Genomic DNA, 72,089 nt, shown 5'->3' on the forward strand with positions numbered 1-72,089 from the left:
CAACTTACTCATTTGTAAAGTTGAAATGTTATCCAATTGGTTAGTAAGTGCTTCCGGGCTCGTAATGCAATAAGTGATCATCCCTTATTCGAACTTCATATACAACTTATCGAAATCCCAAAGAATTGTTCTGAGGGCTCTCAGCCATTGAACCCCAAAAACAACATCACAACCTCCAAGGTGGATAACATACAAATCTGCAATGCAACTATAATTCTGAATTTTCACAGGTGTTTGAACCAAGGTACCTTGAGTGAATACCTTACCTTCATCAGCTATTTTCACATTAAAAGTGTGCCCAGTGTCAAAGGTACCCTTAATTCTCTTCACCAACCCATAATTCACAAAATTATGTGAACTTCTTGAGTCAATTAAGATGGTGACAGGACAGTTTTTCACAAATCCAATGACCTTTATAGTTTTAATAGAGGGTGGTGCAGGAGTGTCAAACAATGCACATGTTGTGATTTCTAATTCTTCATTGTTAATCTTCTCACAGAAGGATTTCGAGTTAAATTTTCAGGCAAGATGTTGGAATTAAGAGTTTGCAGTGGTGATTGAAAAGTAGACTGAGGTGCAGAAGTCTTGGAAAAAGATCTCACCTTTAAATCAGTCAACTTGGTATCGAGTTTTTCGGCGATTACTGAAGCTTCCAATACATCTTTGGGATGCAACAGTTTCACATCATGCCTGAGCTCCGATTTCAGATCTCCAATAAAGCACAATTTGAGAAAAATGGGTTGATTTTCGTCATATGATTAGCCAAACGTTGAAACTCCATGATGTAGTCACGCAAATAACCTGTTTGCCTCAGTTTCACTAAACTTTCTACAGAATCCTCTAACTCCGATGGACCAAATTCTTGGCACAAAACCTTTGAGAATTCTTCCCAAGATAGAAAGTTCTCCAAGCAACGTGCCCATTAAAACCATTGCAAAGCCTCGATTTCCATATGGAACGATGCGAGTTTCACCTTCTTGGAGTCTTCAATGTTGAAGAACTCGAAATAGTGTTCCACCCTGTAAATCCACCCCATTGGGTTGTCTCCTTCAGTAAATCTTGGGAAATCCATCTTCAAGAATGGCTGCCATGCTTGCAAGTTGTTATTTTGGCCAGAATCTTGGCAATTGTAGTTTGGACCCATTTGATCACGAAATTGATGATCGCCCAATATGGCTTCAGATGATTCTCCTATCGAAGTGCCATTGAGACGAGTGAGAATGGATTGTAATTGTTGAAGAATCACACCCTGAGTCGACTCGAGTTTGCCGTGCAACGCCTTCAATTGCTCATGTGACACCTTAATTTCCTTCTCCGACTCCTTAAACTCCTCATGCGACGCTTGGAATTCCTTGATCTTAGATTCCAAAGAAGAAACCCTAGACTCCATATTCCTTCGCGAAGCTTGCCAAGACATGCAATAGAAAGGATTGAGGGAAAACAACCGCTAGCTCGATACCAATTGTTAGAACCTCATCATCTTTCTTGCTCGCATCGTAAGTATAACAAAACAACAATACAATTTCATTGATTGTTTTCTCATCTCTTACAACCTACTATTTATCCTCTCATTTCTAACTAACTATTAACAACATGCACACGTGTTAGCATCACTTTAATAACATTCTTTTATTAAAAATGTTACTAAAATAATGTTTGATTCTTGTATTGATTTACAATTGGGTATTTTATAGTTTTGAAGGTTGAGACCAAGAAGATGTTAATTCTTCACGGTAGGAAGAATACGAGCAATGTGATTAATTCTATGTCATTGAACCTTTACCGTTTGAAGAAGTACAGTGCTGTGAAATTCAGCTGCATGAATGAAGATATTAGCCCTTTTGAAAGTAGAGGTGATACTTCACTTGAGTTTTTCTCTCATAAAGCCGATTGCAGCATTTTCATCGTAACTATAAAACTGCCTCAACATTTTGTTCCTCCAAATAATTTGATTTCATGTGACCTTGGTATATATGTGTGGTTGTCTCTTCCTTGTCAAGTATTTTATCAATACATAAAACAGAAAAAAAAAAGAAAATAGTTAGAATGTGGGATAACTTCCTCGTAATTCCATGTACAACTTCATTCTTTATGTTTTCTGAAGAAACAATGGCAGCCTACCACTCCATATTCTCTCTTCTTCCTTTTCTTTCCTTTCTGTACTCTTTCTCCACAGGTTTTCTACACTACTATAAAAAAACACTTTGCGCAACGAAATTTTGCGCGACGAAACACACATCGTCGCACAAAGTCACTTTGCACGACAAAACACATATCGTCGTGCAAAGTTTTTACAAAAATAAATAAAATAAAATAATTATTTTTTTTAAATCTTTGCGTGACGTAATCCAAATATTTCGTCGCCTAAACCAATTTATTTTTCATTTTTTATTTAATTTTACATTATAAATTTTAAAATATGGTTATTTTCATAAGTTTTTATTATGAAGTTTTGGTTTGGCGCAAGAAAATTGCGAGACGGACCAACCGAGTTGAGCAAATGGCCTTTGCATGACGTTTTGGCTCACCGTTGAAGACTTTTTGAATGGTATATATATTTATTAAGTAGTGAGGATAGCGATAGTTATTATTGTAGCTCAGATGAGGATTAATATAAACTTGCAAAATTGAATGGTATATATATTTATTAAGTAGCTTTAAATTTAAGGTAAATTACATAGTAGCCCCTCAGGTTTGAGGTCTATTACAACTGACACACCTCAACCTAGATCGAGGCATGCTGGGCGTCACGTGAGAGTGACGTAACCATGTGCACAGTGTGGAAGCAATAGGGATATAATGAAATACGAGTAAACAAAAACCAATTCAACTAGAGTACTAGAAAAGATAGGGTGCAAGTGCGAGATTAAGTGTGAAATGCACCATCAGAGCATAAATAGCCTAAGTGCAGTCCATCTGGACAAGTACTAGATATAAAACACCCGAAGGTGATCCTACATTTGGGATGTTCTGTCAGAACCACCATCGAAATCCACGTGAGCCACCAAAGCACTTCTACCTAAAACCTAGAGGGGCGCAAAAATAGAAAGTGTGAGTGGGCAAAAGCAAAGCTTTTCAAAATCATTTCATTTCTCAAAAGTTCTAACCCATTGCCGTAAAACCTGTATAATTTCCCAGAAAATAATATAAGCTATAACAGAAATCATGCTCAGGATGAAATCCATGAAAAATATACCATGCCAAAGTATCTCAAAAAAAAAAAAAAACCATAACTAATTCAATTAAAATGTATTAATGCCAGATATCATATCAGCCGGATCCACCTAACGTCACATGCGTGGCTGAGTATAGCTCATAGCCAATCTCAATCATATCAAATTCTGCACACGAGTCGGAACCACCTAAAGTGGTCTATATGACAAGACTAGGTGTAAAATAAATATGCTCTGGTGCTACGATCACGTGAAGACAGTGCGAATGATCGCGGGTCACCTACGAGTCGGAACCACTTAAAGTGGTCTGTACGACAAGCCTGTGCACCTAACTTGGATCCAAGGTGAGCATATGGTGCGGGAGGTGAACATCACGTGAAGGACCGTGCCCTAACTCTGGGCAGGAGCACTAACACCAGGGTGCAGGTTTATAAGCTCTCAATACATCACATCACATCTCATATAACTGAAATAATCTCATATCTTTAATTCATGAACTTACCTGATACTTACCTGGCACTTACCTGTGCGTCCGCAGCACCAATTATAAATATATGTAACTACTAATGCATAAATAAAATAGACAGATACTTTGCATGGCATTTCAAAACGTATAATCATTAAATTTCAATTTCCGGGAAGTAAATCTCAAATATATAGGTATATACAGAAAATCAAAAGCCCACTCACTGATATGTCAAAGGGTCGTAGCCCCCGAGCCTCGATTGATGGCGCTCGTCCTCTGGATAGGTCTCACCTATATGCGAAATAACTGAATAAACGTTATTTAAAGCACATATACAAAACTAGGAATTAACTTCTCAAACATTGCTCAAATGGGGTATTTGAATATACCACCATGATCTACTCAACCTTAGGAACATCCCCATATTTTTAGAAAAAATTTTTGACCACCTATGCGCCCTCACGCGCGGCCAAACCCTAACTGAGCCTAACGGCGGTTAGGAATATTCCGTTAAAACCTTAACAGAATTGAACGGCGTTACCTAATGTAGTTAGAATATTTCGTCAGACTTGACGGAATATTCCACTTCGTCTTCCTTGGTTCACCGGAGATCGTCGTCGGTGCCGCTGTTATTGCTGGTTTCTGGAAAAATATAGAAACCTTCATATCTTCTTCATTTCTTAACCAAATTTTATGAAATTGTACCAAAATGAAGCTTAGAGTGTGTAGAACACAATCTTACCACTTTCAAGTCTTGAAACCCACATAATCTTGCCGGAGAACCCTCGATAATCTGGCCAAAACTTGAAACTCACGAACTGGGACTTCCTGACATCTAAAACACTCCAACTTTCTTCCCCGAGCTTTGTGAAAATGTTTTAAGGCTTCCTATAACCTTAAAACTCATTGAAAACTTCAAAATCACGAGTGCATGTACAATACTCAAAATCGGGGTTCTTGAGTTCTAGGGTTTTCGAAGGATTCACGTCCAACCACCACCACCATTTGACTCATGAGCTTGCAAAGAGTCCAAAAACACCAATCACGAACTCGATCCGTGATGTTTGAAAGGGTTTGAGGGTTGTCCGTACAAGTTGTACGGAAATAACAGAAAATCCGAGAGGGAGGAAAGAGAGAGAGGGTCATTTTGTTCTAATTAGGTCCAATTAATTAGGAATAGAACCTATTGGTCCAAAACCATAGTTTATACACACACACAACTCAATAATAAAAAGGGTATAGTAGAAATTTCCACGCTCTCGAGTATAAATAATATATACGCTCGGGACGGGCTGTCACAACAACCCCATACAACATCTTTAAAACATTTCACTTTCCTACCTCACGTACTATTTTATTTCAAAATAATACATCCATTACATTTTCTATCCATTGATCCGATAAGCGCTGATGTGGCAGCTACATTTATGCCACATGGTTGCCAAATGTGTGCCACGTGGCAAAAAAAATTAATTTAAAAAAAAAACCTAAATCTTCAACAAAAAAAAAAAACTTAGAAAACCCAGATCCCATCGCCCCACCCCTTCCCCCCACTTGCCAAAACCCCATCCCCTTCATCATCTTCCCCATCCGTCGTCTTTCCCTGCAACCCAAATCCAAAACCACGTCCACCCATCCTCCACATCCTCCTCTGCACCCATCCTCCACCTCCTCCGTGCACCCATCTTCCCATCTCCCCTTCCCTACCCGAGCCCAACCTGCAACCTAAAGAAAAAAAAAAAAAAACCCCATCTTCATCTTCCCCGACCCCCTTCCCTGCAACCCACCCTTTTCTTCTCCCTCCCGTCTTCCCCAAACCCATTGTGCACCCATCCTCCACCTCCTCATTCTCACCCACTACCTGCAACCTAGAAAGGAAAAGAAAAAAAAAACCCATCTCCTTTTCCCTGCAACCCAGATCCCGTCTTCCCTAATGGGTGTGGATTTGAGGAGTGGGGTGTGTAGAGGAGGGAAGAGGGTGGGTGCGGAGGGTAGGTGTGCAGGTGGGTGCAGAGGAGGACATGGAGGATGGGTGCGATGGGTTTGGGGATGACAGAAGGGGGAAAAAGGGGGTAGGTTCCGAGGAAGGGGGGTCGGGGAAGATGAAGATGAGTTTCTTCTTCTTCTTCTTCGTCTTCTGGGTTGCAGGTTAGGTGGGGAAGGGAGGGAGGGAAGACGAAGTGGGGGTTGCTGGGGGGGGAGGTGTATTTCAGCTTTTGTTTTTGGTTTTTTTTAATTAATTAATTAATTTAGAAGATTCAGGTTTTAAACACGTGGCACACATTTGGCAGCCACGTGGCATAAATGTGGCAGTCATGTTAGCGCTTAACGGATCAATGCATGGAAAATGTAACGGAGGTATTATTTTGAAATAAAATAATACATGAGGTATGAAAGTGAAATGTTTTAAAGATGTTGTATGGAGTTATAATAGACCTCAAACTTGATGAGCTACTATGTAATTTACCCTTAAATTTATTATTGTAGTTCGGATCGGGTTTTTGTTAGAAAAATATATTTTAAATTGATGATCGAATTAGTTCATTGTATACATATAGGGTCAAGGAGTGTAGTTGTAAAAAATCATCAAAATCAGAGTTAAAATAACTGTTAAATCATGATTTTTCATTTATAACCGTCGAAAAGTTTTGTCCCGTTACTTGATAACTAAATGTTTATTTTTTGTGATTTTTAGCGTATGCGATCTCAAAGTATATACAAAAAAGTTTGATGATTGGATCGTTGAAACTTGTTTTGTAGAATGCGTATCCCATCAAAACAATATATTCACTAACACTTGGAGTTTATTTATACTTTCATTAAGTATAACTTAAGATTTTGTGGTATCCACTAGTGTAAATATTTTAAATTGAAGATCGAATTCAATCATTGTATTCATATAAGGTCAAGGAGTGTAGCTGTAAAAAATCATCAAAATTGGAGTTAAAATAATTGTTAAATCGTAATTTTTTGTTTATAACAATCGAAAAGTTTTGTCCCGTTACTTAATCTTTGAATGTTTTTTTTTTGCGATTTTTGGTGTATGCGATCTCGAAATATATACAAACAAGTTTGACGGTTGGATCGTTGAAACTAGTTTTGTAGAATGTGTATCGCATCAAAACAATAGATTCACTAACACTTAGTTTATTTATACTTTCATTAAATATAACATAAGATTTTGTGGTATCCACTAGTGTAAATATTTTAAATTGAAGATCGAATTCATTCTTTGTATTCATATAAGGTCAAGGAGTGTAGCTGTAAAAAATCATCAAAATCAGAGTTAAAATAACCGTTAAATCGTGATTTTTCATTTATAACCATAAAAAAGTTTTGTCCCGTTACTTGATCTCTAAATGTTTTTTTTTTTTGCGATATTTGGCGTATGGAATCTCGAAGTATATACAAACAAGTTTGACGGTTGCATCGTTGAAACTAGTTTCGTAGAATGTGTATCCCATCAAAACAATAAATTCACTAACACTTATACTTTCATTAATTATAACATAAGATTTTGTGGTATCTACTATTGTAAATATTTTAAATTGAACATCGAATTCATTCATTGTATTCATATAGGGTCAAGGAGTGTAGTTGTAAAAAATCATCAAAATCGGAACTGTTAAATCGTGATTTTTTGTTTATAACAGTCAAAAAGTTTTGTCCCGTTACTTGATCTCTGAATGTTTGTTTTTTGCGATTTTTGGGGTATATGATCTCAAAGTATATACAAACAAATTTGAAGGTTGGATCATTGAATGGTATGTGTGTGTGTGTGTGTGTGTGTGTGTATGTTAAGTAGCTTTAAATTTATTTATTTTGTACGTATAACACTTAAGAAATTGAATGGTATATATATTTATTAAGTAGCTTTAAATTTATTATTGTAGTTCGGATCCGGTTTTTGTTAGAAAAATATATTATTGTGGGTTTTATGTAAAAAAAAAATATTGAATTTGAAGGGAGTAAAGTCACATTTTCAGTAAACTTTATAATAATATATATTTTTTTAAATATAACTTGTACAACACCACAATGGGGTTGTTGCGCAAAAACCAATAGAGCGACGTCATAATGTATACATGCATCGCACAAACCAATTTATTTTTGTTTTTTTATTTAATTTTATATTATAAATTTTAAAATATAGTTGTTTTCATAAGTTTTTATTATTTTTTTAAAACTTTGCGTGACGAATTTCAATATTTCGTCACCTAACCCTTATTTACTTATTTTTATATTTTATATTGTTAAACTAAATTATTTTATTTATTTTTTATTATTTTCTTTGCTCGACGAATACACATTTGGTCGCATAAACCTTATTTATTTTAATTTATTTATATTTTAAATTCTAAAATAAAATTATTTTCTTTTTTATTATTTGTATAAATTTTGTGCAACGAACCAATATTTTGTCGCGCAAAATTCTTAAATTTGGATGGGAGCTAAAAATAGGACATAGGAATTTTTTTTAAGACTTTGTGCGACCAACACTTTGTTGTGCAAAACTGTACAAATTTGGGCGGGCACAAAAAATGGGCGCGGGAAATATTTTTTAAGGCTTTGCATGACCAATATTTCGTCCCGCAAAATCCTTCAATTTGGACGGGAGCCAAAAATGGGATGCTGGAATTAAAATTTTTTTTTTGAAGTCTTTGTGCCACCAATTTTTTGTCGCGCAAAACTTTGCGTGACCAACACTTTGTCGCACAAAACTTTGCCAACCAACACTTCATCACGCAAAACTCTAAAAATTTGGGTTGGCACCAAAAATGGGACGCGAGAATTTTTTTAATTTTTTTTAAGACTTTGCGCGACCAATATTTTGTTGCTCAAAGTGATACGGTTTTTAAAACCAAAATAACTCCTCCACCATTTTCTCAATGTCTTTCTCTACTCTTACCTCTCCTCTCTCTTTCCCTCTCCCCAAATCTGACCCTCTCTCTCACACTCACTCCTCTCACTTAATCTATCTTCTCTCTCTTCACTATCTCTCACTCTCACTCACTCTCCCATCTCTCTCTCTCTCTCTCTCTCTCTCTCTCTCTCTCTCTCTCTCACTATCTCCTCTAATTCTCTCACATTCACCCCTCCCTCTCATTCTCACTCACTCTCAATCTTGCCAAAAGGTACATTCTCCCCAATTTTACTATTTTTCATTAATATGTGTTTTTGGAGTTAGGTTTGAGTTTGGTGTGGGGTTTGTGGTTGAGTATAGGATGAGGAGTGGAGTTTGGGGTTGGATTTGGGGTATACCAATTTTAGGGGAGATTATGCCAATTTTTTGTTATTTGACCATATTTTTTTTTGTATGGAATCGTCGAGACTTTGACGGCTAAAGTTGAGGATTAGGACGCTATCGAAACATATCCCCCACCACTACCACCACAATAGACTTGTATTATGATTTATTATTGTACTTTGTTAATTTATGTGTACATTTTGTGACATACTCCGACCCGGAAAGTCCACTAGGATTCTGAATCAAGCTGTGCTGGCCGATACCTCGAAGGTGACGAAGCCATAAAGTGTGATGATGTGTAAATGTGAATACATTTAAACCTGAAAGTGCCTAAGTGCATAAGTGCGCGGTGAGCGGGTATGGACCCATTTCACACGCGATGTCAAAGTATAAGTAAAGTACAGTAAGGTAAGATAAGGATTATACCATCATAGGAAGCCACCAGTACTGGGATATGCCACTAATCCTCGTTGATACCGAAACTTTGCTACTAGAACCTGGAAGGGCGCAAAACAAGAAAACGTGAGTGGGCAAAAACAAAACTTTTCAAAAACCATTTCTCTTTTCAAAAATAATAACCCCTCACCGTAAAATCCGTATAATTTTCCCAGAAAATAGTAATACATATGTATATCAAAACCATACTCGAAATACCAAAATCCACATGTATGCCATGTCAAATATCTCAGCATAATGAATAAGTAAATCAGGTGAAGTAAATCAATGAAAAGTGATATGTCAGCCGGATTCACCTACTGTGGCCTATACAGCTGAACCTATAGTTCATCAAGTATGCCTGCACACGAGTCGAAACCACCTAATGTGGTTTGTACGACAAGACTAGGTGTAATAAGTACGCTCAAGTGCTACGATCACGTGAAGACAGTGTGAATAATCGCGGGTCACCTACGAGTCAGAACCACCTATAGTGGTCTGTATCGAGGCGTCACGAACGATCGACGCCTAGAACAATTATCAGACAATATCTCAGAATTCTTGTCAATAAAACACTTAACTTACATATCCTATTTGGGAAGATCCGTATGTCGGATTCTCGATCCGTAAGTTTCTAAAATCCTCAAATATTACGTACTACAACGCATCAAAGTTTAGTGACGATCCAACGGTTAGATCGTCAACTACTATAATAATCGGGTGGCGGACCTTAATGAAACTAGGTTCAAATGATGAGATTTCACCAATCTAACTTTACTTATGCAATTGGGGTATCAAACTTAGCTTAGGAAGGTCAGGGGATGCCTCGGCCCACGCGCCGCCACACGTGCCACCGTAGGTGGCGGTCGGCCGCCCAGACTTGCCAGAAAATCAACTGTTTTTTTAAATTACCAAATTTCACAGAATTGAAGATCTCAGTGAGTATAGCAACTTTCATACCTATGACTAAGACCAATTTGGCCAAAAAACACCTCAAATCACCACGAACCCGTCAGAACCCTTAATACTGGGTATATTTCATTCGACTTCCAAACTCACTCCAACACTCCAACTAATGCATGGGCTTTGCTCCTGAGATTGAGAGGAACCCATTGGTGGTGATGGTTGACGGAGTTAGCCTCACGATCGTAGGATTTCCGTCGTGCACCCTTGGAACCCACGGGTTCCATTCCTCCAGAAATCAAGGCTAAATCTAGTGAAATTTGATGGGAAATGGAAGATGAGAGGTCATGGAAGGTTTCTCAGGTGGTGGGTGGCGACGATTAGACGTAAAACCCAACGGAAACCACGGAAGAAAATGGCGGAACCCCATTGGGTCGAGAAAAGGGAAACAGGTTGGTGATCCCGTGCTTCACCTCTCCATCCTTTCCCCCTCCTTGCTCTTACTTCTCATTGGTCCTTTCCTTCTCTCATATTTCCTGATTGGGCAGTGCCCACTCGCCTTTAACTTCTTTCCTTTGCATCTCCACTATCCATTTCATCATTTCCTTCAATCTGGGCCACACAAGTGGCTTTCCAGATTAAGCTCCAAAAATCTAGAGTTTTCTAGAAAATATTAATTTACAATTTTGCCCTTGACTTTAAACGTTAGTATCTCCTTTGTTATAACTCCAAATCACAATCCGTTTGCGCCCACGCATTCGTAGCAACGAGTACTACGAGGATACGTCAAGAAAATGAACTTACATGACACAACATGACAGTCAACAAAAGTCAACACTTTGCCTCGAAGGGCATTTTTGTAAACTCATTTTAAATATATTATATATATTGGATAATTTGATCACTATTTTTCATATGTAATTTTATTTTGAATATGTCAATTTAAATTAAAGTAATTAAAAAATAAAATCATACAATTAAATTAAATTAAAAAAAATCGAAAAATCTTGAGCTACCAAATATTTCGTTGCGTAAACAATTAATATAATTAAATTAATATAAGAGAAATAATAAAACAAAAGGTCAAAAACCTTGCGTGACAAAATATTTCGTCGTGCAAAATATTAAGTTAATTTATTTTAATTAAAAAAATTAAAAAACTGCTTTGTCGTGCAAAGCTTTGCACAACGAGGATTAATTTTTCGTTGCACAAACCTTATCTTCACGAGCTTTGTGCGACAAAATTGTACTTTGCGCAACAAACTTATTTCGTCGCGAAAAGTGTTTTTTGTAGTAGGGTTAGGATTTTGTTTTTGCTATTGAATGCACCGAAACATAATTGATCATTTTTGGTTTTTTATTTTGTTGTAAAATATAAATTCTGGTTTTGGGTGTTTGAAATTCTTGCAGGTAGAAAGAGCTGGTGTGAAATTCTTTAGTTTTGACAAAAGTAAGTAATTTTTTTTTTTTTTTGAGATATTAGTATCTGTCAGCATAGATTGATGATTGTTTTGAAGTTAAAAGTTACAGTAGTTTGGTTTTCTGTTTTCTTATAGTTTTCTTTTTCACTATTTTTCTGTAACGGGATTTGCAACTTCTCTGTGGGGATTGTTTAACCTGTTTACTCAACGTTTAAAGCCATTGAGAAGAAGAATAAAGAGGAGCATCAAAGAATGCTCCTTTATTTGGCAGGTTTGAAGTTAACATCGCCAATTTTATCTTCTTTCCAAATACATTGAGGAGCATCAAAGAATGCTCCTTTATTTGGCAGGTTTGAAGTTGCAATTTCATGATCCGTAGAAAATCGCTCATTACAGTATTGGGATCTATGGATGATGCATTCCCCTTGCAAAGGTATAAAATTTTGGACTGTCTCATTGCCTACTGTATACATTCGCATGATTTTTTTTCCCTTCATCAACCATTATTTCTATAACAAATCTTGCCCAATGATTGTAGAGGATAAGTAGCTCTGAAAAAGAAACAACCAAAAGCAAGTATCATCTGGAATAGTTTGGTATCATTTGGATTAAGAATTGAGTGAGCTGAGTATGTTGATGACTTCATCCAATAGATGAAACACTAGGCTAGGTAGTTTGTGAAATTTTAAATTAAGTGAACTTATAGTTTTATTTTAGTAGGAAAGCTCTACATATTTTTTTAAATGTGTTGACTGTGAGATTGTCTTTTGTAATACTTTGGAGGTGGACGAATTACAAATTTATGAAGTAATACTGGTTTATTTGAGGTAAATATCTTGTTTTTATTTATTTATTTATGAATTATGTAGGTCTTGTTTTCAAATTAAAAATACATTATATATGTCATCGAATATATTTCAGGACATGTATTGAACGGTTTATGACACACTTTGTGTGTCATTGTTAATATTCAATGATGTTGCAAATGGCTTCGGTTCTATAGTACATGATGTTATACATATGTCATGTTTAGTATACCATGACGCTCATTCCTCTGTTTATGACACATATTCCATGTCTCAAATTGAAATAGATGATATTTTTTTTTTAAATTCAGTGACGCTTGTTAGGTGTCTCTAGAAGCTATACATGACACTGTGCACATGTCATGTTTAATATACCATGACACTCGTTCCTTTGTTTATGACATTTATTCCGTGTCTTGAATGGTAATAGATGACACAAGTTCTTAATTCAATGACGCTTGTTAGGCTTCCTTAGAAGTAATATTTGACACTCTTTCAACATCATAAAAAAATATCTTTAATGACGCCCATCAAGATGATGTGAAACCCTTGCATCATTAAATTTTTAACATGACATAAATTGCGTCATGTATGTAAAAACTTGCAGTAGTGATTCGACATTTTATGTTTCTTACCCGAAGGTGTAGCTGTGTTTAATATTTGAAGTTGTTTCATATCTAGGGTTTCAGAGTTGAAGCTATTCTTTGGTTTTCATCCATGACTTCTTTAGGTAGATAATCATTCATCTCTACACTTCCAATGTGTTGTTTGTTGCTTCACGCTTTGCACACAGGTAATGTCTTCTAGACTACACTATAATACATATTGATATATATATTGATATATATATATATATATATAGGGATACTTTGTATGCGGTCCCTAATTCTTAACATTCTTTGATTAAAACCTTAATAGTATTCAAAGTTTGATCAAAGTCCCTTGACTTTGTACACCTCATTATATTACTATTAATATTTTTATTTTTATAGTTTTTACATTAATTGTTTGATATTTTATGAGATTTATAATCCTATAAATTTAAAATCACTCATTATAATACTATTAGAAACAGTTACAATAAAAAAGTTCAAAAATTTTGATTTAATAAATGGATAAAAACTATGTAAAAATGAGAAATAATAAATGGCAAAAGAATGTATCCATAGTATTAAAAAAATAGGTACATTTTACAAAAAAAAAAAAAAAAAAAATAGGTACATTTCACATATAACAAAGTGGTACATTAATAAAGAAGAATGGGTACATTATAAATAAATTAGGGCATAGATAAAAGATTAAAAAATTATGAGTACAAATAAATTTTTAAAATATATATATATTGGCACATAGACTTGGTGTAATGCAATTGTAACTTAATAATTAAATCGTTGTCCACATGATATTTTATTCTCCGTACTTATCAATATATAATGTGATCGTTTTCAAGCATGCTGACAAATTTCTTAAGATTAATTAAATATCAAAGTAAGTCATTAAAGAGATTAATATATGGATTCCTTTTGTTTGGCAAGACTTGAAGGTTGAAGAGGGTTATCCTAATTTGTCACTTACAACTAATCAATCAATCTCATTGTTTTTGTGTCATTTCTGGTTGAATTTGATCAAAGTCATTACGTACTTGCATCGACTAAGCAAAGTGTAACGACTTAGTTGATATTAAGACCAATGATTTCAAGGTTCTTTGTTCAAGGTTGCATCTTAGCTATAACAAATGGATGATCTTCCTGCCAAAGATGTAGATCATTATTTTTGGTCCAGCTAGGATGGCATAGTATGAATTCTATTTCATAAGAGTTTGTGAAAGCTTCATCTTGCCTAAAGGTATTGAAAGTTTTTCATGAAGGTAACTCATGGAGTCTGTGATCAAGAGATAAAGTTCTATGTGTTCGTTTACGAATGCTTCTACTATGAACCCTATTATAGTTATGTAAGGGACCAATTTTAATTGAAGCATGACATAGAAATTGTTTTAGTATGATACTAATTTTTTTGACCGAACCGATTATTCATATTATGCATTGAATAATTTTAGTAAAATGAGTCATGTGGAGACAAAAATAATTAAGAGGCGACACATGAATTTGTGGGTGAAAATGACAAAACTATCATCGAGGCACACCAGAATTCCTACGCGCAAGCAGTGGACAATCATCCCACAATCAAGTCAAAAGTGCCCAAATAGGTATTTATTTACAACTTATTTCATCCATCCTCATCATATTATCTCCACAAGGTAACCCCCAAATCCTTCCTCTTTTATTATATTAATTAGCAATTAATCAAATAATTATTCCATCAATTAGCTAATTAAACACAAATCATGAACCTAGCACACAAATCCATCCAAGTGGTTGGTCCATGTCCTCCCAAGGTGGCCGCCCACTCCCCTATATAAACCCCCTCATTCTCTCCAAAACTGAATTCCAATTCTCTTGCTAAACTCTCTAAATTCTCCAAACATTTTTCCCTCAAAATTATAACTTTGGCATTGGATGTTCTTCGTCCAAAGCCCCCCCATTCATCATAGGTGCGTGAGGCTCTTGGCCTTGACCTAAGGTGTTATTTGTTTTGTAGGTGCAATTTTGTCCAAGAGCAAGGAGGAAGAAATTTGCATCCACAAGTTGGTGCTTTCATTGAGAGTTGAGTCCCACACTCGCAGAAGACTCTTGCATCCAAGGTTTTTCTATTTTCTTGTCCATTTGTAGATTTTTCTTACGTTTTTATTTTTAGAATTTTTTATTTGCAAAAATTCTTTGATAAAACGTCAAAGAGAAGTACAATGGCTAGAAATTTAGAAACTTCAACAAGTGAAAATTCTAATATTCAAGAGATGGGATCGTGGCAATCCACGAGGCTAAATGTGACAATAAGTGGAGCGGCACCACCACCACGAGTTTCCACCACGGGAACCACCATGGTGGCTATCTGTGGCGAGGTCCATGGTGTCACCACCACGGCTCGAGCTATGCCATCCAAGGCCTACGACACCAAAGCCACGACCCAAGCCATGTCATTCCAAGCCTAACGCAAACCCAACGCGTTGCCAAGTCGAGCCCTAGCCTCGCACCCACGTGCGCCACACACCGAGCAGCCTACTCATGTGGCCCAGCCTGCTCCCGCCAAGCAGCCTACTCTCGTGGCCCAACCTCCTCCCATGGCCCAGCCTGCTCCAGCGGCCCAACTTGCTCTCGCGACCCAGTCTGCTCCCGTGGCCTTCTAAGCAGCCCAAATTGATCCAAGATCAGTTCAACCGTCTCAGATCTAAATTTTTGAACCGACAATCAAACCGGGAGCATTTTCACCACATTTTTCTACGGATTTGACATTTCCTAACTCAAATCTCGCGCCTGAAGTCTACCACATTTCCACTGCTCAAGAAGACGCATTATTTTTTAGATTTTCCAACCCAAATGGAAAACAACACTTGTCTCGACAAGTCATAGAGTTGACAAGTGCCCTCGCACAATAGACGACCTTGGTGAACTAACTCTTACAAAGCATCGAGATGCAATGTGCCCCAAATGAAGTGTCTCGAAGTAGGACAAAGGCAGACAAAGAACCTCTTCAGTAGCGTCCCGGTAAGCAACCACTCGACCAACCATGAACCGAGTGTTCGGGCAATGTACATTCCCGATTGGGCTCCCAAGATAGCGTATACTCCCATATTAGCGCGCGGAGGAGTGTGCACTCTCGACTAAGCCCACGGGCGAGCATACATTCACGGTTAGGGTCACACTCTGATAGTCAACATGAACAACCTTCCAGGCGAATTGTTCATTTGCGGCTAAGCTCGCAAGGAGCATCCTCCACCTCACATCGAAGTAGGCAGCACGACGGACAGAGAGAAACAGTCACTCAATCCGGCCCAAGTTCAACCGATAACCTGTGAAGAACTCGCTCGCTTGCTAGGAACGCACCACATGCACCGCATCCGCTGTAAAGACGAGCCAAACACATGGAAGAACAACCTAGACCAGCAAGTCACGGTTGGGGGCAGCAGAGAGCTCTGCTACCCTAACAAAGGCAAATTCAGGAAAAAGTAGAAATACTCTTGACCAAGGGATTGCATAATTTCCAACGCAACGAGGTCACCGACGAGGTATTACGATGGAACATAACTAACATAAATAGGTTACCCCTCACGAATGAGATCGAGCAGGCAGAGCCTCCATGCGAGGTCAGCATGCCACATTTCACATCTTTCAAATAGGATGAAGACTCGAAGAAACACTTAAACCACTACCGAAGTGCAATGATCATCTACCAAAACAACGACGATCTCATGTGCAAGATATTCGCCACCACTCTACAAGGCGAGGCGCAAGATTGGTTCTACACCCTGTCACCACAATCCATCCGGAGTTTCAACGAACTTTCTTTGGTTTTCACCAAAGAATATTCATCATATTGCTCGATCAAAAAGAAGTCCGACCATTTGTTTAACGTCAAAAAGAACCTAAATGAGTCGTTTCACGACTATGTGAAGAGGTTCAAAGTAGAGAAGGCAAGGATAGTCGGATACAATGACTCGATAGCTAGAGTAGCCTTCCAAAAAGGACTTCCAGCAGACCACCCGCTATTTAGAAAATTGATCATGAAAGAAGATCTAACTCTGGCAGACTCTTTCGCTCTGGCAGAGAAGCATGCAATTTGGGACGAGGTTCACCAATGCATATTCAAGGACTTAAAGAAGTACATGACATCACTTTCCTGTTATCCAAACCAGAAGCAGCGGATGATGTATTTGCATGTTTGACGATATCTAAAGTAGCAATAAGCTCTAACATCATGCGAGAAGAGCTGGGGGCCCGACTACCTGTATTCCACAGTTCAAAAGCTCTCATTAATGTTATCAGAAATTCAAAAGCTAACCTTGGCGATAGTTGTTGCATCCTAAAAGCTCAAGTTTTACCTTCAAACGCATGCAATCATCCTCATGATGCACTATTCCACCCAATCCAGATGCATGACGATAAAGGCATAGACCCTGCGGATGCAAAGTTTTCTGACGAATGCAACAACTTGGTTCAAAAGACACGCTAATGGTAGACGAACACTGGAAGGACACACCCGAAAGCAAATTTTATCTTTGTCGCCCCAAAAGATTCTACATATGAGCAACATGTACCAGCAATTAAGCATCATCTCTTGCTGCACGTCACAAGACCCTAGCTGACCCTTACTCCATAACTCAGCTCTAGAGTGGCCTAATACCGGCAGCTGAGTATCTCCTGTTACGTGTAACATAACTTCAGCTTCATGGCTCTCTACCGCGCATTCATGCCTTGCTAAGGCAACGGAACAAAGTAGCCTAACGACGCCTCGGAGGTAGCGGATCACATCTTAGCCGTACTTGCTCCCTTAATGGAGACTTTGGGTATTTACATATTGATGATGCATCAAACTACAAAAGCTCGGGAGCAGGCATGGTCATTGTCACACCATATGACTTAATGCTTGAGCAGACTATCACTCTAGGCTTCAAAGCATCTAACAACGAAGCAGAGTTTAAGACTTTACTAGCAGGCCTCCGAATGGTAAAAACCTTGGTGGTGAAAAAGCTCACAATTCATTATGATTCCCAGATAACCACTAGTCAGACTACTTGAGGCATTTCAGACTTACACCCTCACTTAAGTTCCATTAGTAGACAACGCTCACGTGGATGCACTAACCGGCCTAGGCTCTGCCCTCGACCACCAACTCAAACACTCTATTCCGGTGAAGTATTTAGGCGAGCCAAGCATAGAGGCGAAGCTAACAGCCGAGGTGTCACAGGTTAGTACAACTCTAAACTGACAAGATTCCATTGTAGACTACCATGTCAATGGCATATTCTCCAAGGAAAGATTGGAGTTTAGGAAGCTTCAAATCAAGGCAGCACGCTACTATATGTGGAACGACATTCTTATCCGAAAATCCTACATTGGACCACATCTCCGCTGCCTAGCATTTCCTGATGACTTAAAGGTTCTAAGCTCAATCCACAAATGCGTTTGTGGAAATCACTCCGGAGGTCAATCCTTAGCACAGATGACTTTTAACGCAGGCTACCGTTGGCCTACCATGCACCCAGATGCTAAGGAGTTAATACAAAAGTGCGACCGTTGCCAACACTACAAGCCGGTACCATCATTATTTACCAGCGAGCTACACTCGCAGAAGAATCCTTGGCCGTTCATGCAGTGGGCAATCGACCTGGTAGGACCTATGCCGCTGCTACTGGGGGCAGAGGCATGATGATCGTGGCAACCAATTACTTCACCAAATGGGTAGAAGTAGAGCCCAAGATGACCACGACTCAGACAGACATAGAGCACTTCATATGGAGGAACATAATTTGCCGATTTGGCATCCCTCAATCCTTTATCACTGACAATGGCCAGCAATTCATGGGCAAAATGTGGCGAAGTTCTTCCAAAAGTATGGCATCAAGCAACACATGTCCACTTCGAGATATCTTCAAAGCAATAGGCGGGCCGAAGCATCCAACAAGATGATCATCGACTGCCTTAAGAAATCCCTCGCTAACAAGAAAGGAAAATGGCCAGACGAACTTCTCGGATGTCTATGGGCAAAAGATGAGCAACCAGTGAAGCTCCTTTCTCTTTGGCATTTAGCTCAGAAAAAATCAGTCATCCCAATGTCATCAAGCCAAGTATCATCGTTCTACTGCCAAGCATTGAGCAGAACAGTAAAGGGATGACCACAAGCTTAGATCTGGCAGAGAAGAAGCACGAACAGACCATCACCAACATTGCAACCTACCAGCAGTAGCTCTTCTTCAGCTACAACAAAAGGGACAGGATCCGGCAGTTCCAGCCTGAAGATCTAGTCCTAAAAAAAGCCTTCATCACTGCCCGTAGAGAAGGCTCTAAAAAGATGGATCTCATATGGGAAGGTCCGTACAAGATCAACAAAGTAAGCGGCAAGAGTAATTACACCCTCGCCACTAAGAAACGATAAAAAGATTGAAAAATAGTAAAGTGCCTACAATATGAGGAAGTACCATGTGTGACCTCCTACTACATCAAGCCCGAAGACTCAAGCAGCTCAATGGGCACCACCTCACAAGCCGATTACTATCCAGTTGTTATGAAATTTCTACCGTACAGCTAAGTTCTTGTTCATTTCCCTTGTTTTTCAATAAGGAATTCAGAAGTAATTACAACTTGGCTCGGCTGCATGCTTACAACAACTAATCACTCATGCACTTCAAAAAAAAATGCGCACTTCTTAGGGACTCATTGCAGGAATTGTGCCCCTCGAGGGACCAACCATGCTCTCCAGTACGAGAGGGTAAACTAATTGCTCTCCAGTGCGAGAGGGCAAACCAATTCCTTGACACCCACATGGGTCAGCTCTCCAAGATGGGAGGATAAACTCTACACTTTAAATATCCAGACATGGATGAACCTGGCTGCCTTAGTATAACTAGATGACAATAGCTTACGTTGGGATTCCTAGAAGTAGCCACAATGGTCTTTTTCAAGTCTTAGCTAACTGAAGGATTTTGGGTCTCTTAGTCTAATCCGCGGGGAACCGGTCCCTAGAGATGGAAGGGGCACATTACGCAGTACGCCCTACAGACGGCTACCCTATAACTCTAAAGCTGCTACTGAGTGCACTAAGGTAGCTTACGATTTCCGGAAGACTGCCTACGGCTTGCCCTTCGAGCAGTAAAGATGCGTTAGACTTATACAACCACACATTCTTGTGAAAGTTTAAACAAGCTAGTGTGCATATATGAAGCTGTATCCACTGCCGACATGCTACGTAGTCGATAAGCTTCACCTCTGCCAAGCCCGAAACAACTTACACCAAGTCTTAAAGTGTTGTGATATTTGTTACGCAACCTACGGAATTGGAGAAAGCCAAGGTTAATAGTCTAGTGGTTACGCAGACTTGTCTGCTTCTATAAGTAAGGCATCCGGCTGCCAACCTTATGGCTAACAACTTTACAAAGTTCTACACCAACACTTATGGCTGCATTGGCTACGCAGGCCTGTCTAGGGTTTAGGGCATGAATGAAATAAAGTCTAAGGGTTAGGGCATGAATGAAATAAGCGAAGATGGAGAAAAGTGAAGGAAGCAAGTTTATTAAAATTTCTAGGAAAATTGATAAACAACTAGCAAAGACCAAAGGAGTTCAAGCAAATTAAAAAGCAACGAGGGAAACAAAGAAAATCTTAAAGACTACTTAGAAGACTAGTCTTCAGAAGCTTGGACACTTCACAACTAATCGGTCGCCACACCTTCAATAGCCGCGACATTCTCAGCAGCGGCACCATATGGACCTTCACCCTTGGTTCCTCCAACATGGGCACCAATATCTCCGACTACTTCACCAATGGAGGTCTCAAAAGTAAAGGAAAGCAAGTCTTCTGAAGAAATAGAGAAAGTTTCGAAGTCTTTCCCAGCAAACTTGAAGCCAGACGGTCTACCAAAGAGATGATCTACATAACCTAGCTTATAGAATCGGCCTCTGAATAAGCGGAGCCTCGAGCCCAACCTTCTCACCTTTCAGTTGCCCAATCTCCTCTAGCAGACCAACATGGACACGTTGTAGCTCATCCACTTCTTTATTCAAACTTTCGTTAATCCTCAGTGCACCTTGGAGTTCCAACACTTGGGGTTCAAGCCTATCAATGACCTTCTTGAAATGGATCACTTGGTTATAAGCAACAATCAACTCTTTATCCTTTGTATAAGAAGCGGAATGAAGCTCAGAAACGGCACACTCAAGATCTTGAATCTGAGGTATGTGACATCTGATATCATTCTCTACACTTTCATACTTAAGTTGGATCGCATCAAGCCTAGTCTTCAAGTCGACGATCCCTTAGTGAGTGGTCTCAAGTTGCAGAGAAGCTGGGGTAGAGATATTAGACCCCTTCAAAGAGACAATCTCAGATTCCAACCTCTTGATCTTCTCGGCTGAAGAATAAGCTTCAGCTGCCACAGCCCTTGCCACTTCTTTGGTAGTTTTAGTATCCTTTTAGTCAATGAGCATAGACTCGGTTGCCATGATAGTCGTTTTCTGCATCATTACAATTAGAGCAGTCTTTCTATACTCAGCCGTATGCTTTGCAAAGGAACTTGGGCAAACAACCCCTATAATGCCAATGACAAACTTGGCATAAACGTCCATACCTTTAAGCAAATCTGGTTTCAAAACCGCATAGATCTTAATAGCCTCCCCAAAAATAGGCTTAGTGGATTTCTCACAACTGCCCACACGAGCAGTCTCCTCCTTCCCACCAGGCGAATCAGTCTCAGCAGTAAGGAGAGTGGGCTTTGGCGCCACTTTAGCAGTAGAATCCACCTTATCGCTCTTCATAATAGCAAGCCTTTCCAAAGGTGAATCGGACTTAGCTCCTAACGAGTATCTTGGTACAAACTTTGGCACTAGGGGCATGACAAAACCTCTATGCTGAGCAATCTTGTCAACAATCATACTAGCCATTCTCGACATGGCAGGCACCACATGCTTAGATCTAACAACCTTATTTTTCTTCATATTGGAAGAAGTTATGCCAATCACAGGCCTCTCGGCAGCAGACGGATCCTCATGACCAGCGGAGGAAGTCTTCAATTTTTTCTCAATCGTCATCTCTTAAGCAGGTGGGGAAGATCTTTTTTTTCCACCTTCATTCATAGTAAGCTCCACGACAGCGATCAGACGAGCCAATGCATATGCCTTGATCCTCTTTACCTCATTTTTTGGGAACAACCCACATTTCTCCCGGCGAAGAAAACTAAGCAGCCAACGACATTCATGGTACTTAGCAAAGGAGCTCAACCCAGCATTCCAGCAGGCAGGAGGCCTGCATGCCCAACATTCTAGCAGCCCATGAGGCCCCCGACCTCCTAATTTATCTCAGTTGCAGGCCTGGCCCACGTCAAGTCCAAGAAACCAAAGAACATGAGCCATACGGCTCGCCTAACACTACACTCTAACGCCTCAATCCACGGCCCCAGCCGCACAAGCTGCCATTAGCTCTAGCCAAGCCTAGTAGCCCAAACAGTGGTCCCTGCCATAACACCTTATCGACCCATGCCGAGTCGACTCTTGGCCCTTACCAGCCGAGGTGCTGCACCATCTCGACGGCTGCCCTGCCCCATGATAGCACTATCCAAGAAGAAGAAAGGAAAATTAAATTTTTTTCTTACCTCGGTGAGGTCCAGAGAAGACGAAGAAACCAACGAAAGACGATCCTTTGCATGGGCAAGTGTAGAAGATTGCTAGGGGAGGGGGAACAAATATCCTATAGTTTTCTCTCTCTTGTAGGGTAGAATAAATTGCTCTCCAAAGTTGATTTAATAACCCACTTAAGGTGGGCTTAAATAGGCTTTGAGAGAAATTTTTATCTCTTTCCTAGAAGGACCTAATTTCCAATTAAAGAGGGAATCTACATCAAAATAGGAAACAAGCCTATGTTTCCTAAAACAAGAAGATCTCTACACCTGCTGCTCTTTCCTGTGAACAGCCCAACAAGTGTGGGGGCATTTGTGGAGCAAAAAATAATCAAGAGGTGACATGTGGATTTTTGGGTAAAAATGACAAAACTACCCTCGAGGCACACCGGAATTCCTACGCGAGAGCCGTGGACAATCATCCCTCAATCAAGTCAAATGTGCCCAAATAGGTATTTATTTACAACCTATTTCATCCATCCTCATCATATCTTCTCCACAAGGTAACCCCCAAATCCTTCATCTTTAATTATATTAATTAGCCAATTAATCAAATAATTATTCCATAAATTAGCTAATTAAACACAAATCATGAACCTAGCAAACAAATCCATCCAAGTGGCTGGTCCATCTCCTCCCAAGGTGGCCGGCCACTCCCCTATATAAACCCCCTCATTCTCTCCAAAACATAATTCTAATTCTCTTGCTAAATTCTCTAAATTCTCCAAACCCTTTTCCCTCAAAATTCTAACTTTTGCATCGGAGGTTCTTCGGCCAAAGCCCCCCCCCCCCCAATTCATCCTGGGCATATGAGGCTCTTGGCCTTGACCTAAGGTATTATTTGTTTTGTAGATGCAATTTTGTCCAAGAGCAAGGAGGAAAAAATTTGCATCCACAAGTCACATGTTTAGGTTTGTGGGTTATGACATGAAAATCGGTTGCATCATGTTATATATTTTTATTTCTCCTCATGAGATTTATTGATGCACATATTTTGGACCCACAAAAGTTAATCAAGGACTAATCATGGTACACATTATTTAAAAATTTCATGCTTATTTGTCTCTTAAGTCTCGAACTTTGCTATTGCGGTTTCTGTGACCTTGTTGTGTTTAAATTTAATTCATGATAAAATTGGACAACAAAGTAGATTTCCTTATATTTCTCTAGGCACCATAAATTATGAAAATATGTTTAGAACTGAATTTTGTATTGTTTTATAAGATTTATGATAGATGCACAAAAATTTCTTCGGAGATTATTTGTCTTTAGTCAAGCTTGATGAATGACACATTTAATCCACAAAATGACTTTATTTTTTGATATGTTGTATGTATATGTGTCTTCTCTTACAATGCAAATTTTCGTGGTCATTGGTTATGTATTTTATTTGTTACAAATTTTTTAAGTAACATATGCTCAGAACAAAGTCTCTGCTGTAAGTTTTTGGTTGATTTACTTTGCTTGCTATTTTGAATGTTAATAGGACATAAAATGTTTTCATAATTTTTACTATGAATACTAAGTCCTTTTCGTTATTGTTTTACCTTGGGTTAGTCAATCTTATAAATTAATTATATTAAATCCCAGAGTAAGAGAGACTTAGTGCTAGAATCTTGTTTTATGAGTAATTTTGGTCAAACAATAATTAATGAGGGTTTTTCCAAGTGGGAGAATAAAAGTAAAAAGTTTTGAGCTTCACACGCATTAACCTTATTCTATAGGTGTTGTGTTCTAAAAGTTTGTGGGTGTTGTTATTGTATTGTCCTAGTCCCGTTGAAAGCGAATTAAAGTTTTTGAAAGCATATGTATTATTTAGTTTCCTTTTGTATGTTGAATGCAATTTTTAATGTAGTTGAAACTGGTTCTTGAAGAAGTTGGGGGTTAAATCATGACCTTAGAGACGATAACATAATTAAAAATATACTTGTATGATTACATGTTGATCTTTATAATGATTTTGGGCCCTAATTTGGATTTAAACACATTTTGATAAGATAAAATGACGTTGAAACTTGAAAGCAGTTAGAGTCAATATATGATAAAACATCCCTTTGAAGTATGACATTGAGGTTGGCATGCCAGTGTGGTGGATAACCCATACGTTTGAAATCTTGGATGTACTGATTGCCAACTGCTTCCTTAATAGGTGGAAACAATTAGGATTTAGCATCTGCTAAAAGGATTAGTCTTTGCTTACGAGAAAACACATTCTTTACAGTAATTTGCCCTATTCTATTAAGAGCAGAATGTTCTAAGAAAGCGAAAGATTCTTCCTTGATGATCCTTCAATGGCTTCCCTCAGGCTTACACATATATCCTATTAGGATTGAGATTGCGGTATGCTCATGTTGTCAAGGGTAACTTCGTTATTAATGAGATTATGATTTACTTGACATGCTTTGACTGAGTGTGATTATTTATTCTTCCTCTGAGGATGTTTCTGATGAGGTACCCTTATTAGAAAATACTCTCTTGCTAATATAATAGAAGACTAACGAGACTGGCTAGCAATACATCTACGTACTTAGTACAATCACTTATTGACGGTCATTTATGATCGTTGGATGTTATTACAACATATCTAATTGTTTTAATGGGTAATTGTACTAAGTATTGTATGAAGCTTACATGTGCATGATAGGACAAATTCAATGTTTGATAGTACTTCAAATTCGATGTTCTCAAGAAAGACGCCTTGTCCTTCGTAAACTCTATAAAGTTGTTTTGCCATGTTTGTTTGAGCAAATTCTCTCCTATCGACAGTTGCTATTCTGATGTTCTCTAGATTGTTGGAACTTGTGAGGGACCATTGTCCCACATCGACCATAAACTCTCCCTAATTACTCTTTATAAGTGAGTTCACTCACTTATTTGTTTGAAAGGAATTGGGTCAAAACCATGGACCTTTGGGCCTTTGACCTGGAAGGTTTGGGTGTATATATTAGATATCAAAGATGGGCCTTGGGGCTTGGAAGGACCAAAAACACCAATTACGATTTTATGCTTTTGATTTTAGGATTCAGTTTTTTCCAAAAGGATAAGATTATTTACAAAAAATAGTTACATCCTTTCTAAAAGGATAAGAATGAACAACCATAACTGTTGCAAAAATGCCATTAAATATATGGCTGTGATATCAGAAATGAAGAACAAAATTCCATCGTTCTCTCTTTGATCCTTCATAGAGAAACACATAGAAAATTTGCCAAGAATCCAATTTTAAGTGCAAGAACTTGGGTTAGATAGTTGTATCATGCAAGATAGATGCCCATGAATTATTGCACTAGTGTAGGGGCGTATTTATGTCTTAGGAGATTGCTACTGCTAGACCTGGCATTTTGGACCCAACCTGTTAATATTAGTATTTGGGTGGATGCTTAATGGGTCGGATCACTTACGGGTGAACCCGTTAAATAACAGGTCACTTTGAGTCAACCCGTTAGCACCCATTAGTTGAGGATGTTTGAGTAATTTAAGTAAAGCCTTAACAACAAAAAATAAACTCTTAGCTTTTTCTGATGAGCACAGTTATCACCACATTGCACAGAAAAGCTTCCGTAGCAGCAGCAGCAAGGTAGCTTCAATGGCGGCTCCGTTGACCACCTGGTAAAAACACATCTCCAAACTTGTTGACAAACACCTGTATCTGCATTATACTGTGCTCATCAGAAAAAGCTCATTCTCTGCGTTTGTTTGTGTTTATTGCCAATGTGGCTCGCCATTGTTAACTCTCTCTTGTAAATTCTTATGAAGGCATTCATGGCCTTCTTGATGTGAAAATTATGTTGACACACAAATTAAACCCTATTGATGACAATTGTAGTATTAAGCAAGTAGGGATCGTTCTAAACCGGGGATTAACTAGGGATGCTAATCAACACAAATAAGACTCAAAAACACTAAACTAGATTCTATAGACTCAAAACTAACTCAAAACACTCAAAACAGAAAGAAACAATCCACAAAGACTCAATTCTAGACCTAACAAGTGATTTGGACGAAAATAGAACTTAAAAGACTCAAACAACTAAAAGAAAACAGATTTTGACTCTAAAAACAAGACTTAATGAATGGGGATTTTGTTTTGAAGAAATTGAAAGTTAAAACAGAAACTTTAAAAAAAATCTTAACAAAAACGATTTTGGATGAAAAAGAATGGTGAAAAGCTAGTTAGAGGGATCCTTCTCCACACATGACATATGCATACGAATCGATTTCCAATTATTCTTTCGACCAACCATGAATGACAATGCCCCAAATTAATTGTATTGAACTAATTAATTCTCAGATTTCCCTAGATTCATTGAATTGAATGGATAACGCATCACAACCAAGTTATTCTTTATCAAGTTCCCTAACTATGGAATACGCATGATAGAAACACTCAACAAAGATCATTAAGTTCAATGGAAACCATAAGCATTGACGAGACATTCATAACTATGAAAAACATGTTACTCTTGCCTAGGATTTACTTAACACAATCGTGACTAACGACTTTTACTACTCATGAATATAAGTTCATAACAATTAGGTGAAATTCCCTTATACTCTAGCATCAAATTCATGCATGCAAACTAAGTATGCATCCTTAATTAACACACAAGAACACATTCTTAATAAAACAGATAAGTAAACCACATCCATAATTCATGAAACAATAATTGGATGAAATCAATTCATATAAAACATATAATCATGGCTTCAAATTCACCTCTAACTATAAAGAAATTAGTTCCTCATGTTCGCAAATAAACAAAGATAACTTGAATTAAACATTGAAACAAAAGATGGAAAACACCTAGAAACGCTCCAACACTCCCAAAGGCTTGGGCATAGGCATGGCACCAAGTAGCTCTTCCTTTCTCCTTCCTTGCAATCTGCGGCACAATGAGGGTGAATGTGTTTGAGGGATGTATGAATGTAGAATTGTATGGTAGAGAGTGGTGAATGATTTGTGTGGCAAGGGTTGGTATTTATAGGCTGGAATTCATGTCAAAATCCCTAAGGATTTGGATAGGTTTTTGAAATTAAAATGGGATAAGGATTGTGAAACCAAAACCCAAGTGGAATGGGTTAAATCAATCAGAAAACTAAAGGGGATTAGGTCAATAAGGTGCGGCACTAATTCCTACAAGGAAAGGGATACATTTGGCCTAAATCAAGAGGGAAAAGGATTGAGATTTTAGGTTCTAGAGCTTCTAGAAAAGGGGAAAAACGCCAGATTTTTAGATGCTTCTAGAAAAGATGTTTTAGCACCAATTTAGGGGTTAAGGGTTCTAGAATCTGAAATATATAGTTTAAATACATAATTATCCCTTAGAAATAGCTGGAATCAAGGCACAAATTGATTTGGATAAGATAGGATAAGATAAGGTTAGGTTAGGCAAGGATAAGATAAGGTTGGATAAGGTTTTGGATAATGTTCCTTCTTTTGAGCTGATTTCTTATCTTCCTTGACTTGGATTTATTTCTTCACTCTTTTCAGCACATTCCTAGCCTCTTGAACTTCAAATTCATCCATCCATCTTGCTCCATTCATAAGTTATCCATTTGGTGCCCAAAACTGCCTCAAAATGCTCCAAATTGCACTTTCTTTCCAACTTTGTCATATGGACCTACAAACACACGAAAATAGCTTAAAACACAATAATAAACATAAACAAACTATGAAAATGCAAGAAAACAACCTAACTAAGTCGCATAAATATGCTCCTATCAAATTCCTGAAGGAAATTTTGTGAAAAACATGTTCATTTAAGCAACATCTATAGCATGCAATTAACAATTAAAAGGCGGAATCATGCTTGTATGCACTTAAAAACAAAACATTAACCATGAAATTCAAAGCCTAGTAGATTGGTGAACCTTGACTCAACTTAAAACAACATTTGTTAGTTGAGAAATTATACCTTTGTAGATTCCTCTTTGCATAAGCAAAGGCTAATCACCCAAAGAGAGGGCCTTCATTCCTTGCATCTTAGATCTATGGATTTGGATGGATGAAATGGTTCTCCAAGTTCCCAAAATTGAGAACCTCTAAGTCTCTTCACCAAGGTTAGATTGGAGAAGAAATGAGTGACCTTGGAGTAGTAGGATTGCTAGCTAAACCCTCCAAGAAGGCCGGCCACTTTAGAGAGAAAGGAGAGCTTATGTTCTCATCCTTTCTCCAAAAGAAAACCCTAAAAGAATTTTGGCTATAAAGTCATATTTATACCTTAATTCATTGGAGTGGCAAACTTGTAAATAAGTCCAAAACTCACTCCATCTCTAAATGGCCGGCCTTAGGGTATTATTGGGCTAATTGGGCCTTTGTGAATCATTATCCATTAAGTTCTCATACAACTTAAGTCAATGGGCTTGACGTTCGAAGCCCATTGGGCCTTAAGGTCCAAAACTATCCCGAGGTCTTTAACGAACTTATTCGTTTGATTAATTAACATATTAATTAATCCTTGCCATAAATAATTAAACCATTTAATTATTCTTACTTATCTCCATTGTTTCTTCAATCTCCACCTTACACGGTGTACGATCCAGTAGGTTCCTTTTAGCGAGGCAGTGGGCGATTAAAACCATTTCAAATCAATTGTGAATTGAAACTTACTTTCAATTCTCCCTTTAGTGATTATACACGTTTAGGGCTTCCACAAAGCATAAGTGACACCTAGCAGCATATCATGGTTACCCAAGCTAATCAAAAGAGGTGGAGAACCTATTCAGTTTAGGATTACAAATGCAATACGGTCTTTCTCTAATACAATACTCTTGACCACATTGTTTGGTTTGATAGTTTATTCATGTCTACTATCCAATGTGATTCGTGTGCTTATATGATTACCTTGAATGTGATTTGGAACGACTTCCTAAATCTCATTCATACTCTGGCTAGAGATTCTTAATCATATCATAGAGTATTCTCCCCCAAATGGTTTGAAGGTTAGAGATCCCTTGTTGCGCATTCACTTGCCTCCATGGATAAGTGGCTTAACCCCGACGATGCCGTGGACACCCGCGGATGGAGTGACTTTGACATAATCAAAGATCAAGTACCTAACCACAAGACAACTATGATGCCTCAAGTCAAAGGACTACTTTGCATTATCCCAACCATGAGTTCTCATGTGACATGAGTATGAGAACTCTTCGTTGACCGTGTTCAGTGAACTCATTCGCTATTGAGCACTTACATGCTTGTCTTGGTGTCAATCACACCAATGACTCGAGACTAGTCACTCTCCCTAAGAGAAGACATAGCATGTACTGATCTTAACGGATTGTCAATGCCCAATTGGCAATCCTATGATCAGGAACGTTTAGGATATGTATACGAAAGAGAATGGTCTCATAAATCTAACTTGCTTAAATTACATTCTCCTAATTACATATTCCTTGGACTTATCGTTTAAGCATATAACATTTATATGAGACGGCTTAAAACAATAATCTTTGCCCTTGATATTAAACTAGATTAGTTTAACATGTGAAATGTCCGTAAAGTATCATCATATGATTGGTTTTAGGGCACATTTCCAACAATTCCCCCACACTTAGCGTTTGCTAGTCCTCGAGCAAAACAAAACAACCAAAATATAACCTAAACCTTCCAACGTTTGTCTCAAGGATTTCCAATGAAACATGACACATTAAAAATCACTACTTACATAGATTTTAGTTATCCTCATCCTCGAGCACATACTTAATCATAGTCACCATTCACTAGCTCACATTTAATCAATTAAAACAACATTTTGAATGTAGTAACATGCCTTAGAGAATTCCCTCAATTCCTTACTAGATAGGCACTCAATTTTCACTCAAATTTTCTGACTACACACCCTATACTAGGTATATGTGAGACGATTGATGTAATCATGAAAAACTAGCACTCACATATATGTATAACAAAGAAAGCATTTTCTGGAGTTATTAAGCATGCTAGATATGATCTCATGAATGGAATGCTACTACTTAGACGCGAGAACCAGGGAAACCATATGCTCATACCAATCCCAAACTCCACATATTGAAATACACAACAACCAAGATTAAAGTCTAAGGGTTGTAATGGGGCTAAGGGTATTGGCTAACAAAGAAAGGTTAAGGATAAACAAATGTTCTTAAAGCAATAGTAAGCAAAGCAATGAAATCAACTTAGAATTCACTTTAGAATGCAGAAATCAACTTTTAAACACAAGGAAAGATTCATGCATATTCAAGGCCAAATTCAACTTTTTAGACCCTTTCTTCAACAACCAACACTTTAGAGCTCTTTTTCACATATTTTTCAGCTCTTCTTTATTCTTTTCACAACTTTTCTTTTTTTTTCTTTCTATTTTCCACGAATTTTTTTTTCTTTTTTTTTTCTTTTTCTTTTCTACCCGTGCCTCTTTTAAGACTTTGGCACACACACACAAAAATCCCTTCCCCCACACTTGTTTTTCTGCAAATGTTTGATCTAAAGGAATTCCCTCTAAGTCATGCTCCACTATACTTTAAGAACAAGGGTATGGATAGTTCTATTCTAGGCTAGGTTGGTGTAATGTGGCTAACAACAAAAATAGGCTAAATAAGGCTCAAAAGGGGTTAACCTACAAAACAAATGCATGGGATGAAGGCTTTTTGGCTCTGGTGGTAACTACTAAACAACTTCATCTTGTTATATGTTATGCACTCAATTTCAAGTTTTGAATGAAATGGGCATGAGTTCTAGTATTTGGAACTAAAATGATGAAACGCATTCTAAGTAGCAACCAAGCAAAGAATAATGAGATCATGCAACGACTTTAGAAAACAACAAATCACAGATTATTAACTCTCCAAATAAACGTTTAGGCTCAAGTCTCTCAGGGTTGTAGCGTTAGTTTGAGTTCCTTCCTTCAAGCATGTTACAAAAACTGATTTTTTTTCCTTTTGTGATTACATGTGAATTTGTAAACTATAACTATAACCAAGCATAAACCAAAGAGTATATCAAACTTCCATCCATGTTTGTAACTTTCTTTAACAGTCATACAATTAAAAACCAAATCCTCATCATTGTGTTGGAAGGTACCCTAAGACACAAACACACAAAAACAATTGTAAAACGACTCTTTTTTTTAATTTTTTTCAAAACTTTTTCTCATTTTTTCTTGAATTTTCGTATTTCCTTTTAAAGCCACATAAAGACACATCAAAACACACTAAAAACACTCAAAACATTGAAAAACAACCTTTGAAATGTTAGGTGGTAAAATCCTACGAATTTTGCAACAAAAACACTTTGTTTACCCCCCCCCCCCACACTTAAACCAAACATTGTCCTCAATGTTTCAAACATAGACTCACACAAAAACAAGCAAATAACACAACTAGAAAACATGACAAATATGGCAAAGTAAAAGCAATAAAGAGTAGGGTGTAGGAACGCAAATCTAATTATGATGCTAGAGCTTTCTAGGTCTTCCTTATTTGCATGGGTTGCCTCCCAAGAAGCGCTTGCTTTAACGTCTTCCAGCCGGACGATACCTCCAGTTAAGCTTGAATAGGCCCCACGGCATGTAGGGGTACATTCTCCACGACATGCTCCTCAAACGCTTCGTAATAAGGCTTCAAACGATGCCCATTCACCTTGAATTCTTGTTGTGTCTTCAAACTTTGTATTTGGACTGCACCATGAGGAAAAACATTAGTAACAACAAACGGACCAATCCATTTGGAACGCAACTTACCCGAAAACAAACGAAGACGGGAATTGAATAGTAACACTTTCTGCCCTATAAAGAACGTCTTGCTACAAATCATCTTGTCATGGAATGCCTTCGTCCGCTCCTTGTAAATACGAGCATTCTCATAAGCTTCATTCCTAATTTCCTCAAGCTCATTCAATTGAAGCTTTCTATGAAGACCTGCGGCATCAATGTCCATATTGAAAGTTTTGACGGCCCAATGGGAACGATGCTCTAACTCAACGGGACGATGACATGGTTTCCCATAGATAAGCCGAAATGGTGACATCCCAATTGGTGTTTTGTAGGCGGTACGATATGCCCACAATGCATCATTCAAACGCAAGCTCCAATCCTTCCTCGTTGGCCCAACAGTCTTCTCTAAAATCTGCTTGATTTCCCGATTCGAAACCTCAGCTTGCTTACTTGTTTGAGGATGATAAGGGGTTGAAACCTTATGCATGACATTATACTTCTTGAGCAACGCCTTAATGGTTCGATTGCAGAAATGAGACCCTCCATCACTAATGAGTACTCTTGGCATTCCAAACTTTTGCTTCCACCCATTTCGACGCATAATCAACCGCAAGTAAAATATAATTGAAACCATGAGATGAAGGAAAAGGTCCCATAAAATCAATGCCCCAAACATAAAAAATTTCGACACTAAAGATGGGAGTTTGCGGCATTTGTTCTTTGGGACCTATATTGCCCAATCTTTGACATCTATCACAAGTCATGCAAAACGTTCTAGCATCTTTAAAGATTGTAGGCCAATAAAAACCACATTCTAACACCTTGAATGTTGTCCTTTGGGTGCCAAAATGTCCCCCACATGCATAAGTGTGACAAAAGGTTAAAATTGAATTAAACTCAGAATGATGCACACACCTACGTAAAATCTGATTAGGGAAATATTTCCACAAATAAGGATCATCCCAAACATAAAAACGTGCATCCTTTTTCAATTTATCACCTTAGTGCTTGTTTAGGGTGCTTGGAACTTGTTTAGTAACCAAATAATTAACTAAATCGGCATACCATGGCACACTTACCTCAATGGTCAACAACTACTCATCCAGGAATGTCTCTGGGATAGGCACGGCATCCTCCTCATGCACCAAACGGCTTAAATGGTCAGCCACCACATTTTCACTTCCTTTCTTGTCCCGGATTTCCACGTCAAACTCTTGGAGAAGTAACATCCACCGAATAAGCCTTGGCTTGGCCTCCTTTTTTGTGAGCAAATACTTCAAAGCTGCATGGTCAGTGTAAATAATAACTTTAGTACCAAGTAAATATGAACGAAATTTATCTAAAGCAAATACAACAGCAAGAAGTTCTTTTTCAGTGGTGGAATAATTCAATTGTACATCATTCAAGGTCCGGGATGCATAATAGATAACGTGTGGCTGCTTGTCCTTCCTTTGTCCCAAAACAGCTCCTAATGCATAATCGGAAGCATCACACATAAGCTCGAAAGGTTGGCTCCAATCTGGTGGCATAATGATGGGGGCCGAAGTTAGCATCTCTTTGAGGTGTTTGAATGCTTACTCACACTCCTCGTTGAACTCAAAGGGCACATCCTTTTGGAGAAGTCGGCATAGGGGTGTGGAAATCTTTGAAAAATCCTTGATAAATTGCCTATAAAATCCTGCATGTCCAAGAAAAGAACGAACCTCTCTAACTGAAGTAGGAGAGGGTAAGTAGCGTACAAGATCTATTTTTTATTTATCAACCTCAATTCCCCTTTCAGAAATGATATGCCCTAAAACTATGCCTTGTTTTACCATAAAGTGACACTTTTCCCAATTTAAAACAAGGTTAGTTTCAACGCATCGTTCTAAGATTAATGTGAGATTTTCCAAACAACCATCAAACGAATCACCAAAGATGCTAAAATCATCCATGAATACCTCAATAATCTTCTCTACAAAATCTGAAAAGATACTTACCATGTATCTTTGAAAAGTGGCAGGGGCATTGCATAAACCGAATGGCATGCGACGATAAGCAAAAGTACCAAAAGGGCATGTGAAAGTGGTATTTTCTTGGTCTTCCGAAGCTATGACAATCTGATTATATCCTGAATAACCATCAAGAAAACAATAAAAAGCATGACCGGCTAACCTTTTAAGCATTTGATCAATGAACGGCAACAAGAACTGGTCCTTCCTTGTGGTGTTGTTTAGCTTCCTATAATCAATGCATACTCTCCAACCTGTTTGGATACGGGTAGGCACAAGCTCATTCTCAGCATTCTTCACCACAGTGACTCCGGACTTCTTTGGAACAACTTGAACCGGTGAAACCCAACGGCTATCCGAAATTGGATAAATCACTCCACAATCGAGAAGTTTGATAATCTCCTTCACTACTTCCATCATTGGAGAGTTGAGTCGGCGCTGAGCCTCTCGAGTTGGTTTAGCCCCCTCCTCAAGAAATATGCGATGCATGCATGTTGTAGGACTAATCCCCTTAATATTGGCTAATGTCCATCCAATGGCTGTTTTGTGCTCTTTCAACACCCGAATCAATTTTTCCTCCTTTATTGCCGTGAGTGATGAAGAGATAATGACAGGCAACGTCTCCTCATCTCCCAAAAATACGTACTTTAAATGATCTGGCAACGGTTTAAGCTCAAGAACAGGGGCCTGAATCACAGAAGGTAACAAAGTATTAGTTGAAACGGAAATTGGAATTGGGTTAGAGGGCTTACCACGATGTTGTGGCAATGATTCAAAGGCTGCCACAATCTCGGCCTGTGCTACATTGGGTACGGCCAGATTGGGTTTCAACCCAATTCCTTGTGCAATTGTTATTTCAAGGGGATCGTCTTCCAACAAGTCAAGAAATTCCTGTGCCAATGCATCAAATGCATCAATAGAAAAACAAGAATGATCATCTTTAGGAAATTTAATAGCTTCAGAAATGTTAAAATTAATAATCTCCCCATCAAATTCCATTGTTAAAGTCCCCTTGAACACATCGATCTTGGTGCGTGCTGTTTTCATGAAGGGCCTCCCAAGTAGGATCGGCAATGGAGTGACATTGGGTGAATCCTCCATCTCTAACACATAGAAATCTGCTGGGAATATCAAGTTATCCACCTGCACCAAGACATTTTCCAAAACACCTTTCGAATATGCCTTAGAACGATCGGCTAATTGAATTATAACACCATCGTTTTTAAGCTCGCCTAAGTTCATAGATGCATAAATTGAATAAGGCATGACATTAATTGAAGCTCTTAAGTCTAACATAGCATGTTCAAACTTAGTTTTGCCAATAACACAAGGAATTGTAAAACTACCCCGATCTTTGCATTTAGGGGGTAATTTCCTTTGCAAAACAGTGGATACATTCTCACTTACTTGGACAACCTCTTTGTTCGAAATTCTTCTCCTTGTGGTACAAAGTTCTTTAAAAAACTTAGCATACCTTGGAACTTGCTTAATTGCATCAAGAATAGGTATATTGACTTACACTTTCCGAAACGTCTATAGAATGTCTTTCTCGTTCTCTTCCTTCTTTGATTGCTTAAACCTGCTAGGAAAGGGTGCATTTAATGGAATAGAACTAGAACATTTTGAATTAGGACTTACCTTGGCTAAATTTGATGGTTTAGGGGTGGAAGATGGCTGCGGCAAGGGTTGCTCCACCCTTGCCGTGGGTGTAGCTTGTGTTTCCTCTTCAAACAGCAACCTTTCATCCTCTTTTTGACTTGATTTGGATGCTTGGGGGTCGGTTCCAACTTGCTTCCCACTCCTTAATATAATTGTTTTGGCAGTTTCGAATCCTCCATTCGGGTTTGCAATGGTTGAACTAGGGAGTCTACCTTGGTCTCGAAACTGTCATACAAACTCTGCAATCTGCCCAATTTGCTTCTCCAAGTGATCCACCCTTTTGTCTTGGTTTTGCATTGCTTTGGTTTGATTATCTTGCCCCTGAGACAAAGTGGTGAGTAATTTAAGAATTGTATCATTCTCTAAGGACATACCTGAGCTTGTTTGGGCAGGTTGTGTTTGGTATTGATTTGGTATGAATGGCTTTTGAAACACCCCAGGTGGTGTTTGCCGAAATCCCCTTTGTTGGGCATGTTGTTGTGCTTCTCTCCATTTGAAATTTGGACGATCTCTCCAACCCGGATTGTATGTGTTGGAGTATGGATCATTGCGTGGCTGATTTTGGCTCCCAAAACCCACGACATTTGTAGATTCCCACCCTCCATTCTCAATCAATTGAAAGCATTGGTCATTAAGATGTCCTTGCATAGAACACACACCACAAACACTTGGTCCTTGTAGCTTCATCCCTTCGTCCATCTGAGACACAATGGAAGTGAGGTTAGTTAATTGTGATTGAATGTCGGACATAGAACTTACCTCATTAACTTGCTACTGTGGAAGGTCTCTTTGTCCAAGGCCTTCGTATTGTTGTGCATTCAATGCTCGATTGGCAATTAGGGTCTTTGCGGCAATTGGTGTTTTGTCAACCAATGCACCTCCCGCCAAAGCATCAAGCATTTGTCGCTCAATTGGAAGAAGTCCTTCGTAAAAGTATTAAAGTAGAAGTTCTTCTTTCATTTGATGTTGAGGGCACGAGGCGACAAGAGGCTTTTGAAACACCCAAGGTGGTGTTTGCCGAAATCCCCCTTATTGGGAATGTTGTTGTGGTTCTCTCCATTTGAAATTTGGATGATTTCTCCAACCCGGATTGTATGTGTTGGAGTATGGATCGTTACGTGGCTAATTTTGGCTCCCAAAACCCACGACATTTGCAGATTCCCACCCTCCATTCTCAATCAATTGAGGGCATTGGTCATTAAGATGTCCTTGCATAGAACACACACCACAAACATTTGGTCCTTGTAGCTTCATCCCTTCGGCCACCTGAGACACAATGGAAGTGAGGTTAGTTAATTGTGATTGAATGTCGGACGTAGAACTTACCTCATTAATTTGATGTCGTGGAAGGTCTCTTTGTCTAATGCCTTCGTATTGTTGTGTATTCAATGCTCGATTGGCAATTAGGGTCTTTGCGGCAATTGGTGTTTTGTCAACCAATGCATCTCTCGCCAAAGCATCAAGCATTTGTCGCTCAATTGGAAGAAGTCCTTCATAAAAGTATTGAAGTAGAAGTTCTATGTTGATGGCACGAGGCGACAAGAGCCTTAAAACGCTCATAGTATGCGGGAAAGGATTCTCTTTGGCTTTGTTGAATGCCACTAATCTTCTTCCTCAAGAGAATGACTCTCGAAGTGGGGAAGAACTTTTCTAAAAACGCCATATTCATGCTTTCCTAAGACGTGACCGTTCCGGGTGCCAATTCATATAGCCAATCCTTAGCCTTTTCCAAAAGAGAGAATGGAAAGGCTTTCATCTTTAAAATGTTCCCATCGACATTAATGGGTGTCATGCTCGAACCAACCACCTCGAACTCCTTAAGATGCTTGTTTGGATCTTCCATAGACAGCCCATGGTATTTAGGAATGTGATGCAACAAGCTTGACTTCAATTCAAACTCATCGGTCTTACCTTGGGCAGCCCTGGGGTATTGAATGCAAAGGGGTGTGGCATTGGCTAACCCCGAGGCCGAGAGCTCCTTTATTGTACGGTTGTCCACTGCCATCACTTCTTCTTCTTCTTCTTCTTCTTCTTCTTCTTCAAATTCAGATTCGGCCTCTGAACTTGAACTAGGTTCGCTAGGATCTGGATGCCTCCTCTTTCTTCTTCTCAAATCTCGTTCAAAATCATCGTTAAAGTCCAAGATATGTTCACGAACCAGTTGAGAACTCCGAGTCATAAACTAGTACCTAAACAAAGAAAACAAAACAAAATCAGAAACTAGAAAAACACACAGCAAACACAAGGGATTAGCAAGTTTGCTAATCCCCGGCAACGGCGCCAAAATTTGATGTGAAAATTATGTTGACACACAAATTAAACTCTATTGATGACAATTGTAGTATTAAGCAAGTAGGGATCGTTCTAAATCAGAGATTAACTAGGGATGCTAATCAGCACAAATAAGACTCAAAAACACTAAACTAGATTCTATAGACTCAAAACTAACTCAAAACACTCAAAACAACAAGAAACAATCCACAAAGACTCAATTCTAGACATAACAAGTGATTTGGATGAAAATAGAACTTAAAAGACTCAAACAACTAAAAGAAAACAGATTTTGACTCTAAAAACAAGACTTAATGAATGGGGATTTTGTTTTGACGAAATTGAAAGTTAAAAAAGAAACTTTAAAAACAAACTTAACAAAAATGATTTTGGATGAAAAAGAATGGTGAAAAGCTAGTTAGAGGGATCCTTCTCCACACATGATATATGCATATGAATCGATTTCCAATTATTCTTTCGACCAACCATGGATGACAATGTCCCAAATTAATTGTATTGAACTAATTAATTCTCAGATTTCCCTAGATTCATTGAATTGAATGGATAACGCATCACAACCAAGTTATTCTTTATCAAGTTCCCTAACTATGGAATACGCATGATAGAAACACTCAACAAAGATCATTAAGTTCAATGGAAACTATAAACATTGACGAGGCATTCATAACTATGAAAAGCATGTTACTCAAGCCTAGGATTTACTTAACACAATCGTGACTAACGACTTTTACTACTCATGAATATAAGTTCATAACGATTAGGTGAAATTCCCTTATACTTTAGCATCAAATTCATGCATGCAAACTAAGTATGCATCCTCAATTAACACACAAGAACACATTCTTAATAAAACAGATAAGTAAACCACATCCACGATTCATGAAACAATAATTGGATGAAATCAATTCATATAAAACATATAATCATGGCTTCGAATTCACCTCTAACTATAAAGAAATTAGTTCCTTATGTTCGCAAATAAACAAAGATAACTTGAATTAAACATTGAAACAAAAGATGGAAAACACCTAGAAATGCTCCAACACTCCCAAAGGCTTGGGCATAGGCATGGTACCAAGTAGCTCTTCCTTTCTCCTTCCTTGCAATCTGCAGCACAATGAGGGTGAATGTGTTTGAGGGATGTATGAATGTAGAATTGTATGGTAGAGAGTGGTGAATGATTTGTGCGGCAAGGGTTGGTATTTATAGGCTGGAATTCATGTCAAAATCCCTAAGGATTTGGATAGGTTTTTGAAATTAAAATGGGATAAGGATTGTGAAACCAAAACCCAAGTGGAATGGGTTAAATCAATCAGAAAACCAAAAGGGATTAGGTCAATAAGGTGCGGCACTAATTCCTACAAGGAAAGGGATACATTTGGCCTAAATCAAGAGGGAAAATGATTGAGATTTTAGGTTCTAGAGCTTCTAGAAAAGGGGAAAAAGGCCAGATTTTTAGATGCTTCTAAAAAAGATGTTTTAGCACCAATTTAGGGGTTAAGGGTTCTAGAATCTGAAATATATAGTTTAAATACATAATTATCCCTTAGAAATAGCTAGAATCAAGGCACAAATTGATTTGGATAAGATAGGATAAGATAAGGTTAGGTTAGGCAAGGATAAGATAAGGTTGGATAAGGTTTTGGATAATGTTCCTTCTTTTGAGCTGATTTCTTATCTTCCTTGACTTGGATTTATTTCTTCACTCTTTTCAGCACATTCCTAGCCTCTTGAATTTCAAATTCGTCCATCTATCTTGCTCCATTCATAAGCTATCCATTTGGTGCCCAAAACTGCCTCAAAATGCTCCAAATTGCACTTTCTTTCCAACTTTGTCATATGGACCTATAAACACACAAAAATAGCTTAAAACACAATAATAAACATAAACAAACTATGAAAATGCAAGAAAACAAGCTAACTAAGTCACATAAATATGCTCCTATCACTTCTGCAAATAAGGACTAGCACCTACTTGTCTAAAAGTTCATCATAACCGGATTTGGAAAGATTGCTGACAGAGTGTGGTGTTGCCATCAGGTGAATTTCATAATTTCCGTAGTTAATGTGTAAGTGTATTGGAATGCAAAAAAAAAATATTAAAGGGTGAAACGGCTGACCTATTAGATTAACGAGTTGAGTTCGGATGACCCGTTAGCTTAACGGATCGGATTGAACCCGACCCGTTTACAGGTCTAGCTACTGCACACACACACACACACACACATATATATATATATGCTACATGATTGATATTTGATTAGTTCTAACAATCTAGATGAGAGTTCAAGCATAGTTATTTGGATTTCAATTTCAGGCTGAATTTACTAGTCTAGATTATCTTTCTCGTCTTTTTCTAGTTCTGGTTTTAATCATGTTTTTTTTTTATGGATTGCTCCCTTTCTAATGTTGGCACTTCTTTGTACTTGCGTCTAGGCGCCTTTTGCTTTTTGATGAAATGAATCTTGACAAAAAAAATAAAGGGAACTTTAATGAAAAGGGCTTGGGCCAACAAATATTTAACCAAAAACCATTCCAAAATGTTATTTAACCAAAAAGACTCAAAGTTTAATAAAAAAAATCATCCAAAACTATTGTCCACAAGTCAAATTTACAAGCCCAACCCACTACAAATCTACACTTCCGTTAATACCCCTAAATGATTTGATATTGTCTTGACTCTTCACCAACCTTAACCCAGCACGAAGCCGCCATAATATCTTTCTGTCTTCCTATCAAATCGAATTCCCCGATTTCAAAAACAACCAAATCAAAGTTCAAATCAAAGTTGAAAAAAGAAACATTTATCGGAACAAAGTCATCGAAACAAGTTCAAAGAAGTTTAATGGCAGAAACTAGCGAAAAAGTGTCTGGAAAAAAAAAACCCAAAACATAAAACTATTTCTGGATAACCAAAACATAACACTGTTTCTGGAAAAAAAAATCAGATACAATGTTTGTTTTGTTTATGCACAAACAAACACTGTATCTGAAAAGAAAAGAACCAAAATCCAAAAATAGTGACTTAAATTCTAAAAACAATGACTTAAATTTCAAAAACAGTGACTTAAATTCCAGAAACAGTGACTTAGTTTCAGAAACAATCTATGTTTTAACATTTGACTGTTTCTTTTCTTTCGTGCATCAGTTGATTATATTTAAGAAACATGGTACTTATTTTGCTTTGAATCCAAATACAATGAATTTCACTATTTCTTTTCTAGCTTACATTTAAGAAACAGTGTGTCTATTTCATTTGAATCCATAAACATTGACTTAGATTTCAGAAACAGTAACTTAGATTCTAGAAACAGTGACTTAGATTTCAGAAACAATGTTACTTAAAATCCAGAAACAATTTATTTTTACAGTTCAGAAACAGTGACCTGTCGTTTTTACTGAATAGCATGCAGATCTCAAATTTATTTTCTAGAGAAACAAACGATGAACTCTACTGACAATGAAAAATTGAAAAACAGTACCTCGAATACATTATGAATGATAACGACGATCACATTTCAACGAAATAATACAAAATATAAATTAAATAGTATGATGATCTATATTTTTGTTTCAAAGAAAAATGAGAAGGACTGCAAAACAACGATGAACTCCATTAACGACGAAAATTTGGAACTCATCCTAAAAAAGTTAGGGGTAAAATCGACAAATCATAATTTATTATAGTTGGGTCATTTTTAGTTAGACTACTTTAATATGGGCTTTGAACTAATCATTAAACAAAACTTATAACATGGTTTTTTATTATAACTAAAATTTTTCAAGCACTTTTCATTAGTTTTCCTAAAAATGAAACTTACTTTATGTGGAAATATGAAAAAAAAGAGGCAAAAGGAAGAAAACAATGAAAAACAAAATATGGTAAAATGAAATAAAATGTAAGTAGTTTGTTACTCAATTGATTAAGAGCATTCACCCAAGCAACCAAAGTCTATGTTCGAAATCTCTCTCATAATTTAATATAAATTATCCTTTTATTTGTCAACAAAAACAAAATAGAAAATGGCACAAGTAGCCCCCCATACTCAAAGAGTGACAAATGCGCACATCCCTAATAATGAAAGGGTATTTCAGAAATTTTGCTATATGTTTTGTTATTGTTTGGATCAAAACTTGAAACTTTGGGCTCAAGAAAGGAGCTAGCCCAAAAGGAGGCCCGAAGGGAAAGACAGCCGAAGCCCCAGTCAAAGCCCAGAAGGCAGAAAAGGCCTTTTCTGACTTGATACAGCTCATGAAGACCACTTGCTTACCTACCCAAAGGCCAAGTGGTATAGACTGACCAGCTACACAACCCATAAAAGTACTTTATGATGGCAGTACATGTAAAAAAGCTGATGAGTCATCACCCTTCAAACCGCATTCGGGCAAGGTTGCTGCTACAGGAGACCAAGCCGAGTTGTCTATATAAGAAGAAAGAGAAACCAGGAATAAAGACACTCAAACAAACAAACAAAAGCACAAACTCTGCCCAAAGCCAGATTTTCCTTCAAAATGAAGCTGTAGTCAGCCCAAGCATTCATCCCTCGCGGGATAAACCTTTACTCGAACCCTTGTAATAGCTCTGCTACCTTGTTCAACCTTGCTGTAGTATCGATTCATCTTTTGTAAATCTCTCTCCCTCTCTGAAGCTTTCATACCCTTGATAAACCACAAAGATAGGAACCTGCAAGACGACCAAGCTTGCCCGAAGAGTCTTGCCCGAAGAGTCTTGCCCGACGAGACTTGCCCGACAAAGCCCGATAGTGAAGCAGAAGCCCGACAGCAGCCCTCAACCGGCGCCAACCTCCCGGGGAGCTGTGTGCTCGTCGGCCAGGAAACATCCCCGACGGAAATTCCTGATGCGAACATAGTTTTGGCACGCCCAGTGGGACTCCCTATTTGATCAGAAGATATATGTCAAAATGCCAGAAGATTTGCAAACTACGTTACTACAAATGTTACAAAGATTGGAGAAAGCTTCCACAGGCTCTAGAAAAGAAACCAACCTGGTTCATCCCGAGGGAAAGAGACTTAAAACTAGCCCGCCTGAAGAGTTGGTGGTAGACAAACATGTGGTTCCCTTTTCAGAAGCCCCCGTAAATATGATCAATGTGGCATGGGTTGAAAAGGGAAAAGAAAGAATCACAAGGGAACCTGAGGAAGAAAGATTGACTGAAAAACCTACTGGAGGGGTGATTAAATCGCCCGAATATCCAAAAGCAGCCATAATCAAGGGGATGGTTATGTGTAGTAAGTGCCAATGCGAGTGTGAGCTCGAAATTCCCCCGGCTGGAGTCCTCATTGATCATGAACTGATCAGGAGGAAGGAAGAGGATGAAAGGAGGAAAGCCCATGAAAAGATCAAGCAGGCTACGAAAAAAGACACTTCCCGAAGCGTTTTTCAACGATTAGGAGGTGATTCCCAACCCAAAGCTTTGTCAGAAGTATTTTGAAACCATGAGGCTTCTGAAGAGGCAGAAGATATGGAGGCCAAAATACGGAGGGTATAGATCATCTTCAATATGGCCAGATGGGAAGGGAAATCGAAAGGATGGATGGGATAACAAATCATGTCATAAAAGAAAAACCTGCCCACCTCGGGCGAAAATGGTATGTAGTCGGAAAGAACGGACAACCTACCAAACAAATGGGAGCCTCCATGGTCAGGAGAGTTCAAAGGCAGCACAAAGCCTACATGAACTCCCTGAAGACCCCTGCAACATCCGAAGCCTCCAAAAATAAAAAATTGGAGAAAACATCATCTGGGGGAAATAGTCAGCTCCACTGGAGAAGTAAAAAAGAGGTGGAAAAGGCCAATAGCAAGACAGAAGGCGAGGGGAATCACGGGCCGTAGAGCCAGCACCCTGGGAAGTATCGGATCTTGAGGAGAGCTCAAGAAGATCTGGTCATGGTGCCAACCTCCGGGTGGAAGCCAGAGCCTATTTTCGTTGGAGCTGTTTCATCTGAAAGGAGACCACCTTCTCTGTCCTTGGTGGATCCTTTTGGTGAAGTTCCAAGGCAAAGGCTGTATACAGGCATGAATCAATAGGAAGGGGCACCAGAACCACTACTTCCAGCCGATGCAATGGCCTGGTTGGACGAATTCATGGACCAGGTTGGAGGCAATAAAGAAGATCTGCCCGAGCCTAGTAATTTTCATAACAACATGGCGTATATATTATCCGCCATGTTTGGTGCCAGACCTGATCAGCCCGCTACTATGGAAGATGATTACTTGACAACTGAGCCAATGATGGCACATGTCAATGTGGAGGTAGTCGAAGAGGGAGAAGCGGGTAAGGCTGAATCCACTGAAGCGTCCAAAGATAGCCCTTTCAGGATTTACACAGACAAAATGGTGTTTAGCCGCCCGAACCGCTCGTTGGCCAATCATCTGAAGCCCATATATGTTGCTGCTCATTTGGAATGTGTGCCCTTCAAAAGAATTCTAATTGATGAGGGAGCAGCTGTTAATGTGTTACCAGCCAAGCAAATGAGGAAAATGGGAAGAGGCACGGATGATCTTATTCCCACAGACCTCACGGTCTCTAGCTTCTCAGGCGCTATCACAAAACTCATGGGATATTGCCTTTAGAAGTGGATTTGGGATCTAAACAGATTATGCTGGCATTCTTTGTGGTGGACTGCACTTCCACTTATGGGGCCTTACTCGGAAGAGATTGGATCCATCAAAGCCTGGCCATACCCTCCACTCTTCATCAACAAGTGGTTGTTTACCATGAAGCGGGCATAGAAGGACCAGGTTTTTGGGAGATGGTAGAGGCCGAATCATGGCCATTTCTCCCCACAGCCAACGTTGTAGAAGCAAGTTTCTACAACCCCAACGTAGGAAACTTGAAGTGTTCAGGAGCTGACGAGAACGGTTGCCCTACCAAGGTGACGGCCCAAAAGCTTTTGGAACAAGGAATGTTCCTTACTAGAGAGGAGTGGGATAGACCTTGTATCCTCCCAAATCCCCTACACCATCAATGACTGAACAAAAGAAGAAAGATCAGGTAACGGCAGTCAGATCCCTGATTAAAAGACTGTTGGTATATGAGAAGGGAAGAAGACAAGAAAGGGAGCTCTTGGACAAAGAAGAGCAGAAATGGCAGGTGGGAACTTCAACCAGCCAACATGAAAGCAAGGAGGAATCTTGCAGAGAAGAATTGAAAAGGGCCATTCAAATGGCCGAGTGCATTTATGACCTAGATGGGCCAGATGACTTGCCCGAGAGCCTGGAGTTGGTCGAATTTCTGTGTGCAGAACCTGATAAGCCACCACCAGAAGTCCAGGATCCTCTGGAAACTATTGATCTAGGAACGGAGGAGGATCCGAGACCAATACAAATTAGTGGTTTATTGGGGGTTGATGATCGAGCGAAGATTATCTGTCTTTTGCAAGAGTTCAAAGACTGTTTTGCTTGGCATTATACTGAGATGCCAGGTTTAGATTCAGCCTTGGTAGAACATAGAATGCCCATCAAAGAGGGATACAAACCTGTTAAGCAAACACCACGAAGGATGTCAAAGGAGATAGAAGAAAAGGTCAAAGAAAAGATTGAAAGGCTAGTAAAAGCTGGCTTTATCAAACCAGCCAAGTATGTGGAGTGGTTAGCCAACATTGTACCCGTTTTAAAAGCTGTAACAAAAGTAGTACGATGTTGTGTGGATTACAGAAATATTAATGGCGCTACACCAAAAGATGAATATCCCATGCCCATGGCCGATTTATCCATAGATGCGGTAGCGAAACATAAAGTCCTATCTTTTATGGATGGGAATGCCGGGTATAATCAGATAAAGATGGCTCCAGAAGATATACACAAAACAGCTTTTAGGTGTCCCGGTCATGTGGGGGCATATGAATATCTGGTCATGCCATTCGGGCTCAAGAACACTGGTGCAACTTACCAGAGAGCAATGAATGCCATCTTTCACGATCTGATTGGCCAAAACATGGAAGTATACATCGATGACATAGTCGTGAAGTCCAAGACAGAAGAACAGCATCTGGAAGATCTCAGACAGACATTAGCAAGAATGAGGATCCACAAATTGAAGATGAATCCAAAGAAGTGTGCATTTGGAGTAAGAGCAGGCAACTTCTTGGGATTCCTGGTGCATCAAAGAGGTGTAGAAGTGGATAAGAACAAATCTCGGGCAATAATGGAGTCACCTTCACCCACCAACAAGGTGCAACTCCAGAGGTTACTAGGCAAAATTAACTTCTTGAGGAGATTCATTGCTAATTTAGCAGGCAAGATCCAGCCGCTGACTCCTTTACTAAGACTAAAAGATAAAGAGAGCTTCGAATGGGGACCACCGCACCAACAGGCCTTTGACAGCATCAAGGCCTATTTGACGTCTCCACCGGTGTTGGTGCCACCTCAAAGGGGAAAACCCTTGAAGTTGTATATTTCTGCCTCTGAAAAGTCAATCGGGAGTTCGCTAGCCCAAAATAATGAAGGCGGGAAGGAACAGGCAGTGTACTACCTCAGTAGAATTCTGACCGAGGTAGAGACAAGGTATTCCCCGGTAGAGAGATTATGCTTGACTTTATATTTCACTGCCAGTAAATTAAGGCATTACATGTTACCTTGTCATGTACACATCATCGCCAAGACAGATGTGATAAAGTACATGCTGTCAAAGCCAATGCTCACAGGAAGGATTGGGAAATGGATTCTAGCATTATCAGAATTCAGTTTTCAGTACGTACCCCAAAGGGCAGTAAAAGGCCAAGCAATTGCTGACTTCCTGGCCGAGCACCAAGAATCTCAAAGTGAGGTAATCAATATCCCAGGAAGCCTGGAGGTTACTAGCATTTGGATCCTGCCAAGAAAAGATATTTCGAGCAAAGAAGACTGGGTCCAGCAAGAGATAAGAAGAGTAGCTGGTCTCTGGATCACTCATTGGAAGTTGTATTTCGATGGATCCCACACTCAGAAGGCTTCAGGAGCGGGAATTGTAATTGTAAACACTCAGGGAGTTTATCATTATTATTCATTTCTCCTGGACTACCAAGGAAATACTAATAATCGGGCAGAGTATGAGGCCTTAATTATTGGTCTGGAAATCTTGATGGATCTGGGGGCAGTAGAGGTAGAAGTCTTTGGGGATTCAGAGTTGGTAATAAACCAGTTAAATGGGGAGTTCACGTGCAGACATATTACCATGGCAGGGTATTACTTGGCAGCTACGCAATTATTGAGTTTCTGGGATTCTGAGATATCGGTCAATCATATTCCCAGGGGATCCAACTTAGCGGCCAACGAGATGGCACAACTAGCCTCAGGAGTGCCAATACAGGAGAGAAGATATGGGGTAGATGTCGAGGTCCAAAAGAGATACCTTCCTTCCATCTTAGAAAGGGGATTCAGTCTAGATGTAATGGTGCTAGAAGCCGAGATAGAAGATTGGAGGTCACCTATCATTCATCATTTGAAGGATCCATCTTCGCCTACAAGCAAGAAGGATAGACAACAAGCAACTAAGTATGTCTTATGGGCGAAGAACTTGCTAAGAAAAACTCCAGATGGGTTACTGTTGAAATGCTTGGGTGATGTGAAAAATAAGTTAACACACAAAATTAAACCCTATTTTTATCAATTGTAGTAAAGTATGTAAGTAGGGATCGTTCTAGGCCGGGGATTAGGAGGGATTGCTAAATCACTTGGAAACTGACTTGAAAACGTAAAAACAAAGTTTAAAACACTAACTAGACTCAAAGAATGCAAAACTATACTTTAAAACACTAAAACAAGCCAAAAGACTCAAAACAGCCCCTAAACACTCAAAACTACCTTAAACACACAATCTGGGCAGTTTTGGGACTCTAACACAAACTTGGACGAATTTTGGTTTTCTAATGAACTAAAACACTTAAAAACATAATCTAAGACAAGTTCTAATTAATATGACTCAAAAAGATAAGATAGGGTTGATTTTGGACGAAAATAATTAAATTAAGACAAGAACAAAGTAGACAAATTCTTAGACAAATTTAAGTGAATCAAAATAGATTGTAAAATGAATTTGAATGAAACTTATGGATGGAAGGCTAGCTAGGAGGTTCTTCTCCACACATGTCACACTTGCATACAAAACGATTTCCAGTTGCTTTTCGATAAGCTATGAATACTCAACGCCCCAAATTAACCGTGAATTGCACTAATTAACCCTCAGTTTTTCCACAAGTTATTGGGTTGGATGATTGCATACGACAACCCAAAACATTCCCTACAAGTTCCCTACATGAATTGCATAATAGAGATACAAGCAAGAATCATTAAGTTCTATGAAAAACATAAGCATTGACGAGGCACTCGTTACTATGATTTGCATGAAACTTATGCCAAGAATTTACTTAACGTGATTGTGACTAGCAACCTTCACTACTTGTGAATATAAGTTCATAACGATTAGGTGAAACTCCCTTATATTCTAGCGTTAAATTCATGCATGGAAATTAAGCGTGCACTCTCAACCAACATACACAAATCATTTCTTATACGATCGGATAAGTAAATTGAATTCACAACTTATGAATCACAACTGGATGTAATCAAATCATATTGCAAGTATGAACATGGTTTCGAATCACCCCCTAACTAAGAGGGATTTAGTTCCTCATACTCACAAAGCAAAGATACATAAAATTAGACATTAAAATCAAAGGAAAGAAAACACCTAAAATGCTCCAACTTGGGTAGCAAGTGCATCCAAGAATTCTCCTTTGCTTGCTTGCGGCAGATTGCTTTGTGGACGAATTTTTGGGTAGTTTTATGATGTAGAATGGATGGGGAATGGTATGGAAAGGTTTAGGGTAAGTGTGGAGGAGTGTTTGAGGGTTGAAGGGTGGTGGAGAACTAGGCAAAGAGGGTGGAAGAAGGTGGAGTGGCTGTTATGTTTTCTAGGCACTAGAATGGTGTTTTTGGGGTGTTTTGCTACCTAGAAGTTGTATGGACGAATTTTCTGTGATGAATGGTGAATATGAGAGTGTGAACCCTTTGCCAAGGGGTGTAAACATGTATATATAGGCCCCAAAAACCTTAGAGAATCAGGTTAGGCTAGGGAGAATGCACGGCAAAGAGTGTATGTGGTGTGCAATGGTCCAAGGGTGAAAATGAAGTGATGATGCAAAGTGTGAAGGGTAAAATGGAGTGGTCTTGAAGCTAGGGAGCATGAATGATTGTGTACATTGCATAGAGATGGAAAGGGAGGTGAAAATGTGTCAATAAATGGGTCAAAGGTGCAGCAACATGTGGTACACAAGGCATGGGATTCCAAATGTGAATGATGGAGCATCAATTGGTGCATGTTATGGTTGTGAAAGTTGTATAAAATTTTGTGGGTGAAGGGAACAAGAGGTATCAAGCAATTAAGTGTAATAATTAAATGAATTGAAGCATGAAATCAGAAATTATGTAGGGGACAAGAGTGATCAAGCATGGCATGGGAATCCAAAGGGAATTCTATGTTGTTTTGCATGGCAATGAAGGCAAGTTGGAGTGACAAATTTTTGGGCTGAGTTCTTCATCTTTTGGACCATAATTCTTCACATTCTTGGCCTCTTTAGTTCTCAAATTCGTCCATCCACTTTGGCCCAAATATGTGACATGCATTCCAAGCTCTATTTTGCTCCAAAATGCTCCAAAATGCATCTTCTTGCCTACTTTGTCCATAAAATCTGAAAACACACGAAAATGACTTTAAACATTAAAATAACTAAGGAAACACGACATAAATGCACAAGAACAAGCCAACTAAGTCGCATAAATATGCTCCTATCAAATTCCCCCACACTTAGCTTTTGCTAGTCCTCGAGCAAAACAAAGAGATAAAACGAAACAAAGTAAATAAAACACAACCTAAACCTTCCAACATTTGCCTCAGGGATTTCCAATGCACATGACATGTTAAAAATCATTATCCCCACAGATTTGAGTCATCTTCACACTTAAGCACGTACTTAATCATAGTCACCACTTACTTGTTCACAATTAATCGATTAAAATAATGTTTTTGATGTAGTAACATGCCTTAGAGAAATCACTCAATTCCTTACAAGATATGCACTCAATTTTCACTCAGATTTTCTAACTACACACCCTATACTAGTTATATGTGAGAAGATTGATGTAGATATGAAAACGAACGCTCACATATATGTATCACAAAGAAAGCAATTTCTGGAGTTAATAAGCATGTTTAGATATGATCTCATGAATGGAATGCTACTACTTAGATGCGAGAACCAGTGACACCATATGCTCATATCAATTTCAAACTCCACATATTGAAACACATGACACTCAAGATGAAGTTAAGGGTTGTAACGGGGCTTGGGGTGGTGGCTAACAAATGAAGGATAAAGAGAACAATCGTTCTTAAAGCAATAGCAAGTGAAGTAATGAAATTGAAACTTAGAATTCACTTAGATTGCAGAAATCAGCTTTTAGACACGAAAGGAAAATTCAAGCAATATTTAGGGCCGAATTCTATGTTTTGGACTCTTTCTTCAACAAGCAGCACTTTAAAACTCTTTTTCGCATATTTTTCAACTCTTTTTTTTTTTTTCAACTCTTCTTTTCTTTTCAACAAGCATTATAACTCACACTTCTCCCACACTTGTTTTCTGCCATACATTAATCAAAAGAAATTCAATTTGAATCATGCTTTACTATGCTTCAAGAACAAGGGTATGGATGGTCCTAAACTAGGCTAGGTAAGGATAATGTGGTTTAACAAAGAATGTAGGCTATCAAGGCTCAATGGGGTTAACTTAAACATATAACGATATGGGATACATGGCAGTTTGGCTTTGGTGGTGGTAACTACACAACTTCATCTTGAATATGTGTTATGCAAATCAATATCATGCTTTGAATGAAATGGGCATGAGTTCTAGCATTTGGAACTAAATGATGAAACGCCTTCTAAGTAGTAACCAAGCAAAGAAAAATGAGATCATGCAACGACTTTAGAAAACAATAATGCACAGATTATCAACTCTCCAAATAACGTTTAGGCTCAAGTCTCACAAGGTTGTAGCGTTAGTTTGAGTTCTTTCCTTCAAGCATGTTACAAAAACTAATTTTTTCTTTTATGATTACATGTGATTTCATAAGTTATAACCACAACCACGCATAAATAAAGAGTAAATCAAACTTTCATCCATGTTTATAACTCTCTTTAACAGTCATGCAATTACAAACCGAATCCTCATCATTGTGTTGGAAGGTACCCTAAGACACAAATAAGCACACAAAAACAACTCTTTTTGGGATTTTCAAAAACAATTATTTCAAATTTTTATGAATTTTCGGATTTTTATGTCAAAACACACTGAAACACTCCAAAACAGCTTAGAAATACTTAAAACAACAAGGAACAACACTAGAAGTAATGGGTGATAAATTTCTACGAATTTCATGCAAAACAATGGTTACCCCCCCACACTTAAATCAAACATTGTCCTCAATGTTTCAAGCATATACTCACACCAAAAACAAGCAAATAACAAACGACAAATAAACATGACAAATATGGCAAAGTAAAAACCAGACAGAGTAGAGTTTAAGAACGCAAATCTGGTTTTGGAGATAGTTGATCTTGTTGACTTTCCACAGCTTTGATCTTGAACTGGTTTGGAATTCTGAGCGGGGAACATCAGAGTGCAGTCTGCATTCTTCTCTGCTTGTTTCTTCTGCACGGCGGGCAGGCACGAGGTAAAGGTGTTGGTCTGTTTCTTTCTTCAATCTTCCCAAGTGCCCACCTCTTGCTCTCTTTCTCCTTGTCCTTAGTTGAGGATGAATTAGCACGTTGTCTCCACATGCTTCGAGGTATCATCTTCACTTCCCTTATAAGTGAGAGACAAAGCGAAAGCATAAGATGATGAGTACTCGAGAGCAAGAGCTGGCTGGAGAAAGGACAGGGAGAAAGCATGATATGAGATACTCTTGCTCTCCACCCTTATGATATGAAATACTTGTGCTCTGGATGGGTTGTTTGCAGGGGTATCCCAGGGGATGAAAAATACAGAGTGACTCAAGAGGGTTTGTTAGAAAGCCATTTCAGAGAGGATGAAGGGTTAAGTGAGGCTGAAAGTTGGGTGAGACTGCTTCACTTTGAAGTTCAACATTTATAGAATTTTCTTAATGGCTGGGAAGGCATTGTTTCATTACTCGTGTCGGCAAGCCTGGGATAATTTAATAGTAATTTTCGACAGATTATGCGTGATTTACGCAACGCAGATGTGCAAATTGACAGATGCTGACACGTCTCGATAAAGCAGAGGCCTCTTTAATATTCGGAATTTACGCTTCGAGTTCTGAGCTTCGTTGAGGGCAGAGATTGCATGTGACAAGTGCTGACGAGGCTGAGAGAGACAGATGGTTGGAATCGGTGCTTCGACAGATTGCCCGTGATTTTCGCAAAGCTGAGTTACGTGTGATGGGTGCTGACGATGCTGAGACAGTTAACACTCTTCGATATCTGGAATTGGTGGTTTGTGAGCACGCCCAGCTTTTGAGAAAACTGGCGCCTCTTCGATCTCTGAATGGCTTCTTCGATTTCTGAGCTCACCTCTTCAATCTCTGAAATCCCATCGCGTGCTGATTTTTATAGAGGTATGCAGGACGTTCAAAGCACTCTTGAATTTCTGTCTGTAAAAACTCCCGTTTTGCACTTTTACTATCTTGATTTGTCCGATCTCCTCTTTCTTTAACACCTCTGAAAAATGTCTGGCCCTTCCGACCGTCGTTTTGACTTGAACCTTGGTGAAGAAGCAGCCCCTCTTTCTCCAGACAACATATGGCGTCCGTCCTTCATATCCCCTACTGGTCCTCTCACCGTTGAGGATTCGGTGATGAAAAATGACATGACCGCTGCGGTGGTGGCCCGGAACCTTGTCACCCCCAGAGATAACAAACTGCTCGTTAGACGATCTGATGAATTGGCGGTTAAGGAGTCTCTGGCTCTTAGCGTGCAGTGTGCGGGTTTTGTGTCCAACATGGCCCAACGCCTATTTGCTCGAACCCGTCACGTTGAATCGTTGGTGGCTGAAATACAGAGTCTCAAAGAGGAGATTAGAGGACTCAAGCATGAAAATAAACAATTGCACAAGCTTGCACACAATTATGCCACAAACATGAAGAGGAAAATTGACCAGCTGCAGGAAACTGATGGTCAGATTTTACTTGATCACCGGAGGTTTGTGGGTTTGTTCCAACAGCATCTGCCTTCGTCTTCTGGGGTGGCACCGCGTAGTGAAGCTCCAACTGATCAATCTCCGATACCTCCTCCTTCCGTGGCCCCACCGACTGCTGAGACTTCGCCGACTACTGCGACCTCTCCCAAGCAGCCTTTGTGAAGGCTTCCTCTTGTATTATGCTATGTTTCTTTATTTCCCAGTTTCCTGTTCATTTCCATGAAGTTTAATGTTAAAATCCTTTACATATTTGTTAATGTTTCAAAATAGAAAGTCATAACCAAAAATAATTAAACAAGTAATAAAATTGACAATCAAGCAGAATAAATGGGTTGCCTCCCTTAAAGCGCTTGCTTTAACGTCTTCCAGCCGGACGATGAACACCTTAATCAACCTTCATGGGAACCCACGGCATAGTGGGTTGTCTCCTCCACATCTTGTTCTACAAAGCTCTCGTACATTGCATCCTTGAACGGAAATGGATAGTGATGTTTGTTGATGGGTGCGTTGTGTTGCCTAAGGTTCACGTTCCTGTGCCCACCGTCGGAGATCTGCTTGGGTATCTGCACCAAAGAAGGGAACCACCTATCAACTTTAATGGGAATTGGATTTGGATTAGGTGGCTTACCTATGTGATGTGATGAAGTGGCAGCAATGTGAACATTTTTCCCCATGGTGCTTTCGGCCAATTTGAGCATTGTGAGGGCAATGGTTGTATGGTCCTTGTACTCTACTCCAATTCCCTCGTCTTGCATGGTTGTTGATGCATCCTTTGTGCTTGATGCTGAACGGTCCAGTCCTATCTTTTCAATTTTATCAATGGCACAACAAGAATGAACAACATTAGGAGTCTCAATGGATTCAGAAATTTTAAAACTAATCATGTCACCACCAAATGCCATAGTGACTAATCCTTTGGCCACATCAATCTTCGTTTGAGCCGTTTTCATGAATGGCCTTCCAAGGAGGATGGGCAATGAAGGGGCATGGTTTGATTCATCCATTTCGAGGACATAGAAATCTACCGGGAAGATTAAATGATCAACCTGCACTAAAACGTCTTCCAAAACTCCCTTTGGATAAGCGTTAGATCTATCGGCCAATTGTATGATTACACCATCATTTTTCAATGCTCCTAAGTTCATAGATGCATAAATGGAATATGGCATAACATTTATAGAAACACCTAAATCAAGCATGGCAGATTTGAAACGGGTATTACCAATGACACACGGAATTGTAAAACTCCCCGGATCTTTGCATTTGGGGGGTAGTTTATGTTGCAAGATGGCGGAGACATTCTCACTTACATGTACCACCTCTTTCTCCCGGACACGTTTCTTTGTTGTACAAAGCTTCTTTAAGCACTTGGCATACTTCGGGATTTGCTTTATGGCATCAAGGAGGGGAATGTTGACATGCACCTTTCTAAATGTCTCTAGAACATCTTTTTCCTCCTCTTCGTTCTTTGATTGCAAAAATCTGCTAGGAAAGGGGACATTCAAAGGAAAAACATTAGTCTGAATTGAATTTAACACATTCTTACCCTTATTGGACATATTTGAAGGTTTAGGGGCCATGGACACTTGCGGCATAGGTGTGTCCATCCTTGCCGTGGGTGGGCTTGATTCCTCATCTTCCATTTGCAACATTTCATCCTCTTTAGGACCTGTTTTTGATGAAGAACCTACCCCAACCTCCTTACCACTTCTTAGGGTGATTGCTTTGGCTGATTCAAACCCTCCCTTTGGATTTGGAATGGTAGAACTAGGGAGCCTTCCTTGGTCTCTAATATGCCCAACAACCTCGGCAATCTGTCCCATTTGTTTCTCTAGTTGGTCCACCCTTTTGTTTTGATTTTCCTGCCCATTAGTCAAAGTGGTTAGTAACTTAACAAGTGTATCATTATCCAAAGCATTACTTGAAGTATTTGGGGCAGATTGTGGTTGGAACTGAGGGGGTGCGTATGGTTTGTTGTAGAAGCCCGGGGGTTGTTGCCTAAAGCCTCCTTGTGGTTGGGCTTGTTGTGGCTCTCTCCATTTGAAGTTTGGATGGTCTCTCCACCCCGGATTATACGTGTTGGAATATGGATCATGTCTTGGCTGATTTTGGCTTTGAAACCCAATGGCATTAGCACTCTCCCATCCACCATTCTCAATGAGTTGAGGACACTTTTCGGATGTATGTCCTTGGATAGAACATACGCCACACACCATGGGTCCTTGAATCTTCATTCCCTCAGCCATCTGTGAAACAAGAGAAGTAAGATTAGCTAACTGAGATTGAATATTGGAAGTGGAACTTACCTCATGCACTTGTTGCCGTGGGGGTCCTCTTTGGCCTACACCCTCGTATTGTTGAGCGTTCAATGCTCGATTAGCAATCAAGATTTTTGCAGCCATGGGCGTTTTGTCTACCAATGCTCCACCCGCCGAGGCATCGAGCATTTGACGTTCTAGTGGTAGGAGCCCTTCGTAGAAGTATTGCAAAAGCAATTCCTCCTTCATCTGATGTTGTGGACAAGAAGCAACAAGTGATTTAAATTGTTCATAATATGTAGGAAAAGACTCACCTTCATCTTGTTGAATTCCACTTATTTTTTTACGAAGAAGAATGATGCGAGAAGTTGGGAAAAACTTCTTCAAAAACGCCCTCTTCATACTCTCCCAAGATGTAACTGTACCGGGAGCCAACTCGTATAACCAATCCTTGGCTTTGTCCATTAAAGAGAATGGAAAAGCCTTCATCTTTAAAATACTTCCGTCAACGGTAACCGGAGTCATACTTGAGCACACCACTTCAAATTCTTTCAAATGTTTGTTCGGATCCTCCATGGACAGCCCATGGAACTTTGGAATGTGGTGGAGCAAACTTGACTTTAACTCGAACTCTTCGGTTTTACCTTTAGCAGCCATGGGATATTGGATACACAATGGTGCGGCATTATCTAAACCCGAGGCGGCAAGCTCCTTGAGCGTACGGTTGTCCATGGCTATACCTTGCTCTTCTCCACCCACTTGTGTCGTGGGCTTCTCTTCAACCTCAACTTCTTGCTCTTCTAATTCAGGCTCAGGACTAGGAGGATTAGACTCTTGCAATTTCTTTTTCCTTCTCAAAGTCCTCTCAAAATGTAAACAAAGTGTTTTTTGTGTCAAAATTCGTAGGATTTTACCACCTAACATTTCAAAGGTTGTTTTTCATTGTTTTTAAGTGTTTTTAGAATGTTTTGATGTGTTTTTATGTGGCTTTACCAGAAAATCCGAAAATTCAAGAAAAAAAATAGAAAAAGTTTTGAAAAAACCCAAAAAGAGTTGTTTTAAAGTTGTTTTTGTGTGTTTGTGTCATAGAGTACCTTCCAACACAATGATGAGGATTTGGTTTTTAATTGCATGACCGTTAAAGAAAGTTATAAACATGGATGGACGTTTGATTTACTCTTTGGTTTATGCTTGGTCATCGTTGTTGTTTACGAATTCACATGTAATCACAAAGGAAAAGAAAAAAAAATTTAGTTTTTGTAACATGCTTGAAGGAATGAACTCAAACTAACGCTACAACCCTGTGAGACTTGAGCCTAAACATTCTTTGGAGAGTTAATAATCTGTGAATTTGTTGTTTTCTAAAGTCGTTGCATGATCTCATCATTCTTTGCTTGGTTGCTACTTAGAAGGCGTGTCATCATTATAGATCCAAATATTAGAACTCATACCCATTTCATTCAAAGCATAAAAATTGATTAGCATAACTAACAAGATGAAGTTGTTTAGTAGTTATCACCAGAGCCAAAAAGCCTTCAACCCATGTATTTGTTTTTGTAGGATCAGCCCCTTTGAGCCTTATTTAGCCTATTTTTGTTGTTAGCCACATTATCCTTACCTAGCCTAGATTAGGACTATCCATACCCTTGTTCTTAAAGGATAATAAAGCATGACTTAGAGGGAATTCCTTTTGATCAATGTTGTGCAGAAAACTAAGTGTGGGGGAAGGGAAAGTTTGTGTGCCAAAAGAAGTAAGGAGGGCACGGGTTAGACAAAGAAAAAACAAAAGAAAAAAAAAATCGTAGAAAAAGAAAGAAAAAAAGAAAAAAGTATGAAAAGGAGTTGAAAGAGCATAAAATGAGCTCTAAGTTGGTTGTTGAAGCAAGGGTCCAAAAAGTTGAATTTGACCCTAAGTGTTGCATGAGTCTTCCCCTTGTGTTTCAAAATTGATTTTTGCATGCAAAAGTGAATTCTAAGTGTCAATTTCATTACTTTGTTTATTATTCTTTAAGAATGTTTGTTTATCCTTACCTTTCTTTGTTAGCCAATACCTTAGCCCCGTTACAACCCTTTGCTTCTATCTTGATTGTTATGTGTTTCAATATGTGGAGTTTGGAATTGGTATGAGCATATGATATCCCTGGTTCTCGCATCTAAGTAGTAGCATTCCATTCATGAGATTATATCTAAATGCTTATTAACTCCCGAAAATGCTTTCTTTGTTATACATATATGTGAGCGTTCGTTTTCATATTTACATCAATCTTCTCACATATAACTAGTATAGGGTGTGGAGTTAGAAAATCTGTGTGAAAATTGAGTGCATATCTAGTAAGGACTTGAGCAATTTCTCTAAGGCATGTTACTACATTCAAAATCATGTTTTAAATGGTTATATGTGAACTAGTACGTGGTGACTATGATTAAGTATGTGCTTAAGTGTGAAGATGACTAAAATCTATGGGAATGATGATTTTTAATATGTCATGTACCATTGGAAATCCCTGAGGCGATTGTTGGAAGGTTTAGGTCATGTTTTGTTTCGTTGTTTTGCTCGAGGACTAGCAAAAGCTAAGTGTGGGGGAATTTGATAGGAGCATATTTATGCGCCTTACTTAGCTAGTTCTTATGCATTTATGTTGTGTTTTCTTAGTTAAAGTGGTCTTTTAAGTTCATGTGTTTTCAGGTTTTAGAGACAAAGTGAGCAAAAGGATGCAATTTGGAGCATTTTGGAGCAAAATTGGGCTAGAATGGAGTTCATGCACATGAAGCACAAGGGATGGACGAATTTGAAGGATTGATGAAGCTAGGAATGTGTTTTGAAGTTGAAGAATTGAAGATACAAAGATTCCTAATTGAAGTGGGAAAGTGCTTAATTGAAGATGAAATCCTAGTTGAAGATGGATTCCTAGTTGAAGTTGGATTCCTAGAAGATTGAAGTTTCCTACTCAAACAAGGTTTCCTACTTGAAGAAGGGAAGTTGAAGCCAAAGAATCAGCTCAAGTGAAGAAACCTTATCCAAAACATTATCCAAACCCTATCCTATCCAATCTTATCTTATCTTATCCTATCCTAATCCTATCCTAATTTAATTCCAGCTGCATGGGGGATTTATTTTCAGATAAGGACACATTAAAATTGGTTTCTAGAAGCCCTTATCCACTCCTACAAAGGTGCCACACCTTATCCCTTGTTTTTTCTAGAAATCAGCCACAAAACAACCTTTCTAGAAGGCCTTATCCTTTGTCCTACAAAAGTGACGCCCCAAACCTTTCTAGAACTTCTAGAAACCTGATTATTCCTTTCCCCCTTGGTTTCTAAAAGCCTTAGCCTTTTCCTTCAAGGATTGTGTGTTATTATCCTATACAAATTAGGCTTTTAAATCCTTTTCCTTTGCTACATAGGGGCTGCGAATTTCAGCCTATAAATACCATCCTTTGCTGCACCATTTAGTCACCATCCTCTACCATATTTTCACTACACCATTCACCCAAACATCCCTCATTGTGCCGTGAGTTTGCAAGGAAAAGAAGGAAGAACTCTTGGAGCCGTGCATGCCATTCAAGGAGCTTGGATTGTGGAGCGATTCTAGGTGTTTTCTATCTTTGTTAGAATGTTTAAATTTATTTATCTTTGTTTATTTGCGAACATGAGGAACTAATTTCTTTATAGTTAGAGGGGAATTCAAAGCCATGATCATATGCTTTATATGACTTGATTACCTCCAGTTATGATTTCATGAATCGTGAATGTGGTTTACTTATCTATTTGATTGATAACTTGTTCTTGTGTGTTAATTAAGGATGCATACTTAGTTCGCATGCATGAATTTGATGCTAGAGTATAAGGGAATTTCACCTAATCGTTATTAACTTATATTCCTAAGTAGTAAAAGTCGCTAGTCACGATTGTGTTAAGTAAATCCTTGGCAAAAGTAACATGCGTATCCCATAGTTATGAATGCTTCGTCAATGCTTATGATTTCCATTGAACTTAATGATCTTTGATATGTGTCTCTATCATGCGTATTCCATAGTTAGGGTCCTTGATAAGAATAATTTGGTTGTAATGCGTATCCCATTCAATTCAATGAATCTAGGGAAATCTGAGAATTAATTGGTCAATCTAGTTAATTTGGGGCATTGTCATTCATGGTTTATTGAAAGAGTAATTGGAAATCAAGTCGTATGCATATGTTTCATGTGTGGAGAAGGAACCTTCTAACTAGCCTTTCACCATCTTAATTTTCATCAAAACGTTTTTGTCAAAGTTTGTTTTCAAAGTTTCTGTTTTCAAAGTTAAATTCGTCCAAAATCAATCCCCCTTTACTTAGTTGAGTCATAGTAGTTAGAAATCACTTTAGTTTGTGTTTTTAAGTGTCTTAGGTCAAGTTAAAACCAATTTTCGTCCAAGTTTGTGTCTAGTGTTCAAAACTGCCCAGATTGTGGTTTTAAGGCAGTTTTGAGTGTTTTTGGGCTGTTTTGAGTCTTTTGGTTTGTTTTGGTGTTTTAAAGTTTAGTTTTGCATTCTTTGAGTCTAGTTTAGTGTTTTAAACTTGTTTTTACGTATTTGAGTCAGTTTTCAAGTGATTTTGCAATCCCTCCTAATCCCCAGTTTAGAACGATCCCTACTTACATACTTTGCTACAATTGATAAAAAGAGGGTTAATTTGAGTGTCAACATAATTTTCACATCAATATGAGAGTGTGAACCCTTTGCCAAGGGGTGTAAACATGTATATATAGGCCCCAAAAACCTTAGAGAATCAGGTTAGGCTAGGGAGAATGCATGGCAAAGAGTGTATGTGGTGTGCAATGGTCCAAGGGTGAAAATGAAGTGATGATGCAAAGTGTGAAGGGTAAAATGGAGTGGTCTTGAAGCTAGGGAGCATGAATGATTGTGTACATTGCATAGAGATGGAAAGGGAGGTGAAAATGTGTCAATAAATGGGTCAAAGGTGCAGCAACATGTGGTACACAAGGCATGGGATTCCAAATGTGAATGATGGAGCATCAATTGGTGCATGTTATGGTTGTGAAAGTTGTATAAAATTTTGTGGGTGAAGGGAACAAGAGGTATCAAGCAATTAAGTGTAATAATTAAATGAATTGAAGCATGAAATCAGAAATTATGTAGGGGACAAGAGTGATCAAGCATGGCATGGGAATCAAAAGGGAATTCTATGTTGTTTTGCATGGCAATGAAGGCAAGTTGGAGTGACAAATTTTTGGGCTGAGTTCTTCATCTTTTGGACCATAATTCTTCACATTCTTGGCCTCTTTAGTTCTCAAATTCGTCCATCCACTTTGGCCCAAATATGTGACATGCATTCCAAGCTCCATTTTGCTCCAAAATGCTCCAAAATGCATCTTCTTGCCTACTTTGTCCATAAAATCTGAAAACACACGAAAATGACTTTAAACATTAAAATAACTAAGGAAACACGACATAAATGCACAAGAACAAGCCAACTAAGTCGCATAAATATGCTCCTATCATTGGGCCAAGAAGAATCCATGAGGGTAATGGCCGAAGTACATGAAGGAGTATGTGGAGTACATCATGCTGGAACGAAGATGAGATGGTTGCTTAGGAGGTATGGTTATTTCTAGCCCGACATGGAGAAAGATTGTAAGTCTTATGCCCGAGGTTGTGAAGAATGTCAAAGGCACGGACCTCTCCAGCATGTGCCCTCGGTACCTTTAAATCCAGTGGTCAAGCCTTGGCCCTTCAGAGGATGGGCGATGGACTTCATCGGGCAAATCTATCCAGCTTCTAGTAAAGGGCATACTTTCATAATTGTAGCAACGGATTACTTCACCAAGTGGGTGGAAGGATCAGCAGTAAAATCCATAACTTCAGCCACAGTCAAGAATTTTATCGAGACCAAGATTCTGCACAGATTTGGGGTGCCCAAAACTATAGTGACGGATCGTGGACCATCTTTTATTTCAAAAGAAGTTGAGGAGTTTGCAAGTAAGTACAAAATAAAGATGATCCAGTCCAGTCTGTACTACCCTCAATCAAATGGCCAGGCAGAGGCCAACAACAAGATCCTGGTCAACATTATCATGAGGATGGTGATTGATAGTCCAGAAAAATGGCATGAAAGTCTGGGGAACACTTTGTGGGCATACAGAACTTCTAAAAGAGCAGGAACAGGGACAACTCCTTATGCTTTAACTTTCGGGCAAGATGCAGTGCTCCCCGTGGAAATCAATGTAAGTTCTGTAAGAATTCAAAATCAATTTGGATTGCATAGTGAAGAGTATATCGAAGCCATGTGTCAAGGAATTGAAGACTTGGATGCCGCCCGAATTGAAGATTTGAACCAGATTCAAGAAGGAAAGCAAGCCGTTGCCCGAGCTTATAACAAAAAGGTGAAGATGAAATCTTTCAAGGAAGGGGATTTAGTATGGAAGACAGTCCTCCCTCTAGGAGCTCAACTCAGGGGCTTTGGAAAATGGAGCCTGACATGGGAAGGTCCTTTCATTATTAGTCGCGTTTTGGATAGAGGGGGATACTACTTGGTGGATCTTGAGGGAAACAGGCATAAACATCCCATTAATGTTAAATTCTTAAAGAAATATTGTCCTACGTTGTGGGATGTCAGAGATTGTTATATTGAAGAGGATGCAGGGTAAAGAAAGCTTCGGGATATCAATGTGCAGTGTATGTTTATCAATAATTCAAGAAGATGGAAAGACAAGAGTTGCTGAGATAATGTATATTTCATTTCGACAAATTGATGAAATTTACAAAAGATTCAAAGCCGACGTATTACAATCAAATCTCTTGCTGGATGCAATGGTATCTTCAGCTGATCTTCAGATGTCTTCATGGATGGAACCCAATCAGGTGATCGGGTTGTGCGGCCAACATGAGCCTGGTAGAGGATCCTCAGACAGGACCATCACCATAGGTGATGGTCAAGCCCGACTTATCATCGCAATAAGCAGGAAGACAAGCCTTCGAGAGGAAACAGCCTGACCAGGGGTGTTAAAGATAGCGGGGTGTTCGACCAAGGGTGTTGGAGATAACAATCCTTTGATGAAAGCCCTTTTTTTCTCACGAAAATGGAGTTTTAGGAAACCCCACTCAAAGCCGGAGAAACCCATTTCTCAGTTTCTGAACGCTCGAGGAAGATGGAAGAGAAGGCTGAAGAGGATTTGATGGCTTGACAGAAGAAATTCCGAGCCAGAATTTATAGAGCCCCAGAGGGTAGTTCAAAGGTCGCGAGGAGAACAAGGGGCACAAGGTTGCCTCATCCTGTCTAGAAAACACGAAGTTCCAAAAGATTGAGATACACGCATGCGGATATTCAATCAATGATGGCGCCTGGGATTCCAACCTTAACATTAATTGAAGGGGGCACTGTTTGGATCAAAACTTGAAACTTTAGGCTCAAGAAAGGAGCTAGCCCAAAAGGAGGCCCGAAGGGAAAGACAGCCGAAGCCCCAGTCAAAGCCCAGAAGGCAGAAAAGGCCTTTTCTGACTTGATACAGCTCATGAAGACCACTTGCTTACCTACCCAAAGGCCAAGTGGTATAGACTGACCAGCTACACATCCCATAAAAGTACTTTATGATGGCAGTACATGTAAAAAAGCTGATGAGTCATCACCCTTCAAACCGCATTCGGGCAAGGTTGCTGCTATAGGAGACCAAGCCGAGTTGTCTATATAAGAAGAAAGAGAAACCAGGAATAAAGACACTCAAACAAACAAACAAACAAATGCAAGCACAAACTCTGCTCAAACCAGATTTGCCAAAAGCCTTCTTTTATCTAGTTTATTAGCTCTGCTGCTCACTTGCAGTATCGATCTCATTTGTAGCTTTTATGTACTCATTTCCAGTCATATAAATTACAAGCAATCTGCAATTTTAGTCACTTTCCTCTGTCATTTATATTTCCAAGAAACCTTGTCATTTACATATTGTTCTATCTCTCCATATAAGTAAAGTCCTTATTTTTAAGGCAAACAAAGAACCTTAATTTGAGCAACTCCCACTCAAATGGCACAATCTCTTGATTTGAAGTCAAAAGGCGCAACCTCAATCATTCAAATCCCGTCTACTAGCGGCATCTAGTAGTTGCACGCCCGCACCCACCAATCTCGTATGTGAAGTAAATCCCCGGCTTGCCCGCAAGGCGCCATGGCGGATTTAGGGAGCGAATAGTTATTATATTATGTTTCATTTAGATATGCTTTTTAAATGATTGAAAGTACTTTTAGATAAAATGTTTTTTGGTTCCAAAAGTAAAGTATTTTATGCAAGAAGTACCAGTTATGTGCTTCTTCAGAAAGTACTTTCTATAATTTTCCAGAATTTACTTACATTTTTATTAAAAATTAGTTCAAAAAATATTACAATAAAAAACGCTTTTAACCAAGCTGTTAGACATCCACAGCACTCAGTCAGAAGTTTGTCTAAATTAATTCCTCGAAACTAATACCAATTGGTGAGGCGATGTTTCAATTCTTCTCAAAGCAAAAGCAATCCCAAATACTTGCTCTAATGCTAGTAGTTGCAGTCCCTCTGTATTTCTCCTTCAATTTTACACAACCCAGACCGAAAGCAATCACTTCATCCGGGTCTGAAGAAGAAACTCCCATGGCCGCCAACGAATTTGGTGTAAAAGTTGAAAAAAATCCCACTCAATCCAAACTGACTGAGCTTGGAGTCGCAACTTGGCCCAAGTATGTAACTCTTCATCTCCCATTCTCTTATTATATGCTGATTGAATGAGAAAATTGGGTGATGGTTTTGTTTTGTTTGGCTAGTGAGAAAATTGGGTTTTGTTTTTGGGGATGGATTATAGAAAATCAGACCATTTCAGTCACTTGGTAGGAAATTTTGTTTGTGTTTGTATATGATGATCTGTGATTTTACATGAAAGATTTCAACTTTGATGTTTTGGTTTTACTTCCCCTTGCTTGTTGGTAAACCCCTGAAATTTTTCTTACCCAACGTGGTCAATACTGTTCTGGATAGAACAATTGTAATACCAGGGGTCATAAGGAGGCTATGAACATGATGGATAGCTTGGAAAAAGAAAGGAAAACAAAATCTATGCTACATTTGAGACCACCCGTCAAATTATTCGATTTGATCTGGAGTGTGGAGACTAGGAGTGAAAGACATTACAATTGAGCATTGACCTTATTGAACATCCACTTCTCACTGGCCATGTGATCTTGGTAGTGCTTCAGCTTTGTGTTATTTGCTTACAAGAAGCATGATATATCACATACCAGAAATATATCGTTCTTTCCTTAAAGTTGTCAACTATCGGGCTCCCCTGCCCTCTTGTCATTTAGTTGACGGCTGGTTGGAGTGGACGTACTGGGCATTTAACCCCTGTCCTCCTTCAATCACCTATGCCAGCAGTCCTTGTCGGTTTTAGCCATGGTTGCTCTGTTAGTTTCTTCATTCAGTTTATCTCTTTCGGCCTTGTCTTATCCTCCTGTGGAAAAGACTTTGCCTCCCTGTCGTAATTGAGCTCTCTGGTCTTTTCCCTGAATGAAGTACTATTTCGATTAAAAAAAAAAGTTTTCAACTATTCATTTTGCTCGACAAGTTCATAGATGAAGGAGATATCACAGCTAATGAAGTCAACGTTAGCTAGTACAATCAGCAGTTAGTTCAGAATTGGTTTTGATCTTCTTTATTCAATTCTACAATTAGATTTGTTATCATCTGTTGGTTGTTAGGCTAAATATACTCTCGGAATTGCATTATATAAATACTGGAGTTGTACACTTCATTGATTAAGAAATGAAATCATTTTTGTCATATTTCATTATGGTATGTTGTGGATGGAAAAATTATAAAAACCCTCGCTCATGAGGAGGCTATGAACATGACGGATAAATAGATGGGTCGTGGGAGCTGCAAATAGCTTTGGGAAAGAAAGAGAAAAAAAAAAAAAAAAAACGTTACATTTGAGACCAACCTGTCAAATTATTCGATTTGATCTGGAGCATGGAGAGTAGGAGTGAAAGAAAATACAATTGAGCACTGACCTTAGTGAACACCCGCTTCTCACTGTCAATGTGATCTCCTTAATGCTTCAATTTTGTGTTATTATTTGAAGAAGTATGGTATATGATATCCAGGCTATATATGTGCTTCCTTAAAGTCATGGACATTGCTCGACAATTTCATAGATCAAGAAATAAGATATAGGATGATATTGAATTTTCTAGGAAGCTACATAGTGCAAAAACTCCCTTTTCTTGACGACGTACATTGCTAAGGCTGGAAGTATGTGAATTTGGCTAGCGCCACAAGGGCACCCTTCTTTATTTTGTCCCAGCTCTTGTTTTGAATTTGGAGGACAAATTATAAGTTTTCTCATTAAACTGTTAGTTTTAGCTGCACTGGTATACCAAACTTTTTTTGTAAAACCGCTTAATAATCATTTTTATAAAGAATAATCTGGAAGCTTGGGACATATGTTCCTTGTAACAGAAAAGAAATAAGACCCTATAGCTGCACATTTCATGTTTAATCCATGTGCATTAGAGGAGCTTTTCTTGTTTATTTTATACACGTACACCATGTTATTATTTTGCAATGAACTGGATTGTGAATTCATTCAATAGGTGGAGTTGTGGTCCAAGCAAATTTCCATGGTCATTCAGTGCCACGGAGACTATGTATCTGCTGGAGGGGAAAGTGAATGTTGAAGTTGATGGGAAAGAAGGATCTTTCACAATCGGGGCCGGTGATTTTGTTGTCTTCCCTAAAGGAATGAAGGTCACTTGGGATGTCATTGAAGCTGTGAACAAGCATTATAGCTTGGAAGAGTGACGGATTTTGTCTTTCAACTGATGTTGGTGAAGCATGCCATGTAAAACGACAGATTGTACTCTCAGTTTATGTGGTATTTGTGTATGTTATGTTGTGCGAGTTACTGAGTTCTTAGAGGCATATTTGCTCTCGTGTTAGATGCAATGAACGGTTAGAACGTTATTGATCTTATGAAGATCCGCACAAGACTAGCTATGACATGTAGTCTTTTAAGCAGAAAATGGAACTATTCCGTTTCATTGAGTTCTGTAACTTCTGTTGCATCACAACAATATGTCTTAGTTTTGCACAGTTTGTGGCCTTTATGTTTTCACATATATTTTTCCCCTTTACCTAATACGAAAGGCCGAGATAACATTGATATGAAATAGGGACATCAAGGTGGCGAGGCGATATCCATAACGAATTGTGCGACTCTGAGTGGGAAATTAAAAACGTGTCGTGAGGTGTGATAGGTTTGGACATTGTCACTTTGGGTCCTTAATTCATGTAAATATTTCCTATTGTTTTGCAACACTGGTGAAAATGGGGGCCTCTGATTAACTGTTGGGGCTGCGGAATTTAGGGAATTTGATAATTGTGTTGATATCACAAGGTACATATATACCCCTAGTCAGTGACTTGGATTACAAGTAGAATTGCATTTTTTTTCCCATATAAAAATGATTGGCTAAGTTCATGTGTGCTTAGGTGGGTTTAAAGGGGTGGAGAATGATTTATGCGCATTGTTTTTCACTTCACCCACACCTATGTGCAGTATGCGAAAAAGAAGGTGCATAACCTTTATTTATTTATTTATTTTCAAGGAATAAATCACAGCCTTTGCTATAATCTTTCGATGACTACATTTTTTAAATTTTGGCTCTAATTTTTCAAGGAAGCTAAAAAAATCTTTCATTCTTGCTTTCTTTTTGGCGTCGTTTAGTTTGGAGGATTGAATTGAATGGATAACAAACGAGACTTTTAGGTGACTATAAATTTTTAATTTTTAATGATTTTAGTTGAGGATTAGATATGTGAAGGATTGGAATGTACAACCTTCAAGGTGCCCATAATTTTTTTATTTCATTGTTAAGCATACTTTAAATAGTTGTTTATTCCATTTCAATTCAATATTCATACAGAATTAGGCTTCCAGGTGCGTTTTATAACACAACACTTATTATGTTATAGTGTCCGATAAAAAGTTCAATATATCCAACTGAGAGTAGGTTTCTCTTACTGTGGTAATAATTTTAGTTACTAGAGTTAGAGAAATAATTCAGTGTGTGGGGAACACGGTTCGGTACATCAAGTATTATAATGCAAGTGGTTGGAAATTACTTGTTGAGTATCTAACTACTTGTATTGTGACACTTGATGTACCAAACTGTGTGTCCCAACACTGAAAAATCTCTCCTAGAGTTGGGGCATGAGGTACTTAGACCATCTCCAATGGTGACTTATAACCTAAAATTCCCATTCCCCCCCCCCCCAAAAAAACCCACTCCAACCCAAAACCTAAACCAAACCTAAAACTTAAAACCTAAAAGAAAGGCAAATACCAGCCACAATTTAGCCCACAAAGTAAAATGGGATCCACGGGTGAGAGTGAAAAGTGGGCTGTGAAGCCCACACCCCAAAACCTAACTCGCCTCACGTGCCTCACGCGCCGTCTTTCTTCCAGCCGAAGGCCCACCCATGTGGGTTGGTCCCCTCTGCTGTCATGGTTACTGTAGCCTAACGGCTACTTTTGTTCATCCAACGGCTATTTTAATTGAATCTAACGGCTTAGATCGAATATAATCAAATCAAACGGTCCAAATTTAAATCCAACGGCTAAAATAATTTTAAAAAATTATTTAACTTAAAATTCAACCAAAAACTCTATAAATACCTATGTATTTGTTCGAACATTCACACAAAACTCACTTTTCTCCTACAATTCTTCCAATTTTTCTTTCTACCATTTCTTCTCATTTCCAAAATTTTCAAGATGGCAAAAATAGCATGTTAGAGGTCGTAATTGAACCTTTGACGAAGATATTGCTTTATGTTTGGCATGGATTTATGTTAGCAAAGATGGTGCCATCGGCACCAATCAAAATAGAAAGGTTTTGTGGGGTAAAATCGTTGATAAGTTCCATGAAAACTCCAACGCTGGTCGAAGGGAAGTTGGTGGTGTTTATGATCAGTGGAAGATTATCAACAAAGTGTGCATTTTGTGGAAGGGAAGCTTGGAGAGAGTCATGGTTGACATGCCTAGTGGAAGGGACGCCTCAGAAATTGTGAGTTTCTTTGTTGATATTTTAGTTGTCATGTACATAATAGTATTTTGCAACTAATTGTTTTTATGTATTTGTTGCATAGGGTGACAAAGCAATGGCAATTTACAAGACACTACACCACAAAAATCAAGCTTTTAAGTTGCATCATGCTTGGAACATCCTCAAGGATTGTCCAAGGTGGGGAACCAATGCGAATCAACAATGTGGAAGATTATTTTATAATGAAGCCCCACCTCCAAATGGTGTCAATGAAGGTGTGAATTTTGCCAACAATGAAGGTGTCAACCAAATGAGCCCAACTTCTTCTTTTCCAAGGCCCCCGGGTAGAGATAAGCAAAAGGAAGCAAAGAGAAAGTGAAGTCCCAAGGTCCGATACATGCACAATTTGCTAGCGAAATGGCAAGAATGAACGAAAACCAGTTCCGTCGACAAGAAGAATCGGCCCAAATGCTTTTGGCCATGAAGGAACAAGGGGATAGGGAGCAAGAAAGGTACGAAACTAATTTGATAATGGAGGACCTCGACAAATACACTCCAGAGATGAAGAAATACTTACGTGGTAAGCAAAATGAAATTTTACAAAGGAATGCCACAAGGAATATATTTCAAGATGATGATTCATCTCAAGACTATCACCCAAGTCCATCACCAAGTCAAGATGGTGGATATCATTATTAAGTTTATGTAGTCTATGAGTTTTCGATTGTATTAAGTTTATGTGGTTTACTAATTGTCATTTTTTTAAGTGTATGTGGTTTATTAAATGTCGTTGGTATTAAGTTTTTGTGGTTTATCATGATTTTCATGTATTGATTTAGTGATTTTTCAAAATTTATCGGAATTTAAATATTTTTAGGTTAAAATATTCATAAAATTAATTTAGGATAGTCTACATAATTGTTTTTTTAAAAAAAAAAGTTAATTTAAAAAAAATAGCCTTAATTCATTCTTTGATAATCTAGGGCTAAAATTTTAGGCTAGAAGGGTTGGAGTAGAAAAACTGTTTATGGGCTCAAACCTAAATTTTCTGGGCAAAATATTTTTAGGTTTTAGGTCACCATTGGAGATGGTCTAAAATTTTAGGCCAGAAGGATTGGAGTAGAAAAGCTGTTTCTGGGCTAAAACCTAAATTTTCTGGGCTAAATATTTTTAGGTTTTAGGTCACTATTGGAGATGGTCTTATTGTTGTATTTATTTAAGGCTTATTATACAAAATAATCCTTGAGATTTGCATGATTAATAGAAATGGTCCCTGATATTTAAAATAAATAGAAATGGTCATTGAGATTGTCCAGCATCCATGATTTTGGTCATTCCGTTAAAAACTCTTTGGGCAATTTTTAAAGCTTCGTAACTCAATCGATTCTTAACCAAATTCGACCCATAATATATCACAATGAAGATTAAAAAGTTTAGAACAAGATTATACCTATTTGAAAGCCCAATGATTGCTGGAGATGACCGACAAATAGCCTGAAAGGTGGCTGGTCCGTAGGAAAACTGGAAAACTGGCCGGAAAACTGGGTAAACTTTAAACGTTTATAACTTCTTCGATACTCAACTAAATCGAGTGATTCAAAATTGAAAATCATACTTCTCGATGAGAAGAAGAGAATGGTATCTTTCTTTACTGCTAAATCGCCATGTTATGGCTGGAAAACTTCTTGAAAGTGGCTAACTTGAAAATCATTAGCCAATTTGGAGCCATTGTCAGACCAAACCCCGGTGCGTTAGCATTCAAAACAGGTACTATTATCTTCATCTTGTTGAGAAGTATGATTTTCATTTTTGAATCACTTGATTTGGTTGAGTATCGAAGAAGTTATGAACGTTTAAATTTTACCTAGTTTCCGGCGAGTTTTCCAATTTTTCCACGGACCAGTCACCTTTCAGGCTTTTTTTCCGGCCATCTCCGGCAACCATTGGCCTTCCAAATAGGTACAATCTTATTCTACACTTTCCTATCTTCATTTTGATGTATTATGGGTCAAATTTGGTTAAGAAACGATTGAGTTACAAAGCTTTAAAAATTCCCCAAAGAGTTTTTAACGGAATGACCAAAATCATATATGGGATGATGGACAATCTCATAGACAATTTCTATTGATTTTAAATCTCAGAGACCATTTTTATTGATCATGCAAAGCTCAGGGACCATTTTATGTAATAAGTCTTTATTTAATTGGCGTCTCACACAAAATGTTTGATGTGCTAGGAACATAGCTTGTACACCAAGTCTCATAATACAAGTGGTTAGAATTTTTTCTTAATTTTCAACCACGTGTATAATAATATTTGATGTATCAAATCGTGACACACTGAAAATCTCTCCTCACATTCAATAATTTTCCACCACCTATATTAAGAAACTTGTTTTTGGCATATCAAAAAAACCTTTCCTCGCATTGAATGATCGATAATTTCCGTAATTTCCACTTTTCTTTCTTCTCTGGTGCGACCGAAGTGGAAAGAAATCAAGGGTTAGGGTTTCTTTGTTTGCTTTCCGGGAAAGTGTGGGAAAATCACTTCCTTCTATTCTGGGTTGCTCTTGTTTGTTTTCAAAAGGGAATTGCGTGCGAGCGAAGTAACAAAAAAGAAGTAACAAGCAGGCAATTAGGGTTTCGCAAAAGCTTGAGCCTTTAAACAATGGGTGCCATTGGAAAGTGGTATTTCACAAAAGAGGAGATAGAAACAGAAACCCCATCTCAGATGCATGGGATTAGCCGGATGAAAGAGTCGGAATTGCGGAGATACCGCTTGTTTCTGAGGGAGTTGGGGACAAAATTGAAAGTGGGTAGGGTTACCATTTCGACCGCGATGATGCTGTGCCACCAATTTTACATGCGGCAATCTCATGGAAAGAACGATTGGAAGATTGTTGCAACTTCAAGCATGCTTCTTGCTTGCAAGTTAGTCAAAGAAGTCAGGTTTTTGAATGACATTGTTTTCGTGGGCTACGAGATTGGGGCAAAATTCAAATTGGGTCAAAAGAGTAGTAGTGGTGGTAGTATTAGACAAAAGAGTTTTTCTGGAAGCAAAGGGAATTGATCTTGCTTGGGGAGAGACTTGTGTTGCAAACAATCGGTTTTGAATTTGATCGAATCAAACATCCATATGATCCACTTGCTTCGGCTCTAAGGAGATTGAATTGTAGTAGCTATGGAGGCCTTGGTATGTTGGCTATAAGTTTGATTAAGGAGTGCCTTCAAACCATATTGTGCTTGGAGTTC

The 72,089-nt window shown here is 38.7% G+C and overlaps 4 protein-coding genes and 1 long non-coding RNA gene across 5 annotated transcripts; 4 read left to right on the top strand and 1 right to left on the bottom strand.

Annotated features, from left to right (window-relative positions):
- Window positions 1-32,192: 32,192 nt before the first annotated feature.
- LOC139196747 (uncharacterized) lies at window positions 32,193-32,963 on the bottom strand. The gene has a single exon (XM_070823086.1). The coding sequence runs from the start codon at window positions 32,961-32,963 to the stop codon at window positions 32,193-32,195; it is 771 nt and encodes a 256-aa protein (XP_070679187.1).
- An 11,426-nt stretch (window positions 32,964-44,389) lies between these two features.
- On the top strand, window positions 44,390-52,597 carry LOC139196748 (uncharacterized). The gene is made up of 6 exons (XM_070823087.1): window positions 44,390-44,848; window positions 44,923-45,201; window positions 45,369-47,800; window positions 51,938-52,036; window positions 52,323-52,419; window positions 52,562-52,597. The coding sequence occupies exons 1-6, from the start codon at window positions 44,390-44,392 to the stop codon at window positions 52,595-52,597; spliced, it is 3,402 nt and encodes a 1,133-aa protein (XP_070679188.1).
- Window positions 52,598-64,145: 11,548 nt separating this feature from the next.
- Window positions 64,146-66,883, top strand: LOC103409481 (uncharacterized). Its single transcript, XR_011581934.1, has 2 exons — window positions 64,146-64,476; window positions 66,385-66,883. It is a non-coding gene; the product is annotated as an uncharacterized lncRNA (long non-coding RNA).
- A 1,120-nt stretch (window positions 66,884-68,003) lies between these two features.
- On the top strand, window positions 68,004-69,217 carry LOC139196749 (uncharacterized). The gene is made up of 3 exons (XM_070823088.1): window positions 68,004-68,008; window positions 68,649-68,859; window positions 68,942-69,217. Exons 1-3 carry the CDS (start codon window positions 68,004-68,006, stop codon window positions 69,215-69,217), a joined length of 492 nt encoding a protein of 163 aa, XP_070679189.1.
- A 2,288-nt stretch (window positions 69,218-71,505) lies between these two features.
- Window positions 71,506-71,907, top strand: LOC139196750 (cyclin-T1-3-like). The gene has a single exon (XM_070823089.1). It carries the CDS (start codon window positions 71,506-71,508, stop codon window positions 71,905-71,907), a length of 402 nt encoding a protein of 133 aa, XP_070679190.1.
- The last annotated feature ends 182 nt before the right edge of the window (window positions 71,908-72,089 follow it).

Source organism: Malus domestica, chromosome 06, assembly GCF_042453785.1.
Source record: "Malus domestica chromosome 06, GDT2T_hap1".
Taxonomy (NCBI): domain Eukaryota; kingdom Viridiplantae; phylum Streptophyta; class Magnoliopsida; order Rosales; family Rosaceae; genus Malus; species Malus domestica.

Coding starts and splice junctions, on each gene's coding strand:
- LOC139196748 (XM_070823087.1), top strand. CDS start 44,390: ATGGCCTGGTTGGACGAATTCATGGACCAGGTTGGAGGCAATAAAGAA. Junction 44,849..44,922: donor TTATTCCCACAGACCTCACG/GTCTCTAGCTTC, acceptor GGATCTAAACAG/ATTATGCTGGCATTCTTTGT. Junction 52,037..52,322: donor GCACGGCGGGCAGGCACGAG/GTAAAGGTGTTG, acceptor GGTTGTTTGCAG/GGGTATCCCAGGGGATGAAA.
- LOC139196750 (XM_070823089.1), top strand. CDS start 71,506: ATGGGTGCCATTGGAAAGTGGTATTTCACAAAAGAGGAGATAGAAACA.
- LOC139196747 (XM_070823086.1), bottom strand. CDS start 32,963: ATGCGTCGAAATGGGTGGAAGCAAAAGTTTGGAATGCCAAGAGTACTC.
- LOC139196749 (XM_070823088.1), top strand. Junction 68,860..68,941: donor GAAGGGACGCCTCAGAAATT/GTGAGTTTCTTT, acceptor TTTGTTGCATAG/GGTGACAAAGCAATGGCAAT.